The sequence below is a fragment of the Astyanax mexicanus genome, chromosome 15, assembly GCF_023375975.1.
Source record: "Astyanax mexicanus isolate ESR-SI-001 chromosome 15, AstMex3_surface, whole genome shotgun sequence".
Lineage (NCBI taxonomy): Eukaryota > Metazoa > Chordata > Actinopteri > Characiformes > Acestrorhamphidae > Astyanax > Astyanax mexicanus.
Genome location: NC_064422.1, coordinates 1035553 through 1089966, shown reverse-complemented (window position 1 = coordinate 1089966; position 54414 = coordinate 1035553). Strand labels below are relative to the sequence as shown.

General features: G+C 39.3%; 1 protein-coding gene across 1 annotated transcript; it reads right to left on the bottom strand.

Moving 5' to 3' along the window:
- Positions 1 to 27086: 27086 nt before the first annotated feature.
- LOC111196664 (uncharacterized) lies at positions 27087 to 38504 on the bottom strand. The gene is made up of 5 exons (XM_049464931.1): positions 38426 to 38504; positions 37818 to 37904; positions 34741 to 35058; positions 31634 to 31663; positions 27087 to 30418 (listed from the first exon to the last, which is right to left on the bottom strand). Exons 2-5 carry the CDS (start codon positions 37888 to 37890, stop codon positions 30219 to 30221), a joined length of 621 nt encoding a protein of 206 aa, XP_049320888.1. The 5' UTR covers positions 37891 to 37904; positions 38426 to 38504; the 3' UTR covers positions 27087 to 30218.
- Between the last annotated feature and the right edge of the window lie 15910 nt (positions 38505 to 54414).

Genomic DNA, 54414 nt, shown 5'->3' with positions numbered 1-54414 from the left:
ACTTGTGTAATTGCCATCATCCTGTAGAGTGCATTTAGAGTTTCTGTCGCCAGAGGGTGCCAATTTCAAACAAACTTTTTGTTAAGTTAATAAAGGGAATTTGCATTGTGGTTGGGTTAAATGGTTTGTAAATAAGTAAACAAATAACTGCATTCATTTAATCGGTTAATATTAAATAGTTAAATTTAAGTTTCAGGTCTGCTCTCTCAAACATTACTCTTTATGTTACATTGAACCAAGCTAAATAGCTATCTCCATTGAGTAACTAATCACAACATAAAATAATTAACTGGTCATTTTAATCAATTTGATTAAGTAAAGTTAATTAATTTTTTGTTAATTAATTATTTTCAATTTAATTCAACCATCTTCAAATAAATCAAGATTAATTATTGATCGATTAAGATCAATTATTAATAACTAATTGAAATTAATTAATTGATTAACCATAAAAAAAAAAAAAAAAAAAAAAAAAAAAAAAAACTTATCCAGTTATCAGTTACTCAACCATATACCCAGCACACCTGTGCTTAATACATAGTTAAATTCTCCCATCCTGTACATAGTTAATAACTATACCCATATTTAGATTTAGACATTGTGTATAGTGCCCTACAGTTATTAAACTGTTCACTAGCATCACTGACAACAAATCTAACTATTCTTTTAAAATTAATCTACTAATTGTAACCTTAGGTCGCCCACTTTTAACAGATTTTCTTCTTAGAAAAGGCACAATGCTAATTGACTCGAACATAAAATAAACTTGTTTGTCATCAAAATTGTTTGATTCCACGTGCTTTACGTAAATCAAAATGTGTGCCACCGAAAAAGCTCTTTTAGAGCTTACAGCTGGTCTACCCCCAGGACTTACCATCCCAGTCCAACAAATGGACAGTGGGGGTCTCCATGCACTAATTGCCAAAAGCCTCAATGAGTGTGTATCTAAAATCCTTGAGGGCAAGCAACAAGTGGATCCGATTTCCCTAATACTGTGGAAACAACTGCTGTTGTCACAGGATCAACTTGCTGCTTCCTCCAAAACCATTCAAAATCTCCAAGCAGAGATCGTGACTTTAAATGATAGAGTTGCAGACCTAGAGAACAAAACTGTACAGTCTGAAATGAACCAAAGAGACCTCAAAACCGAAGTGCAGCTGCTTCAAAAGGAAGCCAACATAGCTACCCAACTTGCAGCTCAGTCACAGGAAAAACTAAAACATGCTATTGCAAGACAGGTTGAGCTACAAACTGAATTAGCACATGCTAACAATGCAGTCAAATTAACTCGAGACCAAACAGAGTTAACATTTGAGCTGATGATGGAGGGAGACTCCCCCATCAATCCAGCTGGTAAATCAGGAACCCCTGGGGTTCCGGATCCTAAGCAACAACCATCCACAAATACATTCCCTCTAGTCTCCCTTAAAGGTGCTGAAGCGCCAGTAGAACCAAGGTTCACTCAGCGTTCCCAGCCACATGGGACCTCTGTGCAACCTCAAGCACCCTCTGATAGAGATTTGGACAAAATTGCGCGTAACATCCCACGCTTTGAACCAGAACCGGACGGTTCTAATGATGTCCACCAGTATCTTCGCGACATTGACTTCTTCTTACGCCGTTTCCCCAAGGCCACGGTAGATGATAAAATCTACCTCATTAAGGTGTCCTCTAGTCGGGAAGTTGGACGTTTCATTGAGCGCCAACCACCCCAGGTTAAGAGAGATTATCCTGCTCTTTGCAAGGCTTTGGAGAATGAGTTCTCCAACCACCTTGTTCAAACCGGCCTTGCTGCAGCTCTTGCAATTAAGCAGAGCCGCCAGGAAACACCCCTACAGTACTATCACCGCCTCAGGCTAGCTTATTTCGGCTATAGAAATGAGCCTGGAATGGAGGAAGAGGAAGTTTTCAAAACATTGTTCGTGAGAAACCTCCATCCCTCCACCAGTCACTCTTTTGGAGTCGCAGCCTGCCCTCGTACGCTAACAAGCCGGCAGCTGCGTGATTTGGCTCTCAGAGGATTTGCTAAGTTCCAACAAAACATTAATAAAAAATCAGAGTCAAATGACGTCCTGATAATTAATGAGCAGTCCTCCCACGTCAAGCAAAAAGGGGCACACAAGGCTCCAATGCCACCTAAGACCCAGTTAAACCACAAAAACCAGAGAGTGTTCCACTCTTGGCGTCGCTCGTCCCTACATTGGGCCCAGCAAAGTGACCACAAGCCCTCCTTTCGAAGGAAAGGTAGGATAAAACGCAGTTGGAATGGCAAACACTCACAGCACCATGCTCGAGCACAGAGCTCCAGCAAACTTCAATCTCCGCTCAGGAGAAAGAGCCCAAAGCACCACAAACATTGGTGTCCACCTAAAGGGCACAAGCATGAGACATATCCAACTAACCTGAGCACTAAAGACGGCAGTCTGCTCAGACAATTTCGTGACGAAATACGCAAGCAGGACAATGCTGAATCTGAATTCTTGCCAATTGTCCATGCTCCAGATCAACCTGCTTGGGGGGGTGCGAAATCCATCCACTCCAATGCAGCCTTGGTTGTACAGCCAGACGCTGAAAACAACCACACTGAGGAAGCTTCTTCCCTCAGCCTGGAGGATCCACCACCTAAACAATTCTTGGGTTTCTTAACCGAGAAAGGTTCAACACCAAAATTCTACCTAGCCACCTGGCTGGAAGATGTGTTCGGGTATGAAGCTCTTTTGGACACGGGGTCAGACATTTCTTTAATGTCAAATTCACTTTTTGACCAGGTGAGGGCGACAGCCCGCCGAAACAACAAAGAGATACCTCTGAAAAAGTGTGCTCTTCACCTTCAACCATATTCGCACACTGGTATCACTCTGCATTCTGCAGCCCTGGTGCACGTTGCCATCGGTCCAATGAGCCTCACCCATCCAATTCACATTTCTCCATTGGAGAACGTCCCATTGCTCTTTGGCAAAGACCTCCTTGACCGGTTCAAACCATTGATTGACTTTCAGCATCGTAGAATCTGGGCACAGGTTTGCGAACCCCTGCCCTGTCCTAAGGCACAGGATAGAGTTCAATGCTATCATGTTGCTAGCAACATTGAGCCACACAAGCTCATTGAGCCTTCAAATTCCACGGAAATCAATGAGAAGCTCACAGTCAGGATTCTGAAACCACCATCTTCAGAGTCCCCTAGCATGACTCTAAAACAAAACACCTGTTCATGGGCATTGACTCCCTCTACGGCTGTAGATGAGTACAACCCAAAAGCTGGAAAGTCATTCACTCTTAACACAACGGTCAACGGTGAAATCTTTGTTCCATGGGCTGACAAGTCAGCTGTTCACAGACCACCTGCAGGTTCTTTGCCACGGACTAACTGTGATCCTCTGTTCGTGCACCAAAAGGATTGTTCTCTTCGTGTTCCTGCACCAGTGGTTCCAGACAAACACAGTCCCTTGGATTCTTATGAATGTAAAAACATTCCCACCATCTACACAGATGGATGTGCTTTTCGGAATGCTCAAATCAAATGGAAAGTTAACATGACAATTGGTGCATGTGACAACACTTCTTTCAGAACACTGGCATTTCACCTTGATCCACTTGCCACTTACTGTGCGTCTTTCAGGATGCTCAAGGGCCTGTTTGTTTATGCCCCAGATACACACGCTTCATCTTCATTCGTGGTGCCTCAGCGCCATGGGGGGGAGAGCCTAGCCCAGGCCCTCGATCACCCATGGGTGGACCACAAAATGATGGGGGAAACACACCAAGCATTCCCACAATTGACATATCTGCCACTTGTTGGAAAAAGGCTAGTGTGTTTTCATCCCCAATCTTCAGAAGATCTGTGTGGTATATGGCCAATTCCACAAATGGATTGGGTCGAAAGACTCATGAAATTTGTTCGAAGGAACAAACATCTCATCACTGTGGCAGGTGCATTTGCCAGATGGAGGGGACGTCCCCCAGACCCTATTGAAATGGCCCAGGCCACAACTTTTTCGCTGAACCACACTTTCTCAGGTGTTGGTATATCTCACCGTTCTAGCGGAGAACTGCGGAAACACCCAAAACTGGGAAAAAGCACGCTTGGATACCAACCATTGTGCTACACTGCTGACAAGCTACTGGTGAGGTCCCAGCACAGCACTGGCAAAACAATTCGCGAGCTCAGGTCTCATTGGGTTGGTCCTCATGCAGAGGCAGACAAACTGCCTCGCATCTGGAACCAGATCCCGCATCGTCAGTGTTTTATTAAACCGATTCTCAAACAAGTTCACTGTAACCCAATCAAACTATGCAAAAGCCCCATGGGACAAGTCGGGACCAATAATGCCCTAGGTTAAATCATAATACTGGGCCAAATACTTAGACACACTGAGTGTTCATTGTCCACCATTTTCTGGCCTGACGCAATTGTTAAATTGAGAACGTACCACACATTCATTGTCTGGAACTCACCTATCCGAGTAGCATAACCCACAACAAATTGGATATTTTGTTAAACCTAGAGTTTGAATCACCATTTCAAACCATTAGCATAGCAGTATAATAAATACGTGGAGAAAGGGGGGGTGCCAATTTTTTTTTTTTTCTCCTCTCTTCAGGTGCCCAAAACATATTTTTTCCCTTCTGACTACGTTTGTTCCGCTATATTGTTCTCAATTGTTGACTAAGTAGTGGCTAATTATTGAAGCATACCTTATGGGTAGGTTGTCTTGATAAAGTTATAAAGGAACAAATAGCTAGCAAACTATTTGTGACCCTTTCATATGCTTGTTGCCACCCTATCACATTAAATTAACTATTTTATTCAGAACCAAAAGCCAATAGCTACAACAAAAAAAAAAAAACTGATCATCAGAGAAATTGTATATCCATTAGACCAAAAACTCTGTCAGCGACCTTGTAGTAGATTGTCTTAAGAAAGCATGACCAACAAGACACCAATTGCATGAAAGATGTACCCTAACGTGCTCTGTCTACAGAAATCCACGTTGACATCGACCGATGACCCAACGTCCAGTGGCCCATCGATCGATGGGGGGGGGAATGTAGTGGATTAACCAGAGGATTTCTTCATTGCTTGGACACAAACACACACTACCCCCACTTTACGGCCTATAAGGAAACTTCGAACCCAGAACACTCTAAAAAAAAAACCTTGGAGTAATCTTTTTTTCAAACAACCTTAAATTTCAAAATGACATTTACTGACTATTTCTTCACTCAGCCTCGCTCAAGAGCCCTAAATGCGAGTTTAGGGTAAAATTCTGTTTACATTCCTCCAAGTCATAAACCTCGGAGTTAAGGTAAACATTTGGAACATTTGCAACACCATCACTAGGACGGGACTGCGGATTTAAGAGAGTGTCAAAACTTAATTAATGCCTTGGAAATTGTTAATTCACCAAATATTATACCAATTTAGGGGTTTGTGCCTAGTTATTTCTGCAATCACTTAGAAATAAGATTAATGAAATTAAGAGAAATGTTCTAAGCTTGGAAATTCCATTGACCGTTTGTAAGTGAGACTCTCTGCTCTCTGTTCACCAACCTCCCCCACCGTCGTAAATTCCGATGCCAGCCGCTTATCTAAGCACTCAGCAAAGGGGAGGAATTTCTCACTAAGAAGATTTTGCTTAAAATACATATATATTGACTATATAAAAAAGGTGTTTTATAGAATGTTTACTAAATAATGGTATATGTGTCTGGTATATGGTATATGTGTTTGGATGTGTCCTGATTGAATTCTCCTACACATTCAAGTCTGAATCAACAAGGTTTAATTAGCATTTGATAATATAGCTTTATTTGGTTATCAGTGGTTTAATCATGTATTATCTTTTAAGTGATTTAATTGGGTTTAAATAATAACATGACTCTTGATCTCTTTCTGACAGAGTACCATCCATCATTGTATTCCTAAGATTATCTTGAGTATTACAAAACTGTTTGTGGGCAAAATATATATATATTACATTTATTGTGATTCAATTGTAAGATTGTGTTTCCTGAATTTATCATCACAAACTGATATGCTGAAAAATGTATTTTGATCCACTGTTTAGTTGAGTTTTCTTTTGGTTGGGTCTATTAGAAAAATAGACCACTAGCTGATGCATGCTGACCATGTGAGGGGGGGGTTTATGGCCCTTTGTGAATCCCCACCAAAGTTTGAAATTGCTCCTAGACCAATCAAAACACAGACATTTGGGCCACAGGGCCAATCATAGCTCAGGGGCCAAACAGGCCACAGAGACTAATAGTTAAACTGGGCAGACACAGTTCAGTTTCCAGTTTAGAGTTGCCAGTTTAGGGTTTCCAGTTCAGTTCGGAGCAGTTGGAGGAGAAGCAGTTAGAGAAGGAGTTGGAGAAGATGAGTTGAGGAAAACAGTTAGAGGAGAGAGGTTAGGGAGCCCAGAGATGGAGAAAGGATAGACTGTTAGTTTAGTCATCTTAAGTTAGTTTTCTTAGACTAGTGCATTTAATCTTCAAGTATATTAATATTAGCTATCCTAGTTAAAATATCTAAGGTTATTTTACAATCTACGAAGCCAAGCATTATTCCATCTAAGTTTAGCTAAAGTACAGCTGAAAAGGAGATCCGCCAGATCCAACCCAGAAACCTGCGGTCCGGAGGCCACCAGCAAGCCAGCTGAGAGTGGGGATTTACCCTGTGGGTTCTAATGGGGCTCCGTGCTGACACAGGAAGTCAAACACCCTGCAGACAGGCTCACGTGATCCTTTTTCGGGGTGAAGCATCAGACGACCAACCCAGGCGGACTCACCAAGGCCCACTTCAACAACTCAGAGTAAGGCAGAGCTGGGTTTAATCTTTCGGCAGATGGTGTCTGTTGGTCATGGTTTGGTCGGGTCTTTAATAGAGCGTCTTTAGTATAGATGACTCATTTTGAGTTGCTTGGTTGGAAATAAGAACTGGTTTCGTAGACTTAAAATGCCTTAGACCCTTATTTAGAAATATTCACTTAATAGTTCTATTAATCTTTATTCCTTTCATATCAGCATTATAACGTGTTTGTTGTTTATTTCTCATTTATCATTCTACACTATGATTTGATATCTAATGGCTACATTTATGACTTTTTAATGAATTATTTACTCATATCTGTGTGATTTAATAAATACTTTTATTTTACAAAACCTGTCATTTCAGTGTGTTTTTCTGGATAACTCGGTTATGAAAATTTCTGTCACCTGTAGAAACCACACCCTGAGATGTCTTGTGTTATTAATTAATTTGATTAATTAATTAATTAATTAATCTAATTAAATTAATTTAATAACTGGCGCCCAATTAAAAATATTTCAACATCTCAATTAGCACCAGGTATTAAACCACTGAGCCGCTACACTCAGCAAGGCAGAGCTGGATCAGTTGGCTGATTTTCTAGGCCATGACATTCGTGTGCATTGTCAGTTTTACCGCAGTTTTTCAGTGCAGTGTTTTCCCACAAAATCTTACAGCACTTCATGCTTCCCTCTGCTGACAAATTTTATGGAGATGCGGATTTCATTGTATGCCATAATCATCAACAACAACAAAAAACAAAAAAAAAACAATTAAAATATATCATTCATCTATATAATGAGCTGCACATTTTGAACTGAATTACTGAAAAAAGTACCTTTTAAATAATATTCAATTTTTTTGAGATTCCAACTGTATTGCAGGTTAGTTCAGCATATATAAATGTTGTAGTAGAGCCATATTATGTCTTCAATATGAGCAAGGTTGAACTTTGTAGCGACTATGCAAAAGAAATTTTTTTGGAAAAGTTTGGAAAATTTCTTGTCTAGATTGGTGAGTGGTGGAGTGGTGGAGACAGAGCTGCATTTCCTCACTGAATGTTTTAAATATGAGTCTGTTAGGAAAAGGTACTACCAGAGAGCGAGCAGAGTCTGTCCGAAGAGCTCCAGTATATACTGGGAGAGAAGAGGGAGCTGATCACTCAGGGAGCTCGAAATGTTACAGTCACAACCTGAGGGAAAACCAGTGTGGACAAAACCACACAATATAATTAATTAGAACAAATTTCTAATATTTATTGATTACACATTCAAGAAGGCTCCAAACTCTTATTTCCTTTTATTGCAAATTATTGTTAATAATAATTATAGTTGTTAACCCTGTAAATAATTGGATGTATGTATGAAAAGAGAGAGAGAAACAGTTTTTATCTGAGTCTGAGCTGGCCACCAGGTTGAAGTGTTTCAGTCCTTCAGCCAGAAAAAAAAGTTGGAAATTGGGGTCAAACTTACCGTAATTAAAAAAGAACTAGCCTTAAAAATAGGAACACATTACTGATTAACAGTATGTGTTAATGCTTTAACATTGACAGCCCTAAATAAAAGCTAAATTCCTGATCCATCATCTCATTATTTTTTATCTCAAACCCAATGTAAAGCATAACATAATCTGCCTTGCCATTTTTAAAGGTATCTAGGTAACTAAACAAAGGGTTCTGCTACTGGCACACATCTTAGTTTAATATTGTCTTTATGGACAGGATGGAGGAACTGTTGTTCAAATAAATTATGTGTTCTACGTAAAATACCAATTGTTTCTTCTGATATGCATGAGCAAAATTTCATTAGATTTTTTTTCTTAGATCTTTTAAAGAGAACCCTTTGGACCAGTTATGAAATGTGTGCAGTGGAGAATCACAAGATGAGGTTTATTAAAAGCTGGAAAGTTCCAGGAAAAGCTGAATGTGATCACTGTTTAGAAGCTGACCCACTGGAACCTGAAAACAGAGACTGGTTGGCTGTGTGTGTGTGTTCAGAAGATATCCAAGTTCTTATAATAAACAAGTCTTTAAATAATCCATATCTGTTAGTTATCTTTTCTGGGGAAAAATAATTATCAGTAACCACACTTTTCTGTCCTTTTAGAGGTAGACCAGCTTATTTTTTAGCAATTTATGTTCGTCAGTGTTTAACACCAAACATCTCTGTTCTGCTATAAAGCTCATTAACATTCAGGTCTGTGAATATCTCTAAGTCTCCTCAGCCATTTTAGCTGTATTACTCGGCTCGGAGGAGCTCAAATATTGTTTATTTAACAGTTAATTATCTAATATATCAAACATCTGTCAAAGCCTTTAATCTCTTATCATGATTTTAAACGTTCTCTAATCAGCATTTACAAACCCTTTTTTTACACACATGAACAAAATTGTTGGTACCCCTCGGTTAATAAAAGAAAAAACGAAATAAACAGAAAATAAAATAAAACAGAAATAAATAAAATGCTTTGAACAATAACAAATTAGAGTCAGACATTGCTTTTCAACTACGCTTCAACAGAATTAGTTAAAAAAATAAACTCATGAAACAGGTTTAGACAGTAATGATGGTAACTTTAACTTAATATTTAGTTCAATCAAACGATTCCTGTCAGTAAGACTTCTGTACCCCTCAGCAGATATGTTGGTTTACTCCTCATGAGCAAACTGCTCCAGTTGTCTCAGGTTTCAAGGATTGCCTTTTCCTGACGGCACAGATAGATGTTTCAGCTCCTTCCAAAGAGGCTCGATAGTGTTTAGGTCAGGGTTTATAGAAGAACACTTCAGAATAGTCCAATGTTTTCCTCTTACACATTCTTGGGTGTTTTTAGCTGTGTGTTTGGGGTCATTGTCTTCGTCTAAATCACAAACCCATGACCTGCGACTGAGACCAAGCTGTCTGATGCTGGGCAGCACATTTTGCTCCAGAATTCCCTGAAAGTCTTGAGATTTCATTGCCAGCCTTGTGACCCTCCAAGGTTTTATCTGTGACAAGTGTTTCCCATGCTTACCATGTATGAGTGAGGTTCTTTTGTTTAGGGAGGGGCTTTTATAGTCAGAAGAGTTTGCAAAATGCTGAAATTTTATCCAAGCACGTGAAGCTCATTGATTGTAATAGCTCAAATACACAACTTGAGGGAACCAAACAGAATTCTGGTGGTTTGAATTGTTGGATAATAATTGACCATTTTTAACTTTTCAGAATGTTTAAAAATGAATTAAACAGAGAATATTTTTTTTTGCTACAGTGTATTTCACATGTCCAGGGCCATGTATAGGCCATATTTCACGATTATATGTTAATTCTGATTGTTTAACTTGCAAAATGGGTAGGGGGTTGAATACTTCTCGGAGGTAGGGCCTTGCAATTTGATCAAAACTTTCTATCCTGATGTAGGGCGAGTTCATATGTTGATAACTATATATAAAAAAATATTAGACATTGTCTATAAATTCAGTCATTTCATCTTATAAACTAACCGCAAGACTTATTTCTTTTTACATATTTAATTACACGTAAAAGTGTGTTTATATTTTATTTCATTTTATTGAGAAACTCTAAATTATCAAATTGTAATAACAAAAATAATAGCATGCTTTTCACTTTCTCTTTTCAACTGAAATGAAATTAAGCACCCAACTTAAAGAGATGAACACCTAAAGAGACAACATCATGAGTTTTTTTTAATCAGTTTTATATCAGTCCTATGCACTGCTGATGTTGCAAACTTTTCCAAGTACCCAGGCAACAAAAAAGAAGTTGTATTTTGCAACGATATAGATGATAGACCTTAATACTAAACAATAGACATTTTTTTATTGTCATAACGAAACATATCATCTTGTTGCACTGCCCTATTTGAGGCACTGTATATATTTTTGCACCATCATCCAGGCATTTTAAGCCAGGCGGACACTGTGCGATTTTTGTAATCGGATGCGTTCTGGAGAACTCACACTGCACGTTTGAATCGTTTGTCGTGTATGACCAACGCCTGCGGTTCATCTGCACACACTGTACGGTCCGACTGACCTGCTGCGACGGGGGAGCTTACACTGCACGTCTAAACGCAGCCCGTAGGCGGAGCTTTCTTTGCGTACAAACTCTCGCTTCAACACAACATGTCGCCCTGCAAAAGAAAGCGCTTCTTTGCTTATTTGTGCCCTGTTGTGCGCTGAAAGTCCACGGAAGAGACGTACATGGACTCGCAGGTGGCTGAGGCGACGTGGACTCTACGGTTGTCCGTTTTACAGAAGGAGAGCGCATAGAAAAATGACTGCGCGTCAGGCTGCGAAAGAAACACCAGCAGCTTAAATAAAATAAAATAATTTTATTTTTTATTCTGTTTATTGTTTATGTAAAACTGGTTTTGAAACACTGAATATTAAACAAGCAATCGGTTATTCACACTGGATAGGGACCCTCATTTACAGTGCCGCTGAGCATTAACAGTTTAAAAGGGATTTAAAAAATATATAAAAAATAGAAATAAAAACTGACATTTATTATAGACGAATAAAATATATACGTAAAAAAGGAAAAATAGGACCTTAAAAAAAGATAATAAAAATTGACATAAAAGGTAAAAAATGTATATCTTATTAAGATATATATTTAATTATTTGATTAATAAAAGAAGAAAAATAATTAAAATGAATAAATAAAAAATATAAAATATAAACTCATTAAAAATTTGTTTAAAATAACCCAGACTTTCTGCAGAATAATCAAAGTTTCAGTTAGTTTCAGTTTCAAATCATGAAAACAGCTCACCAAAACCTCAAACTATTCTTTATATTTGACAATATTTACTTACAGGTCCTTCGTTGTACTTACAGGCCCTTACTTATTTTTATTCAACTGAACTGAGTTTTATATTATCTGTAGAGAGGCGCAGCGCATTTTGTCTGATTTATCTTGATTAATTATCAGTACATTTATTAGCTTTAGTAAGTTTAATAGCATTAATTTTACTACACTTCTCCAACCTTATTTATTAAAACGTTTATTTTAGAAGACAGAGGTTATTATGCGGGCAATGCCGCGCGCAATGCCACGCGCTGCGCTAAGCTGGCTTTGCGTGGCTAATATTCTGGAGCACTGGACGAGATTTTAATTAATAAATTAACATATTTATAATTTTAATAAATTTGCCCTGGCGAAAAGAAACGAATTATAAAATATAGCTTTATATTTCTGTGCATGTTTTAAGTTTTATATAATTGATGGGCAGCACCAGACGCTGTGCTTTATTTTTCAGATTTAATAGCAAAGTGAAATAAAATAAATTTATGTTTGTCAAAGTTATTTTCTCTTTTAATTTTTCTTTTCAAAAACTCCAGCTATTGACTGAGAATAAGCATCTGTTGAAATTCTTAAACAGCAGAATGCCTGTGTCTGCTATATTAAGCTATAAGTCTGTGTACCGAACATAAATATAAATCCTTATAACTGACAGAAATAGATATGACTAATAATAATGTATAGTTACTGTGCAGATTTTTGGGAAAACGGGTCGTGACGTTTAGAAATCGGCCCGCAAAACAGCTCACACTGTGAGACAAGCGACCAAAATTTCTGCCATGTCAGAAATCCCTGGTCGCGTCCGACTGCTCATTCGCAGCTCGTATGGGCAATTAATCGGACATCGCTTCCCCTCTCACACTGCACGACAAACGACGCACGATCAAGCTAAAATCGGGCTAAAATCGCACAGTGTCCGCCTGGCTTTACAAACAGTGATCCCCCCTCCCCTTAAATGTGACTAACTGCATCTGTATAATTTATATTTAATTATAAATGAAACCATTTATTAAACTAAAGCAAACTTAATACATACATTAGGGGTGTGACTCTTTTATTTATCCATTAGCCTGAAACATTTTCTCAAGCAGCACAAGGTTTTACACTCTTAACATGTACTTTGTTTTTGTTTTTAGTTGAGGTGGCAAAGCTAAAGGTGGAAATCAAATTCCTACATGATGAAAGCACATTTTTGAAGGAACCTGTGGACAAATTAACATCTGTTCCTGACATGGCTGCAGGTCCTTCAGGTGTGTGTGTCCGTGTGCATGTGTAAATTATTGTTTAAATCGTTTAAATTCTCTCTCACTTTCAGTTGCAGAAATACACAGATCAAGCATAACATTATCAACACCTTCCTTCCAGTCCTCTTTAGGTGCCCTGTGGTCTGGAGCAGTTTGTTTGTGGTCAGATTAATCTGATATATTAGCCAGATAATTACTAACTAATGCATCTTTGCTGCTGCTCCATGCTAAGCTGTTTCACACTGAATGTGTATGTGCAGTGTTCACTGCTCACAAAAGGTGTGACGAGACACTCATCTCACAATATTGGGTTCAAGAGACAAGACGTAATATATACATATATAAGTTTATACCTCTGAGACGTGTCAACACGTTGCCTCTGTGTGTGTCTGTGTGGTTGTAGTTTTGATCATTCTTGGCTGAAGTAGTAGATGTCGGTAAATTTGTTGGTTTCAACTTTTAAGCACAATACACGTTTCCTGTATGTTTGAGGCCAGAGTGTTTCTGTATATTTACTGAGTAAGAACAGTAGAACTCGGTGAAGTGTGGGTTTAAAGTTCTTTTTAGAACAGGGGTTATAAAAAGCAGCTTTACAGGACAAGGTGTGCACCAGGACTCCAGGAGCAAGACAAAGGCAACAACGGTGAGAAGAGTCCAGCAGAAAAGGACTGAAGATGGAAACCTATCCACCATTATCCATTAAAATAAAACCTTGTGTTTTCTGTGTATTAACAAATAAATTTCCTTTGAAATCTCAGCATTATCTTCTTATTCAAACTAATAAAATATATTAGAATAATAAGTCCCTTGGGTATGACTGGAATGAAACCTTTATAACTATCATGAACAAAATGTTTAAATAACAAACACACACACACACACACACACACACACACATATATGTACATTAATATTGCACCAGAAGTTTAGGGAAAGTGCAGGCAATGACATATCCAGTTTTTAAACTGTTGTTCCTGGTCATTAATTTGTACCTACATTTAAGTACTAGGAGAACCCCATAAAATGATAAATACAGAAACGTTAGTGAATATACAAGTTAGCGAATATAAATATCTCGGTATTTTAAATCCCACATTAACAAACTCGCCATTAAGTGCAGACAAAAGCTTGGATTCCTTTAAATAAATCCTGTTTACCCGTGCGCACTAGAAAAAGAATAGTGGAGGCAACCATACTAACAGTGCTGGACTATGGTGATGTAATTTATAAAAAAAAGCGTCCACCAGTGCTCTCAAACCATTAGATTAAATCTACCAATCTATCTATCTCAATCTATTCTGCAGAGATTCATTACTGGTGACACTTACACTACTCACCACTGCACACTATACAAAAGAGTTGGTTGGTCCTCACTAGCTGCACGTAGAGAATCTCATTGGCTAATTTTTAATTTATAGATCACTCTCTGGGCATTTGCCATCTTATATCTCTTCACTGATCTCAATTAATAATAATGCATATCAGACTCGCTCCAGTGGCTGGATCACCTGTCAGATACCAAGAGTTTTTAGTGAACTGGGAAAATCTGCTTTTAGCTACAGAGCAGCACCAGCGAGCTGGAATTCACTACAGGAAACGTTCGGATCACTGAACCATTTTTAAGTTTTAGTTTCTAATCACCATCAGAAAGCCTGTGACTGTTTTAAATGACTTTTTTTATTAGTTTATCTTATTTTATATTATTTATATATATTTGTATTTTTTATTTATTTTATTCTTTTTTTGTTTATTTATTTTGACTTTTATTTTTTATTTCATTTTAATGTTTTGTATTTTCATTCTTGTTCTTAGTTCTATGACTCATTTAATCACTTATCATTTTTAATATTTTACTTTTCTTCTTCTATTATCTATTTACTTATTTTATATTTTATACATTTTTCATTTTTATATCAAATTAGTTTTTTATGGTATTTTAGAATTTTCTGTTTTACATATATATATATTTATTAAATGTTGATTTAAAATGCATCATTTTGTTTTATTTTTATTATTTTTTTTTACTATTTTATTTTTTATTATTTTCAAATTATCATTAAATGTGTTCAATCCCTTTGATGTTATAAAGGCTCTGCAACATTGTAAATTAGGGTCACCCTCAATGTTTCTTCCTGAGTGAAAATAAAGGTTGATTGATTGAACTGGCTGAAACATTGGAGCAGTGTGACTCAATACCCAGCCTCACTTTGGGGGACGCCAAAATCAAGTCTACTTGATATACAGATGACCTCGTCTTGCTGTCACCCACCAGAGGGGGTCTGCAAGAAAGCTTAAAAGTGCTGGAGAGTTTCTGTCAAAACTGGGCATAAAAGTCAATTACCAAAACTAAAATAATGACCTTTCAGAGAAGATCTAAAAACCTGAGGAATCACACTTTTACAATTAACAACACCTACATCCAACACACTAAATCATACACCTATCTGGGGATAACCATCAGCTCCACAGGAAGCTTTATCTGGGCTGTGAAGGAACTCAGAGAGAAGGCGAGGAGAGCTCTGTTTGCCCTCAAAAACTCTATAAACTTTGAAATACCCATTACAATCTGGATCAAACTTTTTAAATCTGTTATAGAACCAATAGCCCTGTATGAGGTGTGGGGACCCCTGACACAGAATGACTTCACCAGTTGAGACAAACATCCGGTTGAAATTCTGCACACAGAATTTTGTAAGAGCATCCTGCACGTGCAGAGAAAGACCCCCAATAACGGCTGCAGGGCTGAGCTAGGTCAGTACCCCCTCCTCATCACCATACAGAAACGACCCCCAGTCACTGCACTACCAAGCACTGTCCGAACAGGAGCTCAACATTGAGCGGAGTCCCCTCAGCCAGCTGGTCCTCAACCTCAGTGACCTAAAACCCAACAACATTACTGATAACAGATATCCTCACCACACACTCACTCAGACCATCAGACCCAACCAAATCACAACCCAACAACAACAACACTACCTCACACACTGCACACACACTATACAACTGTGTGTACACTGTGTGTGTGTCAGGGTGGACCCAGGCAGGGAGACGAAGAGACGGACGCAAGTGCAGGTAAGGGAGAAATTTAATAGATATATATATAAATAAATAACAAAGATAAACAAATAACAAAGAACACGGAATGATAAAATAAACCAAAACAAACGAGAGAAACTAGAGAACATAAATTAAACAAACAATAAATAAATAATAACTAACAAACAAACCGGGAGTAAATAAACAAAGAAACAAACAAGGGACTGAATAAATACAAAACTAAACAAGGCTATATATACAAGGGGTATATACAGGGAATGGACTAGAAACTAAACACTAAGCAGAGGACTGGGAAATGTGGAAATAAACAAGAAACTAGAAACATACACAAGAGATAAACTGAGGTAAACACGGAGGATTACTAGGGCTATGAGACACGGAGAAACACAGAGAGACAAAACAACAGAGGTTAGTGCAAAGATCAACGAGGGACACAGGGGATCTATTTAACCAAACAGGAAACACACTAGAATTGGAAACACCTGTGGAAGGGGCGGAGCTACAAATGAGAAACACATGGTGGAAAACTACTGACAAAAGACACAGAGGAGCACAGGTCACATGGGGATAACACACAGGCACGAGGACAGACAGGAAACAGGGCCAGGACATGACAGTGTGTGTGTGTGTGTGTGTGTTCAGAAGATATAATATATCTTATAATAAACAAGTCTTTAAATAATCCATATCTGTTAGTTATCTTTTCTGGGGAAAAATAATTATCAGTAACCACACTTTTCTGTTCTTTTAGAGGTAGACCAGCTTATTTTTAATACCAAACATCTCTGTTCTGCTATAAAGCTCATTAACATTCGGGTCTGTGAATATCTCTAAGTCTCCTCAGCCGTTTTAGCTGTATTGCTCGGCTCGGAGGAGCTCAAATATTTTTTCTTTAACAGTTAATTATCTAATATATCAAACATCTGTCAAAGCCTTTAATCTCTTATCATGATTTTAAACGTTCTCTAATCAGCATTTACAAACCCTTTTTTTACACACATGAACAAAATTGTTGGTACCCCTCGGTTGATAAAAGAAAAAACGAAATAAACAGAAAATAAAATAAAACAGAAATAAATAAAATGCTTTAAACAATAACAAATTAGAGTCAGACATTACTTTTCAACTACGCTTCAACAGAATTAGTTAAAAAAATAAACTCATGAAACAGGTTTAGACAGTAATGATGTTAACTTTAACTTAATATTTAGTTCAATCAAACGATTCCTGTCAGTAAGACTTCTGTACCCCTCAGCAGATATGTTGGTTTACTCCTCATGAGCAAACTGCTCCAGTTGTCTCAGGTTTCAAGGATTGCCTTTTCCTGACGGCACAGATAGATGTTTCAGCTCCTTCCAAAGAGGCTCGATAGTGTTTAGGTCAGGGTTTATAGAAGAACACTTCAGAATAGTCCAATGTTTTCCTCTTACACATTCTTGGGTGTTTTTAGCTGTGTGTTTGGGGTCATTGTCTTCGTCTAAATCACAAACCCATGACCTGCGACTGAGACCAAGCTGTCTGATGCTGGGCAGCACATTTTGCTCTAGAATTCCCTGAAATTAAAGAGGAACAACCGATACAATAGTGCTAAACAGTCCACTTTACTCACTCTCTCAGAACTCTCCAGCAGAAGAAAAAACTCCCACACTCGCAGGCGCTCTCTCTCTCTCTCTCTCTCTCTCTCTCTCTCTCTCTCTCTCTCTCGCTCTTTCTCAAAACAACACTACATCAAAATAAGGCGACCCCCAGAGCAAACAGGAACATCAAGCTGCTTGGAGATGGTCTTATAACCTTTCCTTTTAACACGTATCTATACATTTCTTTGTAATCTCCTGAGACGAATCTTTTCTTCTCTTTCTCTGATCCATGTTGAGTGTGGTACACACCATGTCACCAAACAGCACAGTGACTACCTGTAGCTCTATATATAGACCCACTGTCTGATTACAAGACTGTAGGCACCTGTGATGATAATTAATAGACACACCTTGATTTAACATGTCCCTTTGGTCACATTATTTTCAGGGGTACCATCATTTCTGTCCAGACCTGTTTAATGAGTTTAGTTTTTTTTTATAATTTTGCTGAAGTTGTTTCTGTGACCATTGTGGGTTTTTTCTTTTATAAACTGAGGGGTACCACCAATTTTCGACCCTTATGACCCAATTACTCAAATATCAATTACAACTCACCTAAAATTTACCAGTGGTTCAGCACTTACCATAATATAAATCATACAATATAATCACACTAATATAAACTCATAAAAGGTGGTAGTCATGGCAATCTCGTTTTAGACAAGCATATAACATTTATAGTTTTAGAGCTTTTTCTCTTGTCTATTTTATCTCTTTAATTAAATTTTATTTATTCTCGCTGTGCACTTATTCACTTTTCCTATTTATAGAGTAAAATAAAAAAAACATGCCAGGTGGTTTATACACCAGCACTATTTGGTCCGGTTAAAGCGAACTCTGGTCCGTTTGTATATTTAGTGCGGTTCGATTGAGCAGGTGTGAAAACAGTAATCACACTCGGGTGCGGATCAAAAGAACCGGACCGAGACCAGCTAGAGGAGGTGATCTCGGTCCGGTACCAAACGAACTCTGGAGCGGTTCACTTTGGTGAGAACGTGATCTGGTCTCGATGCGACCCAGCTATTAAATATAGTCCAATTGTTTGAGCTAAACGGCTGATAAGACGCAGTTAAATCTGATATATTAGCCAGATAACGCTAATTACCACAGCTAAGAACAAACACTGTGTCCTTACACACGCCGTCTGCGCTGCGTTCACTGCTCACAGCCGCGTGACTCTGTTTACTATGTTTACATCTGCGCTGCTGCACGTCCAAACACTGTTTAAAAGAGCAGTGTTTCAGCTTCATTGTTAAAACACAGATATACAGGCTGGAACACACAATCTTCTCGCTATATTTATTTTTTTCGGATATTTATATTTACTCTCACACCAGACAGTTCTGACCAATCAGAGGACACAGCCTGCACAGCCGTGGTTTATTGGTGCGTTTAGATTTGTGCCTGTGTGAAACCAGGCATGTGATACATCAGCTAACAGATGTGTGTACTGATCAACATGTTCGGAATGATGAGGGGAAAAATAACCCAAAGACCATTTGTGCTCTCTCAGACTCTGGCTGCTGATGGCAAGCAGCATGACCCGGGTTTAAACTTGTGATCCTCAATCTTTTATTCTTAAACTTTTATTAATTCCATCCATGTAGTTTAACCAAATCCCCTCTAGAATTTACAGGCCCTAGAATTAGATGGCCTTTTTATTTTTTCACCTACTTCTGTGCAGTGACACCTCCAGAAATCAGTACAAATCTCATTTCCTGTGTCCCTCTACTCATCATGAATTTTGGCCACAATGAGCAAATTAATGTTTGGAGTAAAAATGAAAAAGAACTTCATAAAGATAACCCTTCTCTCCATGTGTTTAGCACTGGACAGGATTAGTCAGATTTTGGGCTTTTGTTGCAGCAAATGGCATTAATCGATGCATGTAAAATGCCACGTAGGAATGGCTGCATATTAAAAAGTTGCCTGTAAGTTTTACAGAAGTTAACGCCAAAAAAAAATAGCAAACAAAAGATTTTAATATTTGTATTTAGACTTCCACCATCACTGGTGCAAAACAATGCTTTATTCATGTGATATTATATAGTTAAACATATTTATAATTCTGTTTAATTTTATAATTCTGTTCATATTGATTAGTCGGTGTAATCAACAACGTCCACTATAAAAAATAGTCGATGCGGAATTTCATTGTCAACGTGTTGTTAAAGTAAGAGAGAGAGAGAGAGCGCATGCGGGCTAAAAAAAAGGGATGAGAGAGGAAGACCCACACCTAGTGAGAGAGTGAGCATCCTGATTGGCCTCTCCTCATGCTTTGTTGGCCAATGAGGTTTCAGTGTGGGAGGGACTTGCAGCGCGCGCAAGAGAAAAAGAGAGAGGTCGAGACGCGCGTAAAGTGTAATATCAGCGCTGTGTCCATTAAACACAAACAAACACATTTAACTCCAGAAAAATACTCTACAGTCCATCTTTACTAGTTCCGTACGGTTTAAACACAGATTTGCAGTGTGCTTGGAGTTTACTTGACTATCCTCTGCTTGTAAGGCAGGCTGGCTTTAAGATACTTTTTGCTTAATTCTGTTAGAACTGTTTAGGTAATCTTGTGCTTGTTGGGACTTGTTGGGACTTGTTGATTTAGAGAGTTGATTCAGGTGTGGTTTTTGGCTAGTTAAGGTGTGAATTAGAGGGGTGTGGCTAACAGCCTGCAGTTGTTGATAAATTAAGTGTGTTATCCGATACAGACGTGCACGTCTGTAGCGGTTTGTGCAAGGACTCTTTGACTTTTTGAGCAGCAAATTTTAGTCTTTCAAATTTAGATCAAACAGTAAAACTTAAGATTTGACAATGTGCTTCCAAATTCCTACTCTCATCTCCTGCAACACCCGCAGACACCGGCATCAGGGCAGAAACCGCAATCCTAGCAACCTGTTGTACCCACCTAGTTCACTAAGTTCTCAGGTGTTGGTGCATGGGGGACTCGGGAATTGCCATTCTGCAGTTCTGAAGGCCGACTTCATCACAGCTTTTGCCTCTGCTCAATCTCTGGACTTCCTGGCTCTGACTGAGACTTGGATCACTCCAGAGAACTCTGCAACTCCAGCTGCCCTGTCATCTGCTTTTGCCTTCTCCCACTCTCCACGGCCAACCGGCAGGGGTGGTGGAACTGGCCTGCTTCTGTCTCGTAAGTGGTCCTTCACTGTACTCTCTTTTCTGCATCTTGACATCTCTTCTTTTGAATTTCATGCTGTCACTATCTCTTTTCCTGTCAAACTCCATATCATTGTTCTCTATCGTCCTCCTGGCCCACTGGGCAACTTCATTGATGAACTGGACACTCTCCTGAGTGGGTTACCGGTTGAATCCTCACTTATCCTCCTTGGTGACTTCAACCTCCCCTCAGAGAAACTACAGTCATCCTGTCTTCTTCCACTTCTGTCTTCTTTTTCTCTCTCCCTCAATCTGTCTGCTCCAACTCACAGAGCAGGAAACACTCTAGACCTTGTCTTTAGCAGACCTGCTCCAGCTCTGGATCTAACTATGACTCCTCTAGATTTCTCTGACCATCACTTCCTATCCTTCACTCTCTCTCTTCCTGCTCTTCCTACAAACACAACCTCTTCAACTTCCACTACTCATCGCAATCTTCGTGCTATATCTCCCTCCTCTCTTGCCTCAACTATCATGACCACTCTTCCGAATCCTGACTCCTTCTCTTCCCTCCCTCTGGAAACAGCTACCAACACCTTCCTCTCATCTATCACCTCTTCCATCAACACTCTCTCTCCTCTTACTTCAAGGCCAGCAAAATCCTCTCCAGCCACCCCATGGCTGTCAGATGTTCTACGCAACAACCATAGAGAGCTAAGGCTAGCCGAGAGAAAGTGGAAAAAATCTCAACAATCCTCAGACCTTTGCTCTTACCAATCTCTCCTATCCCGATTTTCATCAGAGGTAACTGCTGCAAAATCCTCTTTCTACAAAAGGAAACTGGAAGAATCAGCATCTGACCCTCGCAAACTCTTCACCATCTTCTCATCTCTGCTAAACCCTCCCACTCCTCAACCTCCCACAACCCTCTCCCCGGATGATTTTGTCAACTTCTTTGAGGAGAAAGTAGCAAATATCCGCCAATCCTTTCCCCCTGCCTCTACCCTTCCCACCAAGCTCTATCTTCCACATTCTACTTCTCTGTCTCACTTCTCTCTGCTTTCCACAGATGAAATCCTTCATCTTCTACATTCTAACAATCCAACCACTTGCCCACTTGACCCTTTACCATCTTCCCTCTTTCAGACAATTGCTCCTGACCTCCTTCCGTTCATCACTCACATCATTAACACCTCTCTATCATCTGGTCATGTTCCATCAACTTTTAAGACTGCCAGAGTGGTTCCTATCTTGAAGAAACCAACTCTAGACAACTTGGATGTTGGCAACTACAGGCCAGTTTCTCTCCTCTCTTTCCTTTCTAAAGTCCTTGAGCGTGCTGTCTACAACCAACTTTCTCTCTTTCTCACTCAGAACAATCTTCAGGATCCAAACCAGTCTGGCTTCAAACCTGCACATTCTACTGAAACTGCCCCTCATTGCAGTTACAGAGAAGCTCCATGCAGCAAAAGCTACCAACCTGTCATCTGTTCTGATTCTCCTTGATCTCTCTGCTGCTTTCGACACGGTCAACCACAGCATTCTCCTTTCCATCCTCACCAGCCTTGGAATCACTGGCTCTGCATGGCAGTGGTTTGCATCGTACCTGGAGGACCGTTCCTACCAGGTAACTTGGCAAGGGGCAACATCTGCTCCATGCAGACTCTCCACTGGGGTTCCACAAGGCTCGGTGCTTGGTCCTCTTCTTTTCTCACTCTATACTCGCTCTCTGGGTGAAATAATATCTTCTCATGGATTCTCATACCACTGCTATGCGGACGACACTCAACTGATCCTTTCTTTTCCTCCTTCCGACACTCAGGTTTCATCCCGCATCTCAGCATGTCTCAGTGATGTCTCGATGTGGATGAGTTCTCATCACCTAAAACTCAACCCCAGCAAGACTGACCTTCTGTTCATCCCAGGAACTACGAGCCTTCACAACAATATCTCCATCTCTTTCGAGAACTCACTGGTCACTCCATCGGCAGAAGCACGAAGCCTTGGTGTAGTAATGGATGACCAGTTATCATTCTCGAGCCATATTGCAAATCTGACTCGGTGCTGCAGATTTCTCCTGTACAACATCCGAAGAATTCGACCGTTTCTGTCTCAGGAAGCCACTCAGGTGCTTGTGCAGTCTCTTGTCATCTCAAGACTTGACTACTGCAACTCTCTACTGGCTGGTCTTCCACTGCGAGCCATCAAACCACTACAGTTAATTCAGAACGCGGCAGCACGACTCGTCTTCAATCTTCCGAAGTTCAGTCATGTGACTCCTTTGCTGCGTTCCCTCCACTGGCTTCCTGTTGCCGCCTGCATCCGATTCAAAACCCAGACGCTGGCCTACAAGGCAAAAAACGGACCAGCACCTTCATACCTGATGGCGATGGTCAAAGCCAGATCTGCACCAAGAGCTCTTAGAGCTTCCAGTACGGCTCGGCTCGAACCTCCATCACTCAAAACACACAGAAAACAGACATCCAGACTCTTCTCTGTGCTGCAGCACCAAGGTGGTGGAATGAACTTCCACTGGATGTCAGAACAGCAGAGTCACTCGCCGTCTTCAAACGTCGACTGAAGACACATCTTTTTAAAGAGTTCCTAAACTAAAAAAAAAAAAAAAAAAAAAAAAGAGGTTCCTAGGGTTCTAAACATGATTAAGTTCTATGTATCTCTTGATCCTAGTCTACAAACTAGCTTTGGATATCTTAAGTAACTTTGAAGCACTGTTGTAAGTCGCTCTGGATAAGGGCGTCTGCTAAATACCGAAAATGTAAAATGTAATGTAAAATGATTTCTATGTTACCCGTTAAATGACTGCAGAGAGCTGCAGAGGAGAGTTTAATCAGGCTTCAATCCTTCATTAACATCACTAACATTAGATAAACGTTAGCTGGAAAAGTGTAACTGTACTCTGTCCACTTCATTAAAATTAAGTTATAGGTTATAGTAACTACAGAATTCATAAAAAAAAAACACTTTATTTTCTCAAAGACAAACAATAAAAAAATACATACAAGTATCCTGGAACCAAAACTGTCCTCACCGGTAGAAAATACTAATCGAGGGCATAAACAAAAAAATTGCGACTAATTAAACAAATAATCGGCAGTCATTAGTTGCAGCCCTACTGTTGACATTGACCCAGAACAAGGTGCCAATCCATATCTGGGTATACAGTTATATATAACCACATTCACACACATATACACTTAAACCTACACACCAGGGCAATTCACAGTCACCAGTTCATAAGATCTCCGTGTTTTAGGACTGTGTGAGGAAAGCGGTATCATGCAGACCCTGCTGCTGAGAGGCAACCAGTACCTGTGCCAAACTGTCCACTATTGTGCACTATTTTCCAGCATTGTGCAGCTTAAAGAAGAGCCTCACTTAGGTTTATTCCTTTTTTAAAAAAAAAAAGCTGTTTTTGTATTATACTGTACATGTGGTTTAAAAGACCATGTTGAATCTAATTTTATACTCAACTAACTAAATGTATTTTTATTTGTTATAGCTAAATTCCCTGTCTTCAGTGTCAGTATATGAACATAATGCTGTTAAGACAATAAAGATCAACTGTTCCCGGCATCAGCTATATATATATACCAAGATGTGAGTACAGCACCAGTCAAAAGTTTGGACACCCCTTAATTCAGTGGCTTTTTATTATTTATGTTTTACTATAATCCATATTGTGGCAAGAAGTACTCAGCTAAGTAAAGTAAAAATTACTTAACAAAATAAAGGTCAGAATAAGAATTTTAAAAGTATCCTCAAGTGCATTCGCAAAGACCATTAATAAGTTTATGATGAAACTGGCACTTATCAGTTACCAGCATCAGAAACCACAAATGAACAGCACCTTAGATAGGAGCGCCTAAATGCTTCACATTGTGTTTTGGTTTGTTTAACACGTTTAAGTTACTACATGATTCTTTATGTGCTCCATAGTCTGGATCACTACATTAATTTACAATGTAGGAAAAAAACATTAAATGAGAAGGAGTGTCCCAACTTTTGACGAGTACTGTACAGTGAAATATGTGAAGATGGTAAAGATATAATGAGTTTTATTAGTGTAGTTATTATTAGTAATAGTGTAGTTATAACATTAGTGGAGACACCCCTAAAGTGTGCTCACATTAGAGTAATTATTCATTTTACATATATTATTTATATATGTTCTATTGGTCCTGCTAGCCTTAGCTAACTCAGCTCAGTTCCTGCACACCAGACCGATGCTATTGTGTGTTTTTACACTCCTGCTAGCATTAGCTAACTCACTTTAGTAACTACATGCCTAGTTCCCACCATTACATGCATGTAATAAGCAGCATTATTCACTTTGGCCCAGTAAACACATTTAATACACATTAACACATTAAATATACACAACTAAATATGTTAATTAAATATATATATATATATATATACTGTGAGTTAAGTCAGTGTTTCCTATAAGTCCAATTTAATTGTATTTTCTGTTAAAGAGCCAGTTTGGCCTCGTTAAGTGCCTCTAGAGCCTCTGCCAACCACTAACTGCAACCAAAGGTCATTGAGAAAAAGTGATTTAGTTTTGTATATTATAATATAAAAAGACAAAAAAAGAGATGAATCTGAGAGCTCAAACTGAACACGTAAAATTTCGATTGCGGATTTATTTGTTTATTTTTTCGTAAAACTTTTGGCATAAAATTCACTCCATACACAGATTTTTATAGTGGATATTTAAATGTAAAGTGTAGGACATTCAAAATGTCCTGTGTGTGTTTATCAATTTCTTTTCATTGTTTTTTATATAAAATGCAATAAAACTTAAATTCCCAGAATCATTTTCTGTTTTTGCACCATTTATCTGTAGTATTTTGTTCATTGCGACCAATGGGATGAGTGTGAGGCATCATTGCCATGTTATTAGCCAATCAGTGTTGAGATGTCAGTTGTGTCCTGCCTGTGTGTGTGTGTGTGTGTGTGTGTGTGTGTGAGAAAGAGACAGAAAGGAAGAGAAGAGATTGCGTGTGTTTTGAAGATGCTGTTTTCTTAGCATTTTTCTGCTCTAAAGCTAAGTTTGGGGAGTTAGTGTATTTAAAATTGGCCCAAACAGCAGTTTTAACCTCCGTTAAGAGCCTAAACAGTTAACATGTTATGTGTGTTAGGTTTAGTGTGTGTGTGTGTGTAGGGGACAGGTTGACTGGACTAAATATACTGTAGAGTTTAGTCCTGTTTGCATGGCTTATTACAAGTAGAATAATACATCTTAAAGGAATTGTCGGAAGAGAACAGATGTCAAAAGAGAGAATTGAGAAAAGTGGTAATAAATAATTTCACCGTTGTGAGAAATTGCATTTTCTATTCAAGTCTTATTTTTCACATGGTAAGAACTCAGTAAAACCATTTATTCATTACTCATTTATTAAGCAGAAAGTTCTTTTATTCACAGAGTGTTGTAGATGATAATGAAAACAGCTGTTTTTTCTAGAAATGGTTATTTGTTGATGTACATGGTAAGAACCAGAGAAATAAGCTGTGCTTTCTTTTACAGTCCTTTCACTGTTTTATTAAGCAGAACGTTCTGTTATTTACACAGTGTTGTACACTGTAATTAAAACAGGAAATTCTACAAAGGCTTATATGTTTACTTACATGGTAAGAACTCAGTAAAAGCAGAGAAATAAGCTGTTTGTTGTTAGTGTATCTCACACTTACTTGGTGAATATCTAGAACCTGTGAGATATTTCAGTGTAATTAAGTTAACCTTTTGAACTCTAGGCTGTTTTGGTGTTTTTTTTTTCTTCGTTTTTGTCAGTTCAGTTTCAGGTCTTATAACACAGTAATTATATCAGACAGACACATGCCCTGATCTCTTTTACTCCAGAAGACATACGGCTGCTCAAAAATATACTCATTTAAAATCACGTAAAAGGAAGCAGAATTGTTGTGGTCAAAATTTTACCAAGCGCCTGTTTTTTTCTTTTTTTTTGTTTTTACTTATTTTTGAATGTATAAACTTTAATAATATTCTCACCTAAGATATCTTTTCAAAAATGGTTTGACTACACTGTTTATTAGTTAAAAGCATAAGAATATTGATGATAGTTCATTACATGGCTTATTATTACTTTGACGAAATACATGAAAAGTATCAGGCGGACCTCTAAGATACATGTAGATTACTAAAAACCTGACACTCAGAGCAGCCTATTCCTCTCAGTATTTTGATCAGAACACACAATGAAAAATATATACAAAAATGTACATTTTTTAGTCAAAATAAATACAAATGCAAAATTAGTACTTAGTAAAAATGTGCAAGTAAAATAAAAACTATATAAAGTAGTGCGCAGCATACCTAGTTTTAGTTTGAGTAAAGCAGGTAGTTTCACTCTTTTTCTGTGGACACTTTTGAGTCTTTATTTACTGATATTATTTGGTTTGAAACATCATATAAATAAGTTTGAAGCACTAAAGATAAATAATATTGGTTGGGGAAGTAGATCTCAGTTTTTTAGGTGTTTTCTCAATGAGTTTCTTGTAGATGCTTTACCACACTGGCATATCATCACTATTTCTAAAAAGAGTAAATTCAGCCCTTTCTAATCGTATATGGATTATGTTTATGTGTGAAGGGATTCCTGAGTAATTTAGCTGAGAACACAAGGTGCGATTTTGGACAGAAACTCCGTCTGTAGGGTTCTAAGGGTTAAACTGTGCTTGTTCTTACCATCTTGTTAACCAAAATAATTACCTAATACTTTGGAGTTTGTACCTCACAATAACCCGGTTAATACCTAGAACTTGGGGGACTGTAAAAGAAAGGGTTGCCTTTTTTTCTTTCTTCTTTTTTCTTTCTTTTAGGCTCTATATATTAGGGCTTTGTATATTAGTTTGGAATCTTCAGCTACAGTAAGTATAAATAGAAATCTAGAAATTAGGGTAAGAATTAAAGGTGTGTATTTCTTTGTCTTTTTTCTTCTACAGGTTTAAAGGTAAGTACGCTACCTGAATTACTCTATACTGCAATGTACCAGTATTTTAACCTTCCCAATTCAATTAATGATCCCCTGTAATTCACAATTAAACAAAAATAATTAAACAATCCACCAGAATAAGCTGTGCTGTTCAGCTTCCAACATGAGAGTGTGTTATTGTCTTTTACGCGGGAGACTTGGGATTAGCTTATTTAACTGCTGATTGGTTTTTTGTACATTGGGACAAAGTTTGGTGCAATGGGTCATCCTATTAACACAGCTTATTTGTTTAAATATAAAATGATATATATTAAAGTTTTCACTATTTATATTTTATTAATTGTTTAATTTAATTTAATCTTATTTTATTTTTACCTTATTAATTAAGACTCAATTAACAATAATTACTAGGGTAATTTTTCTATGGTAAATCAGCCATACAGTGCCTTGCGAAAGTATTCACCCCCCTTTACATTTTTCACATTTTGTTACCTCACAACCTGGAATTCAAAGGGAATATTTGAGGGTCTGCATCATTTAATTTACAGACCATGCATACAACTTTCAACATTTAACTTTTTTTTTTATTGTGAAGCAAACAACAAATAGGACAAAATAACTGAAAACATCAGTGTGCATAACTATTCACCCCCGTAAGTCAGTACTTTTTAGAGCCACCTTTTGCAGCAATTACAGCTGCAAGTCACTTTGGATAAGTCTCTATGAGCTTGCCACATCTTGCCACTGGAATTTTTGCCCATTCCTCATGGCAAAACTGCTCCAGCTCCTTCAAGTTAGATGGTTTCCGTTGGTGAACAGCAATCTTCAAGTCTGACCACAGATTCTCAATTGGATTAAGGTCTGGGCTTTGACTGGGCCATTCCAATATGTTTACACGTTTCCTCTTGAACCACTCAAGTGTTGCTTTAGCAGTATGCTTTGGGTCATTGTCCTGTTGGAAGGTAAATCTCCGCCCTAGTCTCAAATCACTGACAGACGTAAACAGGTTTTGCTCAAGAATATCCCTGTATTTAGCACCATCCATCTTCCCCTCGACTCGGACCAGTTTTCCAGTCCCTGCTGCTGAAAAACATCCCCACAGCATGATGCTTCCACCACCATGTTTCACTGTGGGGATGGTGTTCTCGGGGTGATGAGATGTGCTGGGTTTGTGCCAGACATAGCGTTTTCCTTGGTGGCCAAAAAGTTCAATTTTGGTCTCATCTGACCACAGTACCTTCCTCCATACAGTTTGGGAGTCTCCCACACGCCTTTTTGCAAACTCGAAACGAGCCTTCCTATTTTTGCCTGTAAGTAAAGGTTTTTTTTTTCTGGCCACTCTTCCATAAAGCCCAACTCTATGGAGTGTACGGCTTATTGTGGTCATTTGAACAGATACTACAGTCTCTGCTTGAGAACTCTGCAGCTCCTTCAGGGTTACCATTGGTCTCTGTGCTGCCTCTCTGATTAATGCCCTCCCTGACCGGGCTGAGAGTTTTGGTGGGCGGCCCTCTCTTGGCAGGTTTGTTGTGGTACCGTGTTCTTTCCATTTGATGATGATGGATTTGATGGTGCTCCGGGGGATCATCAGAGATTTGGATATTTTTTTATAACCCAACCCTGACTTACACTTCTCTACAACTTTATCCCTGACTTGCTTAATGGTGTTGCAGCCTCTGGGGCCTTTCAGAAAAGGTGTGTATATACTGACAGATCATGTGACACTTAGATTGCACACAGGTGGCCTTCATTTCACTAAGCATGTGACTTCTGAAGGTAATTGGTTGCACCAGAACTTTTTAGGGGCTTCATAACAAAGGGGGTGAATACATATGCACATGCCAATTTTCAGTTTTTTATTTTCATATTTTCTTTATATACATATACATAAAAATATAAATATTTTTTCTCATTTCACTTCTAAAACGTAGACTATTTTGTGCAGATGCATCACATTCAATTCAGATAAAAAAAATACATACAGGTTGTAATGTAGTAAAATAGGGAAATAATCCAAGGGGGTGAATACTTTTGCAAGGCACTGTAGTAACCTGGGTTACATTTGTGTAACTGCTACTACTCAACCCACATGCCATGGGGGTGTAACATTTCATTATTGTATTTTTGGACTGCTGTAGTTCTAATTTTAAGTCACAAGGTAACAAGCTCATGATAAAAAGGAATATTAGCCCTTATTGAGCACCCACTTATTTAGCAGTCACACTGATCTGTATGAGAACATTACTTCACAGACAGATTACATTAGATAAAAAAGGAAAAAACACTAAAACAAAAATATTTCACTAAACTCTTATCTACAACAGTAGAATCCTCTCCAGTGCTGATTTTTTATATAAAGCTAAATCACACCAGGTCACTTCATCAGATACAACCTGCTCTCTTGAGGAAAACGATCACAGTGTTCAGTTTCACATTAGATGAGACGACCTTTCACCCCAGACATGTGGGGTCTGTATGGGAAGCCAACTGGGATCCAGAAAGTTTTGTCCATGGGTTTTCTGTTGGCACCACATATGGATGTGTGTGAGGGACCTTATCAGGGGCAATGATGGGACCAGACGGGGTTAAACAGGGGCTCCATCTGGGTTTCTCACTGTACATGGGGCCTCGATTGGATCAGGGCAAGTCCGAATGGGTCCCAGTGAGTCCCACACAAACATATGCTGGATATTTTTGCGTCTTCTGCTACAGTAGACAGCAAAAGCAATTATGAGGCCCAGTATGATGCCAGATGTGGTGATGATTGCTGCCATCACGCGAGGGTCTACAGTAGTTCCAACAAAAAAAGAAAAGTACAAGTCAACAATCTAAAGCCTTCATCTAAAGTAACAGAGAAACACATACTGTCTCACAAATACACACAAAATCATTTTAACTCTACTTTTTGACTGAATCTGGCTGAAATTGTCATGATGAATAGACCACCAGAAAGTAGAAAGAAGTGTCTATGAGACCTTTAGTGAAGAAAGATAGAGATTTATTATGAATGATGCTCAAAGCTCAGACACTGAGAGTATGGTCTGTGTTGGTCCGACACCATGAAGCAGCACCCTGACTGACTCTACCTCCAGAGAACACAAATTATACACACATATATTTTTACAACAGGCAGAACAATCCTCACTAAACAATAACCAATCAATAGCTGCAGACCCCAAGCCCCTCTAGGGAATTCAGCCTTTGACCTGTTAGCCTGGGAAGATCCTGTGGGGGCTTCACAGTGGCTATACTGCTTTCCACCTGTTACTGGAGAATCTCTGTAGTCTCTACATTTAAATACTAATGATGTATTTTTAATCAAACGATGGTTTTCTACACCATAAAAAACAATGATACATGTTCTCTATGCAACTTATTATATAAATATAATGAATAATTAAAATAACTTAACAAAGGTCTAAACTCATCTCATATGCTTTAAGGGACAAAACGCACAGTATTCTGATAATGACCCACATCGTTTTATATTAATATGTAATGAAAATCAAACAAACAGAGTAATATTTAAAACTGTATCATATTGATGAGTCAACAGTAATTTATGAACAGTTTAAAATCTGCTCTGAGTACAGCAGTTAACTAACACTAAAACCTTGTGACCAGCTGATACTAAAGCACTTTTGGCCCCTGCCTGCACACCCAGTATTAATTGGATAAAACTTTATAGTAATGGTAAATGACATCATTAATTAAAGCATTTGTTAAGGATGAACCCATTACTGAATAAGGATACAATAAGCAGGAACAAATGAATGAATCTTATATTTATATATGTAAGTTTACATTATTCACCATTAACTAATGTGTATATGGATGAATAACGATGAGGGTACAACTAGTATATTCATATAATGAATGGCATACATAATATAATGTAATTTACCATTGCTATGAAGTGTTATAGCATTAACATTAACTGTAAATGGGATACAAATCTTAATGCGAATGTGATTAAGTAGATAATGGAGAAATACTGTACCTTTAGTTGGGTCACCCTTGATAGGACTACCTGTGAATTAAAGAAAGAAAAATCCAAGTATTATCTTTCTTTCACTGGATTATTAACAAACAGTTAGACCTGTGATACCATCAATGGTGAAACAATGATTATCTATTTTAATCTACAAACTGTGGCCAACAGGGCATAGGAGCAAAGGTGAAAAGTATTCACATCCATTACACATGTAGAAGTATAGATACTAGAGTTTAAAATAATTCTGCAGAAGTTGAAGCTTAAGCTTTTTACTCAAGTAGAAGTGTAAAAGTACTGCTTTAAAAACTACTTAAAGTATTAAAGTAAAAGTATTGTAATGTAATGTAGAGAAATGACATTATGTATAAAAGCACAACAATGGCCTATACCCGCCCCCCCCCCAAAAAAAAAAAAAAAAAAAATCTACAAGCCATTACTATAATTTTATATTAAATATTATAGTTATAATATTATATTATATATTAAATTTTAAAATGCGAATATTAATAAATGTGGGATTCACTAAGCTCCCGGTTTCATCTGCATATATACTCATTGTAAATGAATGTATTTTTGTAGAACGTTAATATATTAAAGAAGCTTAGTTGGGACATTATAAGAGCTCAAGTTCTGGATGGAGAGATTATTCTGGATAAGTTTTTAAATGATGAGAAACTAGAATGAAATTAATCTTAAATTAAATAAGAATAATGATGCTATTTTAAAATGTAAGGAGTAGAAAGTATAACAGATAATTGTGTGAAAATGTAAGGAGTAAGATAAAGTATTTGTACTTCATTACTTGAAACCTCTGTATACGAGAATAACTTTTGGTTACCTAAAAAAGCCTTCATGTTCCTTGGATACGATTTTGTGAGTGTGAAAATATTTTTATGTTTACAGATCCACAGACAAATCAATTCAATGAACATTAGAACAATCAATCATATCTACAAGTGACTCATTGTAAAAAAAAATATTCTTCTTCCAGCAAATAATTTAACTGTTTAACTTGCATTCCTTAGCTTCAATGTGACATAGAAAAAGTATATTCATATATATATATATATATGTATGTATGTATGTGTGTCTTATTTTGCCCTATCTATCTATCTATCTATCTATCTATCTATCTATCTATCTATCTATCTATCTATCTATCTATCTATCTATCTATCTATCTGTCTGTCTGTCTCTTGACTATTGACACGTCAGTGAAAAACAGCAGGACAACACTATATATTGAAACAGTCAGATTATTTAACAGTTAGATCTGTTAAGAGCACAGATATATCTGACATTTAAATATAAATTAATCTAAATATAAATGAAAAGTATCACCCTGACTGACTCTACCTCCAGAGAACACAAATTATACACACATATATTTTTACAACAGGCAGAACAATCCTCACTAAACAATAACCAATCAATAGCTGCAGACCCCAAGCCCCTCTAGGGAATTCAGCTTTTGACCTGTTAGCCTGGGAAGATCCTGTGGGGGCTTCACAGTGGCTATACTGCTTTCCACCTGTTACTGGAGAATCTCTGTAGTCTCTACATTTAAATACTAATGATGTATTTTTAATCAAACGATTGTTTTCTACACCATAAAAAAACAATGATACATATTGTCTATTCAACTTCATTAAATAAATATGATGAATAATCAAAATAACTTAACAAAAGGTCTAAACTCATCTCTTTGATGTTTTAATGGACAAAAAGCACAGTATTCTGATAATGACCCACATCGTTTTATATTAATATGTAATGAAAATCAAACAAACATAGTAATATTTAAAACTGTATTGTATTGATGAGTCAACAATAATAATAATACTAAAGCACTTTTGGCCCAGGCTGTCTGCACACCCAGTATTAATTGAATAACACTTTATAGTAATGGTAAATGACATCATTAATTAAAGCATTTGATAAGGATGAACCCATTCATTTATATACACATTAGTTAATGGTGAGTGCTTTAACCTTACAGATATTAATACAAGATTAATTCATTTGTTCCTTTTTATTGCACCCTTACTGATGGGTTCATCCCTAATGAATGCCTTAATTAATATCATGTAATTTACTATTTACCATACTATAAAGTGTTACCATTAACTGTAAATGGGATACCCATCTTAATGTGAATGTGATTAATGAAGTAGATAATGGAGAAAATACTGTACCTGTGGAATTATTGGAAGGAATATCTGTGAATTAAAGAAAGAAAAAGCCAATAATTATCTTTCTTTCACTGGATTATTAACAAACAGTTAGACCTCATAATCCACCATCAATGGTGAAACAATGATTATCTATTTTAATCTACACACTGTGGCCAACAGGGCATAGGAGCAAAGGTGTGAAAAGTAGGCTAGGCTCCCTGTTTCAGTATATGCTCATTGTAAATGAATGTATTTTAGTAGAATGTTAATATATTTAAGTAGTTTAGTTGGACTGGAGTTTATCTGGAGTTCTCTTAAGTCTCTGTACAGATCATCTTCATACTAGGCTACATACGTTCTTGCTGAAATGGTGTGTGTGTGTGTGTGGGGGGGGGCGCGTGCAGGTGTGATGGATCACAGTATAAACCAATAGAGAGTCAGAATGGTATATGTTTATACTTCTCTGCATCCAATCACAATCAGATTCACTCTATCTGGATGGAGAGATTTATTTGGATAAGGTTTGTGTTTTTAATGATGAGAAGCCGGAATGAAAACAAGCTGAAATTAAATAAGAGTAATGATACTATTTTAAGATTTTAAGAAAATGTAAGGAGTAAATGTAAAAAGTCATCGGAAAAGTATTTACTTCAGTAAAGTATAGATAAACAACATTTCTACTGAAGTAAGATAAAGTATTTGTACTTCATTACTTGATACCTCTGTATACAAAGATGCGATTGTGTGAGTGTAAAAAAATATTTTAAAGTTTACTGATCCACAGGCAAATCTATCTGTCTGTCTGTCTGTCTCATGACTTTTGTCACATTAGTGTAAAACAGCTGCACAACATTATACAGCAAAACAGTCAGATTATTTAACAGTTAGCACTGCACAAACACAGACATATATACATATCTAAATATAAAGGAAAAGTACCTGATATATTTACGATGAAGCATTTCTCCAAAGGACTAGTGTTCAGCTGTATCCAAAATTTATAAGTCCCATTGTCTGTCATGGATGCATTCTTAATTGTGTAATTAAATTTTCTATCATTAACTGAGCTGCAGTTTTTCGCTTCAAGTGTTAAATTTGTTTCATTCTTCTTCCATTTATACTTTTCACAAGTGCCGTTTTTTGTTTCATTCTTAATCCATTTATACTTGTCACAATTGCCGTTTTTTGAAACATTGCAGGTCAGTGTTATGTTTTCTCCGACAGTAGCTGTTATGTTAGGACAGTGAATCTCTTTGTCTGCAAAAAAACAAAAATACAGGCAATTAATACATAGTTATTACTTACAACACATACAGTGGCATGTAGGCTTGGGCAAGATGACAAAAATAAACATCAAAATGCATCAGTACTGTAGTGGATAAAAGTTTCAGCAAGCTTACTGAAGAACTACACCAATTATTTCACACACACACACACACACACACACACACACACACACGCACACACACACACACGCACACACACACACACACACACACACACACACACACCATCTGACACCTGGTCCTTCCCCCACAGTGCTGCCAAGGAATGCGGGCACCCTTCCACAGAAAGGACTAAAGCTCTGGAATTAGCCTAAACGCCTTAAACCTTTTTTCAAAAGAACTTTACATTTTCAAACAATATTTTCTGACTTTTATCTTTTCAGCCTCGCCCAAGGTGTATTCTAGAAAACACAACTCCTATCAGGAGAAAGACCAAAAGTCTTAATCTTTGAACTTTACAACCTCTCATTATATACAGATACAAGAAAACAGTATGTGAACCCTCTGAAATAACTTGGATTTCTGCACAAATTGGTCATTAAATGTGTTCTGATCACAACAATAGACAAACACAGTCTGCTTAAACTAATACCACACAAAATGTATATGTTTACATGTTTTTATTGAACACATGTTAACATTCACAGTGAGGGGAAAAGTATGTGAGCCTCTGGATTTAATAACTGGTTGATTCTTCTTTGGCAGCTACCCTGTAGCCAGATTATTGCCTTTCCACACCCATCATAAATTTCCTTTCAACATACAGGCCAGCCTGGTTTAAAACCAAGGAGGAGAAGAACTACTGTTACTTCTTAACTTCTTTGTAAAGAAAGTTAAAAATGTTTCCTTATTAAGTTCTATGGGAATTCTCAACAAACTTTTAAACTGGGATTTGTATTGGTTTGTACTGGTATCACTGGAATCACTGGTAGGCGTGTCTCAGCAGCCTAGTGTAACCAGGGAGAGAGTCTAGTTTAAACATTGGAGGAAAATTACCGTTTAGCTCAGTTTAGTCAGCATAGTTTAGTGATAGCTTAGCATTCTTAGCACAACTCATTTAAGCTTATTTAAGTATATTAATATTAGTTATCCTAGTTAAGATAATTTAAGTTATAAGTTATTTTCTGCTCTATGGAAGCCATCTCTTCTGCTCGCTAAGTTTAGTTAATTCAGCTGAATCTCGACAGACAGACCAAACAGTGGCAAAACCAGAGGCGGGTACCGATCAGCGCCGGAGAACATCGTACCCAACTGGTGGACGGGTTACGTGATCCTGTCCCAGGGTAAAGAACGGAAGAACCAGCGCTTTGAACAGCCGGACACAAAGCGGGCCCCATTCCTGATTGTCTCAGGAGTAAGACACCCGGTTTTTCTTTCAGCAATTGGTGTCTTTTGGTCAAAATCTGTTTTTTTTTTTGTTTAGGCATTTCTATGTAGTATGGACAGCTCTTTTGAGTTGCTTTGTTGGAAAGGAAAACTGGCTTTCGTAAGTCATAAACTATTTTAGTTTATCATTTAGAAATCCTCACTTAATTGTTTTTGTTCATCTGACAAGTTATCCCATTTAATATCAGTAATATAGCGTGTTTTTTTAGTTGCTGTTGTAAACAGTACAATTTGTAGATAATTAACTAATGTCCAAAACCTGATTTTCAAAAGATAGAAAGTTAAACATTATTACAGTAAAAAAGGGTAATAGCACAATGCAAATTTTGGGCACCCCCCCCTCCACTACCAATAATTAGTAGTGCAAATTTTTACCTCAAAATGCATTTATTTATGAAGTTTCTATTTATTATTTTATTTATATCCCTAAAGATTAAACCATAAACCATATTTTTTTTATTAATAGCTTAAATGTATTCCTTTAAAGTTGTAAAACTTACTTCAAGTCCTTTTATAAACCTTTAAGAAATGCTTTTATTGTGGTCATTTCTGCCTCTGCAGCGCCTCTCAGGTTCAACTGTGCTATAGGCGTACTTTGGTATGCAGACACATCACAATATGCAGATCAGTTAATCAATAATACTGCCCCCTGGTAGGATCCAACCATCTGTATCTCACAACTATTAGAGGCAACCTGCTCAGCCCAGTCAGCTCGCCCCTAAACTCTGCCCCTCCCCTAAACCCATACATCACCCAATGCCCCTCCCAAACTACCCCTCCAATTTGAACATTTTTTTAAATTTGAGATGAGGAAGGAGATACCTAAAATCAGGGGGGTTGTTTTTATTATTGTATTTAATTCAGAAAATAATGTTGAATGTTCTACCCAGTGCAAGGGCACCCCTGCAGTTCCTGCTAAGAATATCACTCTTAAAAAGCTGGAAGCAGCATGCCTAAAGGTTTGTTCACACAAGGAAAACATACAGTGACAAAACATACTCAAACTACCCTTATACTGCTGTGAAATCAGAAAACGTAAAGACTGTAGACCATTATAAAATGTACAATTTTAGTAAAAGTTATAAAAAAATCGTTCTGGCATTTGGTCGAGGGTGAATATTTCTTTATAGACAACGTTGTCAGATGACTTCTGTTTGAGTGCATAACACTTTTAATAAGATTAGCATCATCTATAGTAGTATGAACTGTTCTAATGTGCAGCAATATAAAACATTTGACTGGTTGAGGGAAGAATGGATTAAATGAAATGCCTGAACATTTTAAACTTAAAGTTCTGATTTATGTAAAGTGTATGTTTAACAGAAGTGAAGTGATTTTCCTCACCATTATTACAACAGACTGTGATATGAACCATCGCACACAGAAGAAGACACGTCCAGATCAGGGCCCGGATCATTCTGGAAACTACAACTGGAAAACAGGAAAATAATAAGAGCTCCATTCAAGTCTTACACATCATTTTAAACACAATGGAAAGCGTTGGATGTAGTGATGTGAAGCACGCCACCACTCGACTAATGGAGGCGTGTTCTCTGGGGTGAGAACAGTTACTCTGATGAGCCTGGATTTGGCAAGCAGTTCAGAAAAGTCCCTCCCTAAGCCCAGATGACCGGCCCCAGTTCACAAAACAAGGTCCGAAAATATGTGGATGAGTGAAATCAGTGGAATTTAAGACCTCTGGACCCTCTGTCCATCACTACATTCTTAAACACAGATCAGAAGCACTCCTGAATACTGGCCTATTATTAGTATTATTATTATTATTATTATTATTATTATTATTATTATTATTATTAGTGTTTTTGGAATGTCTTATTTTTCTGTAGACAACACTGCTTTCAGATCATCACAGAGTGCACAGTAATATTAAAGGTCCTACAGCATGTGTGTGTGTGTGTGTGAGGTTGAGAGAGAATAAAAACAGTGCTTACCGTTACAGTGTAATAACAGCAGTAAGTGAGTCAGCACTGTGAGCTGGTCCTCCTGTTCTGCCTGATCTGCTCCACAAACTTTCACTTCTCAGCGAGTGCTGCTATTTAAACTGATCTCAGAAGAGAAAGTACTTCATATCAGAGACAACCCACAAGACTCCTCCCCTATTACCTCCTCCAACCCACAAGACTCCTCCCCCATTCCCCATCCAACCCATAACAACTCCTGGGGTTTTCCGGTTTCCAAATTTTCCAAAGAGATTTCTCCTTTCTCCACCTTAAAGAGAAACATTATAAAATGTCTTAGAATGATTATTAACAAGAAAATAAAATGTTTCACTAGTTTCTAAAATTGTATGAAATATTATTTAAAAGGATGTACAGAAAGTGGAAGCCTTGTGTTACGCTCATTTGATTTTATTTACTTGTTTTTTTTTATTTGTTTTGTTCTTAGTAAGTGACAAGTATGTTCTGATGTGCATTTATGATAAACAATTATCTAAAATCAAAATTTTTTAGGCTCAGACTTCCTGGACTCCAGACTAGAGGAGAAGTGTTCTCTGGAGTAAAATATTCTCTGCAGGGCAATCCGATGCAGTCTGGATTTGGCCAGCAGTTGGGAAAAGCCCAAGATCTATAAATACATGAAGTTACTGACCTCGACCTGATGGAGCATCTCTGTTATGAATTAGAGCAGAGACTGAGCCTGTAGAGGTGTGCGATACCAGGAGTTTTGATATTGATCCGATACAAAGTAAATGCAGGGCTAGTATTGCCGATATTGATACGGATATCGATACTTTTTAATATTTTAGCTTCATAAATCCAAAGAATCCAAAAGACCTAGGATAGAATTAGGCCAAACATTGTACGTAACAACAAAATACTTTATTATTACTATCAACAATTTAGTTTAGAAACAATGGAACAGTAACAAAACCAAGTTTGTCTTAACATAACAGAAAAATAGAAAATAAATATTTTTTGAGGTAGAAAAGGAGCAGCCACAATACAAAGATACAATAAAAATGTCCCCTCACTAGACATTCACTTTTCTAGTTCTAGTTTCTTTTTTTGTTCGAAAAATGATAAAAAAATAAGGACATTTCTTCTTTTCAGTGCAATTCAGTTTTTTCTATTATATTCAGGTGGTGATGGTGGTGGCACAATCACCACCTGAATTGTTGTTGTGTGTGCTGCTCCGTTCTGTGTAACACAGCGCAGCGCTGCTCTTACAGACAGAGAGTAGACTGTGATGAATCCGTGTGTGCAGCAGTCAGTGCGTACGGGAGAGAAAAAAGCTTAATTATCGATCTTTTTACACAAGTATTGATCAAAATCAATACCAGCGTTGGTATTGATATTAGCGATATTTGGATCGATCCGCTCAGCTCTATGAGCCAGGACTTCTAGTCCATCATCAGTGTCTCACCTTATAAATGTGCTTCTGGAAGAATGGTCAAAAATTCTATTAAACACACTCCTAAACCTTGTGAAAAGCCTTCATAGAAGCTGTTCCAGCTGGAAAGGGTGGGCTGATTTCATAATAAAACATATGGTATAAAAATGGGATATCGCTCAGGTTCATGTACATGCAAAAGCAGACGAGTGAACACAGAAGGCATCATTCTTTGAGCTCATGACGTTGTTGAACATGTGCATTTTTAATAAACAGTTATCTTAAAAACATTACAAAAACTATTTACGTGGGATATATTAAACAACGTCCTTTATGTAATTCAATATTTGGATAGATGACAAGATGGCGTCACAAAAACTATTTCTGGGTCACAAAGAAGAGGAGGAGAATTAGGAAGAAAAAAAACTTTTGGGACTTCTGGACACAGAAAGTGTTAAATAGAAAACTGGACAGTGAAATTTTCCTGAATGCTGGTGCATCAAATACAAATTCAACGCTGCCCAGATTGTTGTCTGTGTTGTTGTATTAATATAAATGAAATGCTGCTAAAGCTGTTTGAGTTAGTTAGAATGGGACTGGATATATTTATATTTTTGAGGTTGATGGTTTAGCTGGTCTATCAGTGTGAATATCCTCAACAAGCTAAACATCTAGCATGACCAACACAACCCCAGCTGTTTGACCAGCATGACCAACTCAAACCTAGTTTTAACCATTTATATCTGTGGGGGTCAGACTTCCTGGACTCCAGACTAGAGGAGATGTGTTCTCTGTAGTAAAATATTCTCTGCATGCAGTCTGGATTTGGCAAACAGCTGGGAAAAGCCCAAGATTTATAAATACACAGAGTCCTCTCTCTCTCAGAACAGACGTATTCTTTTTATTTACAAGTTTGATCAGTTATTTCTTGCTTGTAAAATCCCCCTGAATGCTCACTTACCTCCGCACCCTCTGGCCAAGTACTTATCGCTCAGGAGAGGAGTCACTTCATGTCTATATAAATGCTTGATCTCTCAGATTCCTGAAAGATCTCAGGTCTCCACAGTATGGGAAAGAGAGCTGATGCTGAATACTACCCTGAACTGGGACAGAATCTGGAACAATGAATCTCGCTCATCAATTGATTCGTTTTACGTTTATTCGCAGAGCTTCCATACCACTCTTCTTAGTGAGCTGAGCCAGAAGAACCGGATCCCTAGAAACAGCTGGAAATCCCATCACTAGTTCTTAACCCGAGGTTAGTAGTTTTAACAATCTCCTAAAAAAAAATCTAACATGCTAGTTCTTCTTGTCGGACAGTCGCACGCCGTCGCTCACGTTAAACTACTGCTCTGTGACTACATCATACTACACCTCAGAAATTCAGATCCGACGCAGACTCTGATAAAATCAGGTATAAATCTGTAAACGTCTGATCCAGGCATTAGATGTTTTCTCTTTTTGATGCAGGCCAATAATTTGACCCTTATAAAACAGATTATCATCTTTGGCATGACCACAGGATCACAGTCTCTTACCACATGGTTGTTTAACAAATGAGAAGCTACTCCCTGCATCAATTAGGGGAAAATATCTTAATATCCAGCTGAAACATAATCACTCATGCAGTAATTATTATCCAATGGGAGGCTCTTACCTATTAGCTTGGTTAAATCCAGGTTGTTTCATTTGATTTTTATTACATTACCTTTTAGTTTTTTTCTTTATTCATTTTTATTCAGTTTATTTTATTAAGAAACATTCACTTTTTTTTGCTGTGGTTCTTTTTATTATTTATTTTTTATTTCTTTATTTATTAGTTAGTTTTATCTTCATTTCAGGTTTCTTGACTGTTCTTATTTTTTATGTATCACAGACAATGATAAGCAGCCCAAAATAACAATAACCCAAAGGGAATATTCCAGATATCTCTTCAATTCTCCACCTGATAAATAATTTCCATGATTCTATTTGCAGCGAAACTTAAAAATAAAGTCAGAAACAATACACAACACTACTGCATGATCTCCTCTCTGTTCAGATAACCGGACACAGGTTTATTTTGTTTATGTATATCATTTAGTATCGTTACAATATTATATATATACACTTTTCACATATATACAATTCACACTTGCTGATATACAGAAACCACAGTAATTTATAAAACCTTTAGAAAAAGCGTAAACAACGAAAATAATGAAAAGGTCTCAAACACCCTTCTGCCAGCAGAAGACTTAGAAATGTCAGCACAAGTCATAAAATCTGATGTTTTAGAGCCTTATTAAAAATATATATATTTATTTATTCACATAGATCAGTAGAAAACTATTATTTCACAGAAATCAGAAAAAAATATTTACATTTACACTTTTGATTTGTATATAGAACTGTATTTGTACTGGCCAGTGCTGTTTTCTTATATAAAAGCTTTTCACTTTATCACTTCCTAATTTCCTGTCCCTTATTCCTCAGTTACAGCACTACATTCAGACAGTCACCATTAAACAATATAATGCAGGCTTACTCTATCAGGAGTCTTTTTACTCAAAACTGCCAAAACAATAAGACCCAGAGCAGCAGCAACAGCCACGAATATTCCAGTATGCTTATGAGTAGCAGAAGAATCTGTGAGAAAAACAAAAAAGAAAAAGATAGAAAAGTGTCATAATTCCTAAATCTATACAGCAGAAAGTCTAGTGTTAAATTAACACAGACAATTTTTAAAATAATTTCTACACTACTGTCACCTTTTAACACTAAATCTGAGTAAATTTATCTCTCTAATAAGTTAAATATGTGGTTGATTTTACTCTACATTGGTGTTGGTAGTGTAACATTTTACCTGTACACTGTCAAATTTAGATTGTTAAATTAACTCTTACTCATAAGTTAACACCATTTTATTTCTATATATAGAAAAGCCTCTTAAAATTAATTTTAACTTGTTTTTATATATTTACACATATTATTTCCTGAATCTTTTACTAACTTAGACTATGTTTGTTTTCCCAGAACTATACACTGGAAATTCTAAATGAGGTTATAAAATGTTAGCTATACTGAGTAAATAGCCGATCCTAAGCTTTATTTATAACGAGAGAGCATGAAAGACCCCAAATCAAGCAGTGATTCTTAAATAATACAGCAGCTCTCCAGTGGAGACTCTTATCCAACTTACAACCCAACACAAAGAGGGTGAATAACACTCAGCAGTGCACCCCAACTAGATCAGAACAAGCATATAAACACACAAACACACACTCAAAACCCCCTACAAACAACACAAACCCTCCTCATAACGCTAAGTGGAGTTTTTAACTTAATTTTGGGAGTTTGATCCAGGCCCTTTACTCCTCCCACTCTGCCCTATATAAACCTCACTACCTGCGTGTCGAACAACTTCGCATCCTCCTCTTCTAGGGTGACCAGACGTCCTCTTTTTCCCAGACATGTCCTACTTTTGAGACCTGAAGAAATGTCCGGGGGGGAATTTCAAAATCGACCGGGATTTTGTTCGACTGCCTCAAACATAATACATGTACAGTGCATTGTGATTAGAATTGCCACTCCATTCCACTCCATTCCAGGTTTCTCTGTATCGCAAATTAGTCACGCCCTTCTCCTCAAATCTATCTATGCCAGTGTACCCCCGAGTGTTTACAAGTGAAAGCATGTGTGTGTCTGCCTGTTCTACACCTTTTTTCTGCGTTCAGTGTTGAGGGCGTATGTTGAAGGAGAGGCAGTATGAAGAAACTAAAGCGGCAAAAATAGTTGTGAGGAGAATTTACGCGCAAAGAAATTCACTGTAGCTGCTACAATATGTGTAAAAATCACAAATACATGGTATTGCTGTTTAAAGGAGCAACTTTAACCTAAAGAATTAGAATCGAACTGTTATATCAGAGAAATTCAGAAAATACATATTAGACATGAATTCAAACTGACATCCCAACCCCCCCCCCCAAATCTTCAGCTTCACACTCTCTCGAAGCTGCCTGAACTCCAGCCCAGTAACGATCAGAGGTAGCATCTAAGGGCGTGGGAAATACAAACAAAACAAAGTATAAGGCTGTGTATATCAGGCAAACTTTAGCAAAAATAACAAATGGAGGTGTATGTGTGACAGACCCTTTAAAATAGAGGTATTCAAACTGCAACCCCCCTCAACTAAAACTAGTGTGTCAATATGCACAGCACAGTTTGTGTGTGTGTAAAGTGGAGTGTTGTCACGTCTGGTGCTGTAGTGCTGGTGCTGTTTCTCCCACACACAGCTCTAACAGAGGTTTTCAGTTAAACAATTACACTACCCAGAATGCACCACCCGCCGACATCACACACACACACGTGACAACACCTGCTTCCTACAGGAAGCCCCGAATACTGATTACCTGCAGTATAAAAGGACACTCCACACACACACCTGTTCCGCGTATTGTTTGGTTTATCCACTTTACAAAGCATTATTATCTCTCTGATTGTTATTTTTCTCGTGTATGACCTTGCTTTTGTTTTCTCGACGCCGATTTTTGCCTGTGCCTCTGATTGTGGATTTACCGTGTATGATCTGGACTGTTTATTGTTTCTCCCCTGTTGGATTATCTCTACTGCTGGCTTCTCTCGTGTATAAACTCTGGACTGTCTCCCGTTTATGGTATGGTTTTGTCTATGTGGCTACGGTTTGCCGGTGCTCTACTTATTTTGCTTCCGACTACCTCTGTGTTGTCTACGCCTTTAATAAACAACCATTTTATCTGTATCTGCGAGTGTCTGTATTCTGTACCCATTATGACAGAATACGCGGCCTCCCTTGATCAGACAGATGATACGGAGTTAATAAAATCTGGTTTGTTTAATCAAGGCAGGCTGCTCAGTCAGCACCAGCAAACACTCACTGGTGTGACCCAAGCCGTGACTGAGTTAGCTAGCCAGCAAGCTAACCAGCAGCAGCAGCTCTCTAGCATTCTCGAGCACCTCAAGGGCTTAGCTGTAGCCAAACGCTAGCCCTGTAGCTAACACTAGCTCCTCTGCCTCCGGCTTTCATGTGTGCAAACCGGAGAGTTTTGATGGTGATCCGGAGAAATGCAGCGGATTTCTGCTACAGTGCTCTGTGTATTTCAGCAACTCTCCGCCCGCTATGGATAAAGCTAAGATCGGCTTTATCATCTCACGGCTGTCTGGTAAAGCCCTCGAGTGGGCTACCACGGTTTGGAACACCATCTCTGAGATGAGCTACTCTGATTTTTTGGCACTTTTTCACGCTGTTTTTGATTAAACGCGCTATGGACAGTCTAATGTGGAGCTTCTACTAGCTTAAAAGCAAGGTCAGAAATGCCTCTTACGCCTTAGAATTCCGCACTCTGGCAGCTGGCAGTGGTTGGAACAATGCAGCACTCATCTCAGTATTCAAAAACGGACTTAATCCAGAAGTACTGAGGGAATTAGCATGCAGGGATGATTCCCTTACCTTCGATCAGCTAATTTCTGTCTCCATCCGACTGGACCAGCTGCTCTCTCGCCTACCCAAGACCAACCTCCGCTCACAATCCTCTCCTGTGGCACATGTTCACATTTCATCTGATTCTCCTGAGAAATCTTCCCCACCTGCACCGGAACCCATGGACATCCGCATTCGTTTCCATTTGTGCTTATACTGCGGGGAGGCTGGTCATTGGAAAGCTGAGTGTGGTCTCCTGACCCGACCCCTGAAGGCTCCAGCCCTGGGAAAGCGCGTGGGGTGCTCTCCACTAACGTGGCATGTAATTCTAATTCAAGTTAGAGTTCCAAATGACGTCACGTTGTCTGTTAATATTACGTCACCCACTGGTATGTTCTCTGTCCCAGTGCTAGTAGATTCCGTGTCGGAGGGGAACTTCATCAGCTTGGACTTGGTTAAGGAACATAGACTTAACACACGAGAACTTTGGCGCCCCATCTCAATTCACGCGGTGGATGGGAGGTTGGTGCGCTCCAAGCCGGTGACTCTTCAGACTCTCCCCGTTACATTGCAAGCCAGCGCTCTCCACCACGAAGAACTGCCTCTGTTTGTGCTCCCTTGCACCGTCCACCCTGTGATCTAGGGCATGCCCTGGCTTAAGACCCATGATCCTGTGGTTTCCTGAACTGATGGAGATATTACGGTTTGGTTATCTTACTGTCATGAAAACTGTTCAGCTCTAGAGGGTTTAGCCCCGAAGCTGTAGATACTCCTGTAATTTGTTCTGAGTACTCTGACTTTTCCAAAGTTTTCAGTAAATACAATGCCACTAAACTACCTCCGCACCGTCCTTATGATTGTGCTATAGACCTAGTCGAAGGTGCCACTCTGCCCAAAGCTAGGGTATACCTCCTCACACTCGACGAAGAGAAGGCTATGGCAGAATACATTAAAGAAGCGCTCGCGCAGGGTTTCATCCGCCCGTCTAAGTCTCCAGACGGCTCAGGGTTCTTCTTCGTAAAGAAGAAATGAGGATTGAGACCCTGTATTGACTACCGTGGTCTCAACGAGATCACTAAACAGTTTGTGTATCCGCTACCTCTCATTCCGTGTGCACTTGAACAATTACGTAAAGCCAAGTACTTTACGAAATTAGACCTTATTCGTATCCGTGAGGGAGATGAGTGTAAGACTGCCTTCACTACCACCATTGGGCACTACGAATATCTAGTTATGAGTTTCGGTCTCGCTAACGCCCCGGGAGTCTTCCAGTCATTTATGAACGACATTTTTCGAGACATGATTGACAAATATGTTGTCCTTATTATTGATGACATTTTGATTTACTCCTCCGATCTCGAGTCTCACGTTTTAAACGTTCGCTTAGTTCTCCAACGGTTATTGGAGAATAACCTCTTTGCCAAAGCTGAGAGTTCCACCTCCAACGGGTCGCATTTCTCGGCTATGTAATCAGTTCTCAGGGTGTCCTTATGGATGACAATAAAGTCAGCGCTGTAACTAGTTGGTCCGTTCCTCAGTCTATTAAGGAGCTTCAGCGCTTTTTAGGTTTCGCTAATTTCTATAGGTGTTTCATCCGCAATTTCAGTGGTTTAGCCGCTCCACTTACTGCATTAACCAAAAGGGCTACTAAGGTTCTCAAATGGTCTCCCGAGGCTGACCAAGTCTTTAATAAACTAAAAGCTGCGTTCGTATCTTGTGACAGAACGGGTCTGCCAGGCTAACATCTTGAGGGGGAAAGAGTTTTCACCTATTTTTGTTCTTATACATTTTTTTGTTATAATAGGATTTTCTAAAACTCTGTTTAGAAAAATGTGTTAATGTTGTACCCATCTTTTTAAAATCTGAATGTGGCAGATATATTTGTGTAGAATTCTGTGTTTAAATATTTGGCTTCCCCCCTCCACTCTAAAATGGTATGTCCTTCCTAAATTAACCACTAAGGGAGGCCTATATAAGGAATCAGTCTTCCATGGCTGAGAGAGTGGAAATAAGTAGACGGTGATATTGTGGATCACTGCTTTTGTAGTGATCTTAAGCTTAAGAGATTGTTTTGACAAAAAACAATTTGTGGTGTTTTTGAAGCTCTCTAAGTTATATGTATACTTTATTTAAATTTTTTTGTAAATATTTTTTTCTCTTCATTTTTTTCATCAAATGGACTAATTTTTTTCATCAAAAGCACCAATAAACACACAATTTGCACTGAAGGTGCTATGTTGTTTGGTAAATTTTTATGTGTAGAAGTGGTAATTTTTAGCAGTCCCATTTACAAGAGGCCCACAACCCTGGCGGACTCTACTACCCGCACTGCAAAGTGTGACATATCTGCTCCCATTCTCGCACATCCCAAACCCGAGCTCCCGTTTGTGGTCGAGGTCGACGCGTCTGATACTGGGGTGGGGGCTGTTCTCTCAGTGTAGTGGGTCAGTATAGCAGCTATTAGATGGGAACTCGATGATCTCATTCAGCAGAGTGTCAGTAATTCTCCGCCTCTGGAGGGTTGTTAAGTTAATTTCGTTCTCTGCTCTACCCACTGCTTTTCAGACCGCGCAGGCTAGTTACACACACATTTTTAGTCACTTTGGCATCCCCAAAGATATTCTCTCTGATCGAGGCCCTCAGTTTATCTCTACAGTTTGGAAATCATTTTTTGATCATTTTGGTGTTTATGTCAGCCTGACCTCCGGGTTTCATCCCACTAGTAATGATCAGTGTGAACAAGTTAATCAAGAATTAGGCAAGTTTCTCCATCTGTACTGCTGACTGGTCTCAGTTCCTTATATAGGCTGAAATAGCACAGAACTCCCTCACTAACTCCACTTCTGGTCTTACACCATATGAACTCTGAACTCTCTTCCGTTTATGGTAAGGTCTTGTCTATGTGGCCACTGTTTTCCGGTGCTCTGTTGTTTCTGTTTCCGACTACCCCTGTAGCATCCAAGCCTATAATAAACACCTTTTTTATTCTGTATCTAGAAAGTAGAAACTGGCTAAGATACTATTTTGTAACAGGAGGTCCTGGCAGTTGTTTAATATTTTCATTTTTATCTAATCTAGTATGGAAGAGGACGGATGGCAGGGGGATGGAGAAGGAGAAAGTGGGTGTTTGGGATGCTGGGTGCGAAAGCTGGGGACACAAATCAAAGAAAGCCAGTTCTTCGCTTAGTCGAGCGAAGGTCCAGAAGGGAACTCTTGCCACTCATCACTCGACATGTGATGAGTGGCATGCATACCGGCACGCTCTACCTTAGTTTGGCTACAGACATTACACAGTGAATCCAGCCCAAACATAGATCCAGCAGAGCAGTTAGGTCTCGAGCAGGTAAAGGCCACCCTGGGGAACCAGGGGGCAGCTATTGGGAGACATGAACAGACCCTGCAGCAGATTCTAGACCAGCTGCAGGGGCTGGCTAATATGTTGGCACATAATCCGCCACATCCCACACAGCCAGCCCCCTGGAGTCCTCAGGGGGAGTATGTTGTGGCTAAGCCACCCAAAGCTCACCGGGTCGAGCCCCCGCTACGGGCCCTATGCGCTACAGTGGTGAACCCGGAGGCTGTAGGGGATTTCTCCTACAGTACTCACTCGCTTTCGAGCTACAGCCTTCCCGCTTTCATTCAGAGCGTGCCAAGGTGGCATACATTGTCTCCCTCCTTTCCGGAAGGGCGTTAGCATGGGCTACCCCAGTGTGGGAACACCAGCCAGGAGTTGGCTCCACTGCTGCGCTGTTTGCGACCGCCCTTTCACAGATATTTGATCTTCCGGTCCGAGGAGAGGACGCAGGGACCCGCCTCCTTAACCTGCATCAGGGTGGAGGTCGGTGTCTGAGTATGCCATCGAGTTTCATACGCTCTCGGCTGAAAGCGGGTGGAACTCCAGTGCTCAGCCTTGTGCATACCATCACGGGTTCAATGTGGATCTCAAGGATGAGCTTGCTCATTGCGACTCTCCACCATCTGGACAACCTCATTGAGCTCACTCAGAGGCTGGATAAGGTGTGGGCTAAAGAGGCGGTCCCTCTGGCTTCTCATGGTCATTCCTCGGGTGGTGGACAAGCCGGGAGGAACAAGAAACCACCTGACATTGGGGGTCGACCTATGCAATTGGGACACACCCGCCTTCCAAGGCAGGAGCAAGATGCCCGTATGCGGGAGGGGAGGTGTCTCTATTGTGGGGTATCGGGGCAACAGCGTGCCGCCTGCCCTGAGTTAGCAGCTAAATGCCGATGTTAATTAGGGGAGGTGAGACCCCTAATGAACCAACCAGGGTCCCCTCAAACGCAGGGGGTGTTCCTCAACGCCACACTTGTGTGGGGGGCTTCTGAGGTTCGCCTTCCTGCCTTCCTGGACTCAGGGGCAGCAGGGAACTTCTTGGATGCTGCCCTGGCCAAGAAGCTTGCCCTGCCGCTGGTCCCCCTACCCGAGCCCCTGCCTGTGGCGGCAATAGATGGGCGGTCACTGGAGCCAGGGGTGGTGTCCTTCCAAACACGCCCCCTCACGCTGCGAGTCGGGTCCCATTCTGAACAGATTGCGCTGTACATCATAAGCGCTCCCGACTTGCAGTTGATTTTGGGTTTCCCCTGGCTTCAGCGACACAACCCCCATGTCGACTGGTTGACCCGTTCGGTGTTGGCATGGGGGCTGGCCTGTCGGTCCTCCTGCCTCCAGCCTCCCAGAGCTCCCGGAGGTGAGGTCTCTGACTTCGGAGTTTATCCGCCCCTCTACCTCCCCAGCCGGCGCGGGCTTCTTCATTGTGGGGAAGAAAGACGGTGGGTTGAGGCCCTCTATTGACTACAGAGGCCTCAACAAAATCACCATAAAGAACCGGTACCCCTTACCCCTCATGTCATCTGCCTTTGAGGCACTGCAGCAGGCCACAGTCTTTACCAAGCTGGACTTGTGCAGTACCTACAACCTGGTCAGGGTGGGTGACGAGTGGATAACAGCGTTCATCACCCCGTCCGGGCACTATGAGTACCTGGTCATGCCGTTCGGGTTGATGAACGCCCCCGCTGTCTTCCAGGGTTATATTAACGAGGTGCTTCGGGAGGCCTTGGACCGGTACGTGTTCGTTTACCTGGACGACATTCTCATCTACAGCCGGTCCGTAGACGAACACATCACCCATGTCCGACGGGTTCTCCAGCTCCTCCTGGAGAACCACCTCTTGTGTCAAACTTGAGAAGTCCCAGTTCCATGCTCAGACTATCTCCTTCCTGGGTTTTGTTGTGTCTCACAACACACTGCGCATGGACCCCACCAAGATCAAGGCAGTGGAGAACTGGCCCCAGCCCACCTCGGTGCGCCTGGTCCAGCGTTTCCTGGGCCTTGCTAATTTCTTCTGTCGATTAGTGAAGAATTTTAGCTCTGTGGCCGCCCCGCTAACCGCCCTGACGAGGAAGGCGTCGGGACAGTTTAGCTGGTCCACAGAGGCCCAGGAGGCATTTGATGCCATCAAACACCTGTTGACCAGGGCCCCAGTTCTCCAACTGCCTAATCCAGGACTTCCGTTTGTCGTTGAGGTGGATGACTGCGGAGTAGGCGTAGGAGCAGTCTTGTCCCAGCGATCGGGGCCTGGGGGCCGACTGCACCCTTGCACCTACTACTCCCACCGTCTTTCCCCTGCGGAGCAGAGGTATGATGTGGGAGACCGGGAGCTCCTGGCCGTGAAACTCGCCCTGGAAGAATGGAGGCATTGGCTTGACGGGGCGGAACACCCCTTTCTGGTCTGGACAGACCACAAGAACCTGGCCTACATTCAGCAGGCCAGGCGTCTGAACCCACGGCAGGCTAGATGGGGGTTGTTCTTCACCCGGTTTGACTTTATCTTGTCGTACCGTCCCGGGACCAAGAACGTCAAACTGGACGCCCTCTCTCGCCAGTGGGAGCCCCTCCCTCTCCCTGTGGAGCCATCCACCGTTGTTCCCCCAGCCAGGATCTTGGCGCCCCTCAGGTGGGGACTGATGGACGCCATTAGACGTGCCCAGGAGACTGATCCTGATCCAGGAAACGTCCCCCCAGGTCGGGATTACGTACCATCCTCCCTCAGGAGACGGGTACTCGCCTGGGGCCATGCTTCTCCTCAGACAGTGCATCCTGGGGCCACACGCACATTAGAATTCTTGCAACGTCGCTTTTGGTGGCCTCGGATGGAGCAGGATGTGCGCTCCTTTGTGGCCTCTTGCGCAGTTTGTGCATGATGCAAGGACCCCAGAACCAAGCCCACAGGTCTGCTGCACCCTCTGACTGTTCCCTCACGTCCTTGGTCACACCTGTCCCTTGATTTCATCACGGGATTGCCTCCGTCCCACCGTGATACTGGTCATTGTGGACAGGTTCATCAAGGCCGGACGCTTTGTGGCATTGCCCAAACTGCCATCTGCGCAGGGAACAGCCCAGGGGTTGCTTGACCAGGTCGTCCGCATCCACGGACTGCCCTCGGACATAGTGTCAGACCGTGGGGCTCATTTCACCAGCCGGTTCTGGGGTGCCTTCTGTCATTTGTTGGGGGCAGAGGTCAGCCCCTCTTCTGGGTTTCACCCCCAGTAGAACGGTCAGACAGAGAGGGTCAACCAGGATCTGGAAAGGACCCTCCGCTGTCTGGCTTCCTCTGCCCCATCTACCTGGTCTGACCTACTGAAGTGGGCAGAGTATGCCCACAACACACTCTGGCACTCATCTTTGGGAATGTTGGCTTTTCGGGGGGGCCGTGCGGCGGGTTTGGGGAGTGTTCATTTCCACCACATTTCATTTAACACATATAAATAAACAGTGCAATGATTTAAACATCCTAGAATTTTCTAGAACCATTAGCTTAACAATTTGTACCAGTTACTACTATTTACAACAATAAGTCATTTCTGAATTACCTAAATTATTTCAAATGCTGAACTGTACATTTTTCACAGTGTGAAATGCAGTATTACTTTGGGTAGGCCCGTGTAAATAATAAATTATTTGTTTTGTTACATAAAGTAATGCAAGTCATCAATAAAGGTAAATATGATTTTAATATGAGCTGACTAATTTTTGGTCATTTTGTGAAAAATATGTTCGGTGATGGAAATGACAAGGTGTTGTGGAAATGACAATGACTAAACACATAGAGAAAACATAGATATATTTATTAGAAAAAATATAAATTATTCAACTTCATTTACAACACCATGTGAAAACCAAGCACACCTGTTCACTTTAGTGTTGCAATAAGCCAACATCTAAATTCTAACTCTCACAGGACTGTAACAGTACATGTGGTAAACAACCCAAAAACCCAAAGAGGGTTTGGCAAGAAAATTTCAAATAAATGATTCATTCTTTTTGAGAGTCAACAGAGAGTCTCTCTTTAATGAACACTAAACCTGAAAATGCAAAGAACTATATAGTAACTGTAGTGTCATAGACAACTGTGTGTGTGTGTGTGTGTGTGTGTGTGTGTGTGCGCGTAATATAACAAGAACTGTATTTGAGAATTAATACTGACGAAATCAATGAACTATTAACCTTCATTTTTGAAAATGCAAAAAAATCTTATTTCTAGTTATGAACTATTTTGTATCTGTGTGTGTGTGTGTGTATGAGAGAGAGATAGTGTGAGTGATTGTTTGTGTGTGTGTATGAGAGAGATAGTGTGAGTGAGTGTGAGTGATTGTGTGTGTGTGTGTATCTATGTGTGTGTATGAGAGAGAGATTGTGTGGGTGTGTGTGTGTGTATCTATGTGTGTGTGTATGAGAGAGAGAAAGTGTGAGTGATTGTGTGTGTGTGTGTGTATCTATGTGTGTGTGTATGAGAGAGAGATAGTGTGTGTGTGTGTGTGTTTTGTTTTCATTCAGGGCTCCATTTTTTTGTCTTTGATGCCATCTTAAAAAGATAAAATAAAATAATTAAAGTACATTGTAAATGTATAAAGTATATATAGTATACAGTAAAAGTATAGGGCCTATTAAATGAATTTATTTACTTAAAATAATCTATATCACTCATGTCTATAATCTGAAATGTGATTTCTACCACATGCAGCATTTCTACGTTTTTTTAATAAAAAATGGATGATGGCTTCAGTGATTAGCTTTGAATTGATAGTTAGCATTTCATGCAGCAAAATAAAGCTTTTCATGTTAAATTTGTGATCTTTTTCAAATCAACAATGGAACTACAGCATGTTTGGAAATGACCTCCAATAAATATATTTGCTGATCAAGCAGTATTTACCTTGTTTTTTCTTTAACAGTTGTGAGTGGAAAGTTAAGTGGCTTCTATGTCCTACATGTGCTCTTTACATTTCCATGGAAACAACCTGAACAATCTTTCACCAGAACTTTTTTAAAGGGAAAGTAGGCATTGTGTTGGAAATGACGCCAATGCTGTGAGACAGGTATATTTTATATAAAAAATAATATTGACAGTAGACTTAAATCAAATATTTGTATATATTTTATTTATTTCAGTATTCCTTACTACAGCTGCATTAACAATTCTCATATAAATTTTTATTATATTTATAAATATTTTAACCCTTTTTTTCATTGTGGAAATTTGAAACTCTGAGGGTGGGACAAGGAGTATCCCCATTTTGCTACACAAATTATTTGTCCAAAATTGCAATTATTTTTAAAAATATGACCCGGGACTCTAAAAGACAATACCAGACAAGCAGAATAAAGCATTCTCTCTCTCTCTCTCTCTCTCTCTCTCTCTCTCTCTCTCTCTCTCTCTCACACCTAGGGAGAAACTTAGCATCTCCAGTTCACCTGACAGTAGGTCTTTGGATTGTGAGAGAAAACAAGATCACCCAGATGAATACACTGGTTTACTGGTCAGTTAAATGCTTCAGTCTTCAGTGTGTTTGATTCCTGCTCAGTGGAAGTTCGTTTAGCCACATAAGCTGCAGTTAAAGAGTCTTGATGCTCTTACCAAGTTTTTGGGTCAACAAAGCTGTTCTTGAAGTCCATCAGGCTGGAAGGAGCTGGGAGCTTGCTTTGAATGCAAACTACCTGTCTGTCTAAATATAATAACTAAAATAATATGTTAAAAAAAATAGCTATAACAGAACCCAGAGCACACACAGGGCTGTTGGGTAAATTACTGTTTAATACTTGATTAGTTCATGATAAGTAAATTATAAATTCAAA

Excerpts from the sequence above, each read along its gene's own strand:
- LOC111196664 (XM_049464931.1), bottom strand. The coding sequence starts at position 37,890 with ATGATCCGGGCCCTGATCTGGACGTGTCTTCTTCTGTGTGCGATGGTT. Across the intron at positions 35,059-37,817 it reads CACAGTCTGTTGTAATAATG|ACAAAGAGATTCACTGTCCT; the intron begins GTGAGGAAAATC and ends GTTTTTTTGCAG. Across the intron at positions 31,664-34,740 it reads CTTCATCGTAAATATATCAG|GTAGTCCTATCAAGGGTGAC; the intron begins GTACTTTTCCTT and ends TTTAATTCACAG.